The sequence below is a fragment of the Magnolia sinica genome, chromosome 3 (genome assembly GCF_029962835.1).
Source record: "Magnolia sinica isolate HGM2019 chromosome 3, MsV1, whole genome shotgun sequence".
Lineage (NCBI taxonomy): Eukaryota > Viridiplantae > Streptophyta > Magnoliopsida > Magnoliales > Magnoliaceae > Magnolia > Magnolia sinica.
In genome coordinates this window covers 11,472,900-11,544,988 of record NC_080575.1, presented here as the reverse complement: position 1 = coordinate 11,544,988, position 72,089 = coordinate 11,472,900, and the positions used below count along the sequence as shown (strand labels likewise).

Here is a 72,089-nt window from a genome sequence, read left to right as displayed (position 1 = left end):
GACCAAACTATAGAGCTGCCAGTAAGGGAATAGCAATGATCCACCATAACAAACCTATACGACGCAAGACTAGCCAATCTCGAAAAGATCTCCTACAACGGCTTGTCCCCATACCAAATATCAATCCAAAAGCAGACTCGGTTCCCCCTGCTGATAGAGAAATAAATTCATTCTCGAAACAAATGATTTGTTGACACTACTGCTTTCCAAACACTTGAACCACGATAGAGATGGGAAGATTTTATGCTCCAATCCCCCATTTGAGTATTGTACTTGGCAGAAAGGAGGTCTCCCCAAAGTTTGCCTGCTTCGAACCAAATCTCCAATGTCATTTCCCAAGGAGAGCGACATTCATAAGGCCCAAATCTTTCAAACCAGCTCCTTCCTTAAACGGCTTACAAACATCCTCTCACTTAATCAAATTGAATTTCCTCTTTTCCTCTGCCCCTTTCCACGAAAAATCTCCTCATTTTATCGAGACAATCCAACACTGATTTTGGGCACTTGAATAAAGACATAAAATAAATAGGCATGTTTGAGAAGGCTGCTTTAAGAAGAGTCAACCAGGCTCCCATAGAAAGATATCGGCGCTTCTTAGTTGATAGTTTTCTTTTGATTCTTTCAATGACTTTGTCCTGCAAGTGCTTCATCGGTTTTCCGACACAAAGAAGTAACCCAAGATAAGAGGGGAAGGTTCCTTGCTTGCACCAAAAGGTGTTTGCCAACTGCAAAAGATGTTCTCGATGAATATGGATGCCCATCATTTTGCTTTTAGTGACATTCATGTTTAGGCCCAAAACCGCTTCGAAGCAAAAATAAAAAATAAAAAAAACAAAAAAAAAACAAATTTTTTGAGGTTGTCAACGGACGTCATATCCGCATCACAGAAAAGAATCATATTGTCTGCATATTGTAGGTGAGTAACTTGCACTCTTGGCTGCACGAATTAAATCATTATCTTTAGCTTTATGAAGCATCATGTTGAAAGCTTCCCTAATGACAACAAATAGATGAGACGATAAAGGGACACCTTGCCTAATACCGAACGGAGAACCATTGATGAGAATTAAAAATGAAGGAGATTGAATGCATGCCTGAATCCAACCTCTCCATCTTAGGCCACAATCAAGCCTCTGAAGCATATAGTCCAAAATTTTCCAATCAACTAGTCGTAGACTTTTTCTATATTGAGTTTGCAAACTAACCCACTCTTCCCTTCCCTGTGCCATGAGTCAATACATTCGTGAGCTATGAGGACTATATCTAGAATTTGTCTACCTTCTATGAATGCGCCTTGATTTTCAGAGATGATCTTGGACAAGACACTCCTAAACCTCAAGGAAAGAGCTTTGGCTAAAATCTCATAAGCGCTTCTGGTAAGACTTATTGGCCTAAAGTCTTTCAAAGACTCTACCCTTCCATCTTGAGTTAGGGCAATGAAGGCAGCACCAAGATCTCTAGAAAGATGGCTTGATTTTCATAAATGATCTTGGACAAGACACCCCTAAACCTCAAGGAGAGAGCTTTGGCTAAAATCTTATACGCACTTCTGATAAGACTTATTGGCCTAAAGTCTTTCGAAGACTCTGCCCCTTCCATCTTGGGAATTAGGGCAATGAAGGTAGCACCAAGATCTCTAGAAAGACGGTTTCTAACAAAAAATAAAAAATAAAAATTCTAAAATTAAGTCCATCACATCTTTTCCCAATGTCGACCAAAACTTTTGAAAAAACATCATATGAGGAAATTGTCAGGATCGAGAACCTTATCACCGCACATCGAATCGACAGCGAGTTTAGTTTCTTCTTCGGTAAAAGGCTTCTCAAGAGAATCAGCCTCTTCTAATGAAAGCGACGGGAACTGAATATTATCAAGAGTTAGACTCCTCCAATCATCACAAGAAAGTAAAGCTTTACAATATCAGACAATAGAGTCACAAATTTTCTCTTTATCCTAAGTGCTCACATCATTCACCACCAGCTAGATCTGCAGGCAGCCCACTTCTGATTCTATTAGCCCGGGCCCGAGCACTCGCTATATTATAGAAAAAACGAGTGTTCTTGTCCCCTTGTTTCTACCACAAAGCTAGATTGCTGACGCCACTTAATTTGTTCTTCTTTGGAGAAGTTGTACTTAGACGACAAATCAAGCCTTTCAGCCCTTTCCTCTTCCAACAGGCAGCCAACTTCTTCTTTAAGATCAAGATCATGAATTCTAGCCAAAATTGATTTGAATTAAGCCTCCCTAGAACCCAAGAATTCTTTCTTCCAAATCTTGATTTGTTCTTTTAACAATCTGAGGTTCTGACCCAATATGAACCTTGCATAGCCTGCAACTGTAAAGGAAGACCACCATTCCGAAATCATGTTGTTGGACCCTTCTATTTTCCAAGCCAGCTCGAATCTGAAGGGTTTTGGGCTCCAATTGTCATTAACAATTGCTAAAAAAATTGGCCTATGGTTAGAGACCACTCTCGGCAAACCTTGTTGGTTGACATGGGGAAATTTTTTGATCCAATCATGTGAGATGAGGAATCTATAAAGCCTAGAAAGGATGGCATCTAACTAGTTATTAGACCAGGTAAATCTGACATCCCCAAGAGGAAGGTCAATTAATCATGAGAAGCAACCCAATTCGAAACTTTCTACATACTAATGGTTACCCTACCCTCAATGGAATTTTCAAAAGAGAAACGCACGATGTTAAAATCACCTCCAATGCACCACGAGATGTCCCACCACTGCCTTCCTGAGAAGAGCTCATCCCACAACTGGTCACGCAGAGAAGAAGAGCAAGGACCATATACTACTAAGAAAACCTTTAAAAAAAAGTCTAAAGTGCAACCTTGGAGAACAAAAAAGAAGAAGAAGAAGGAATCAGAGAAACTGCCCACCATTCTCCAGACATTCTTGTTTCCAAGTGACAAGAATTCCCATCCAGAGTTGCCCACTCAAAATTCTGAACACCCCAAATTGAATTTAACATACCTCTATCGAAGGATTGAAGCTTTGTCTCTTGCAAAGCAATAATGTCTACATTCAACTTCCTACATATCTTCTTAACTTGGCCCTCTCAATTTTACAACCCAACCCTCTAATATTCCATGAGAGAATTATCATTGGACACCTGCTCTTCCCATTCTTACCCTTTTGTTGCTGCTTGAGTTGCATGTTGAATCATAATTGATCGAACATTCCAGACTCAGTAACACTCCCAACCCCTGGGAGATTTTCTTACTTCTAATAGTTGTTCTTCATGAATCCTTTAAGCTCCCTTGCTCTTTACAAACTGAAGTAAATCATACACATCTTCCTTCCTGACGCCAAAAGACATACCCACCATTCCTCCAAATCTCTCGAGAATATCCTTAAAGCAACTAAGCTAGGCCTTAGAAAGATTGATGTTTCCGAGACTGTTGAAATGAGTAGATGATGCATGAGCTACCATCCTCGAATAAACCACGATGAAGTCATTTGAGCTTGTCGTGACACAGTGGAGTTACGACTATGGCATCCTCCAACAAACTTTTCAAAGGGGTCTTAGCTTCCATTGCTCAAGGCTCCTCATTAAGGTCTTGTAACATATTGTTGAGGATCAATTCATTATTGGTATCTATTTGCTCGGACTAGTGATTAATGCAGGAGCATTTTCACACTGGGCTCGAGTGGGGTTGCCTGTGGGATGCAGGGGCACACTCGCGGTGGGTGACCCATGTGATTTGGGACCCACGGGGAAGGTCTCGTGTTCGAGACTCCTCACCAGGGGTGATTAATTCGCATTTCACACCGGGCTCGAGTGGGATAGCCTGTGGGATGCGGGGATGCATTCGGGGTGGGCGGCCCATATGATTTGGAGCCCATGAAGGGGGTTCGGCCGAGGTCCTAAACCCATGAGATGTAGGGCCTAGGCTAAAAGATAAAGGGATTAATTCGTCATACTCTAACAGTTCGAGCTTTTAGAGCAAGTGGTTAATTGTCCTATATCAAATTAGTATCAGAGAGAGAGGTCTCGTGTTCGAGACTCCTCACCGGGGGTGATTAATGCAGGGGCATTTTCACACTGGGCTCGAGTGGGGTCCCCTGTGGGATGCAGGGGCAACTCACGGTGGGTGACCCATGTGATTTGGGGCCCACAGGGGAGGTCTCGTGTTCCATACTCCTCACCAGGGGTGATTAATGCGCATTTCACACCGGGCTCAAGTGGGGTAGCCTGTGGGATGTCGGGACGCACTCGGGGGGGGGGGGGGGGCGCATATGATTTGGGGTGCATGAAGGGGGTTCGGCCGACATCCTAAACCCATGAGATGTGGCGCCTAGGCTATGAGATAAAGGGATTAATTCGCCATACTCTAACAGTTCGAGCTTTTAGAGCAAGTGGTTAATTGTCCTGCATCAATGATCTTCTTCATACTCGAATTCATCATACTAGCTAGTGTTTGCTTCATCATTTTGTCTTGAGTCTGCCTTAGAGGTAAGACCCCTTTCTTTAAGAGGGAGAACATGAAGCTCTTGTCACAGACACAGAGAAAGATCGACATCCAGGGCCCTCAACGATTCGAAAAGAGGTGAAGGGGGAGATTTAAGTAATTTAGAAGGGCCCCACATGTGCACATTAGTCGCACGTATCGCGATGGAGGGAACATCCGCACAGGGGGAGGCGCACATGAGGGCGAGAGCATTATCTGGGCAATTTGTATTATAACGGTCAAAATTGGGACACGAGTTTGCCACGACATCGTCTTCTGTTGCCCTAGCAAAGAAATTCTTTAAAAGGTTAGGTTTGGATGAGCTCCGAACCACCTTTTTAGGTACCAAAGCAATTATGCCTCGTCACGCCTCCCGAACCTCATGATAAAGCTGTCCGAGCTCAACAGAACCTTCCGAACTTGCTTTCCAAGCCTCTTTAAAATGTTTCAAACCTTCCTTTGGCTGTTAGGTCAAACTAGAGCGCAAGCTCTTTTCTCCCATGGTGCACTGAACCTTATCATGTGAGATCTCATTCATTCGATTTCCACCTACCACCATCCCGCCAATGAGATCTTAACACAAAGCTTGCGTGCAATCTAGTGGAGGGGGAGCATGGGATGGCACCATCATCTGCATCCTGACAGAGATGGGTAGCCGCTAGAGAGCTTTCTATCTCCCTTCTCTCCAAACTTCCCCCTATCACTGCGGAACCCCACCAAAATGATTCTCGTTGGACCGTTAGCCTCAATTTCTCATCTCTAACTATCACTTTAACGGAGTCTGGGTCAGCAATGCTTCTCTTCTTCTTCACACGCAATCGAACTATGTCAAGATCTTCTCCCTCTTCCGTTGCAAGATCGATGGTGAGAAGCTCACTCAAACATAAGCCAATTGCCAAAAAAAACATCTTTGGACCAAAGCTCCATTAGGACTCCTTAGACTAAAAACCAAACCTCCTCCCTCCCAAAATGGGTTTTCTCCAACCATCTCGCAGGGTTTCTGATAGGTCCCTTGTGAGACGAAGAACCCATCAAAAGAGCTTTAAGAAGATCCTCTTCCGAGTTGAAATGAATCTAGACTTCATTGTCACTGATAGGTCTCACTGAGAAATTCAAGTCCGAGATACCACTCCTGTATCCAGCGCTAGACTTCGAAAAGGGTTGCGTCGAGGACAATTTCTACCGGAAGGGACCATTGCAGTGTAACGAGTGCATTATGGATGACTTTAGGTCTCACGTTGATAATTGGTCCTTCAGAAGAAACTTGGGTCCATACCCATTTTGTAATGGGAGTTTCTTCTTTCTCTGGCAAAGGTTCCTAAATTTTTGCCCCCACTGAAGTCGAAGCATAGCTAGAGCCTTCTATCAGCAGAGCTTGAGGGACTTCAAGATGCTTACCACCACCACTGCATCTCTAAATGAAGTATGCTTTCCTGCTTTAGCTGAGATATGCTGGTTATGCAGGTTAGTATTTTGCAAGAAACCCACCTCCTTTTGGCCCAAAGCTCCTTTGCGAAACATATTGCTTTCCCTCTCTTTGTTTTTCATCTGGGCCAAAACAAGCTCTTTGGAGTCAGAGTTTCTTGCCTCCGAGACTCTCTTCGTCCAGCAAGTTGGTCGCGCATTCGACCTCTCCTTCCAAGCTCATCCGAACAAAAGCAAAACCTCTTTAGTAAGAGGTCACACGATCCTGAGGGATACAGACGTCCAAACAATACCCATTTTCCAGAAAACTCTGGAGAATGATTGGGAGCCACTCATCCAGGAAGCCGACCACATACAGCGTAGGGTATTCCAGTAACTCAAAGGTCGGAGATCTTTTCTTCCCACGGAATGCCGATTTCTGGCAGACCTCTTGCCAGCCTCTCATCTTGCCCTCTTCTCTGTTTCCCTCTCCCCCTATGGCCGCATCCCCACCACCTCCTCGAACCATGCATTGTCCTTCCTTTTCCCCTGGATCGATTTACTTGTATCCCCTTTTCTCTCCACCCATGCATCTCTACTACTACAAGAAGCATATAAAATGGAATTCATTCATGTAGCATTTAAACAATATCATAAATAGGTCACTATTTACAACCGTCTTCAAATTTTGGTAATAAAAACATACATAATTATACTATTTTTGTATTACCAAACATACAAAAAGGGGTTATCTATCGAAAGGATGGGTGTAAAGGCCTGAACACATGAGCTTACCTTTCCTTGCTTTACAACCGACATATCCTCCAAGGAACAAATAGCACACTGGTACACCACCAAAAGTTGCAAAGTATTAGTTGGGTCAAGAAACAGGTTATTCTCAACAACAACAATGTATATCTCTAAAATCTGAAGTAACAAACAGGATTAAAGTCGTGTTCTAGACATGAATAAAGAGGAATTATATGATCAACAGCTCAATGGTATGTATAACATCATTGGCCCTGAGTTCCAAGAGTGGGGCCCACGGCTCGGTAAACCGGGCTGCTGATCTGGCAAGCCCCACCATGGATGGACCATGCCCCGAAAATATCCACGCTGAGAGAATCCTAGTCCCGAGATATAAGGCCTGAAAATAGACTAGATGATCTGGGAAAAGCACAGCAATGGCCCACATTCAACGGAACAAAGGCTACAGATTGGATGTCTAGGATCTTCCTATCTGGAAGATTTTCAAGACATAGTTCATCCACGATGGGGTCCCCGTCCATCAGATCAAAGGTCTGGATCCCGAGCCTTTGGCACCACTGTAATAACACAGGTACATAACCTTGAGCCAGGGATCATATAATTCCTCATGAAAGGAACATGAGAGATTAAAACTCCCATTGATCCAAAAATAAGATCAATTATTTAAAAGAGAAGACCAGTGGGAAATGGTGTCATACTCAGACAAATATAAGATCTGCGCCACTAATCTGCATCTCATAAAGTGTCTAACATTTCCGATAATTAAATAAAATATAAGATCTTCGATTGTAATGTTCTTTTCTTTTTTGTTTTCTTCTTTGTATTCTTTGGCTTCGGCCTTTTTCTAATAAAATGATCATCGTTTCAAATAAATAATAATAAATAAAATATCACTTGCTCCTTATCTTTCTAGTTGTTTCTTCAGGATGCTTTTGCATGGAAATAGAAATCAGTTTCATATGTCGTGTCATCTTTGAATCTATTAATTTTCAACAATCCTTACGCAAAGGTACTATACCATAGAAAACAAAAAGAAGCACACTTCTGAAAGAGGAACTGATATAAATATTTAAACCCATTGTTTTGATAAATACACCATTTTTTTTTACCTTGCACACTTTTAGCATTTCTCCAATACCCAGAGTAAGAATAAAAAAAAAATGTGTCAAAAACAATAGGGAGCATGTATCATTTTCCTTCTTCAAAGTGTCCAGAAGATACCTGAACAGGGAAATCCATTTGAGGCCTCCTGGTAGCCCAGTTGATATTTTCCCAATTAACTGAAGGTGGAAACATCTTGTAGTCCCTTTGCATAAAGAAGCCCTGTAGAGTAGTAGTATAAGATATCTTATACAAATGAGTAAAACTAAGGATGCAGTTGGTTGCGCCAATATCATGAAATTTCATGATATTTTGCACCAAATTAGATTAATCAATCATGAAATATTTTGCAACCAAACGCACCCAAAAGGAATAACATGCAAAGAGTTAAAACTTTATTTAAAAACAAGAAGAAGAAGAACCTGACCTGGCATTCTTCTGCAATTATGCTGATGGAATCCAACCATTTCACAGAGCGTGCACCAATAATACCAGGAACGACAACACGCAATGGATACCCATGGTCACGATTGATAACCTTGTAATAACAATATGATTAGCAACTTCAACTGGAATGATCACAAGAGGTATTTCCAGAATATAGAAAACCTCGCAAGAGTTAAGTACATATGGCACACATGTACAATGGTCTGAGCCGTTTATTTTGTGGGATTTACCACGGATGGGCCATGGGCCAAAACTTACATGGATTGGCCAATCCTAACCCTTCAGCTGGGGGATATTTTGAAAAGAATGAATGGTTGGTTCACTTTAAACATATATATGCGATGACTTCCTCAAAAGTCCTCCAAAACAATGATAAAGGTTGCCCAGTTCTTGTGATTTTCATTATAGCCCATCACACATTGACATGACACATGTAGACAAACTGATGCGGACACAGGTGCATTCAAGGTGTACCAACGAAGAAAGCGCCAACCACAAGTGCCGTCCTTGTGGATAGGCGAATATTGAGGAGCTGAAGACCTTTCACATGTGATTGGACATATAGAAGACCCCACTTAGGGAAGACACATGTGAAGGAAGATTGGAGAAAGAGGACCGAGCGCCCAAACTTTCCCATACTTATGTTATTTGCACGTTTTTTGACTTAGTTAGCGGTCTTTTAGTAATCTTATATCTTTATTTGCTTATCCTAGGGGTATTTTAGTAATTTTATGTCTTTATGTGCTTATTTAAGTGGGGTAAAGCCCTAAACACGAATTTCAACTATTGATGAATGAAAAGCAAACCCTTTGGTTGCCTCCTTCCTCTCTTCTCTCTAATGGTGCTTCTTCTCTCCCCTTGATTTTCTTCTTCTAATTTCTTCTTGTGCCCCTCCAACTTCCTCAAGGTAATAACTTTCTTTCTTCTATTTTTTTGTTTTGGCTAATTCCTCTTCGATCAAAATCTTGAGAACCGATCTAAACCCTAAATCCCCAAATTCTCAAATCCCTAATCCGAGAAACTTCTTGGTTCTTCGGACTAGTGATCTTCATTGATCGATTGGGTGTGACCATGCAAGATCGGGAGGTCTCATCCCTCGCCGGATCCAACCTAAGTAGTAATTGAATTCCATACTCCATGGTTGTAGTGATGGCCTGCTCCATTGCATGTTTCCTTTATGATTTTCTCGTTATGATGATTACTGTTAGAATTTTAGATCATTTATTCCTTTTATTTCCACTGTTTAATTATCTCCATGAGCATGCATCATAATTAGGGCTGTCCTGCGTCAAATTTGGTATCAAAGCCTAGGCTTGCATGGTTTTTGTCTAGATCGAGTTATCAAATTAGGGTTTTGATTTTTAGGTTTAACTTGGGAAAGTTTCAAGTTTAGAAAGTTTTCAATTTTCGAAACTTTCCAATTTTAGAAAGTTTCTAATCTGGAAAATTTTCAGATTTGAGTTGTTTTCTGTTTCAACTTAATTGTGTCAGTTCATAGTAGTTTTGCATTCATCGCATTCATCTTGAAAGTCATAACACCTAGTAGTCTAGTTAGGTAGAGTTTGGTTCAAGTCTTCATTGTATGCCCACGAGAAGAGGTAGAGGTTTCGGACTTCAACCTACCATGAATAACGAGCAGTTATCTGAGCAACTTGCTCAATTGATACAAAAGATAACCGCCCTAGAAGCGAGTCAAAGGCGTGAGTTTGCCCGCCTTGAGAACCAAATTACCACCACCATGACTAAGGTGGAGCAACTAGAGGCGTCCCAAAAGGAAAACCCCGCTGTAGGGGAAGATGCGCACTCCCAAGTGGAAGGAATCATTGAAGAACGTGCTGCCACACGTGGTGGTAGTGAGGATAGAGATCGTGGTAACGGTCGTGGTGTGGTGCAAGAGGCACGAACCACATGTGGTCATCAAGACCGTTATGATCCAGATGAGCGTGCGATGAAGAGTGTGAGAGTTGAGGCCCCGAGTTTTGATGGACGCTTGGATCCCAAGGCATTCCTTGACTGGGTTGCTGACATGGACCACTACTTTGAGTGGTATGGCATGTCAGAAAACCGTCAAATGCGGTTTGCTAAGATGAAGCTTGTGGGTCAAGCCAAGCTCTTCTGGACCAACACCGAGCGTAGGGTAGAGAGAGTTGGTAGAGCCCCTATCACACATTGGTATGAGATGAAAGAGAAGTTGAAGGAGAAGTACCTTCCTCTCTCATACCGTCAGAAGCTCCTTGACCAATGGCAATCCTTACGCCAAGGGTCAATGTCTGCCGCTGACTACATCGCTAAATTTGAAGAGTATGTGATGCGATGTGATATCCGAGAAGACCCTCTAGTAACGCTCTCGCGTTTTAAGACGGGCCTTTGTACGGATCTTCAGCGCGAGCTTATCACTCGGCCCTTAACGGACTTAGATGAAGCATATCAAGTCGTGCAGGAGTTAGAGCAGTATCTGAAGGCTCCCGTCGTTCGTCGTTTTGAGTCCCGAGACTCCAATACTAGATCTAGTTCCCAAGGAACTAGACCTAATATTGGTAATCAACCTAGGGCACAGGCGACCATTCCGCCTAGGCCTAGGGAGGACAAGGGCAAAGGGGTTCTTGGTGCCGGTCCTAGTAACATGAGCCAAGTGAGGTGCTATGAGTGTGGCAACCTTGGCCACATGTCTAATCAGTGTCCTATAAAGAGCCGTGGGAGAGCCTTAGTTATAGGCGAATCCCACGAGGGTGGAGATGACCAGGGTGATTATGAAGTTGAAGAGTATCACCCTGAAGGAGGACTTACTGATGAAGAAGTGGATGGAGAAGCAACGCTTGCAGTAGTCAGGCGTGTGTTAGCTCAGTCTAGAAGTAGTGCTGACTAGCGTCGAAGCACTATCTTCTACACTATTGCCAAGTGTGGTGAAAAGAATTGTAAGGTGATAGTGGACAGTGGAAGTTGTCAGAATGTGATTTCCACTAGTACCTTAGATCGCTTAAAACTGAAATCCACACCTCATCCAGACCCGTATAAAGTTTCTTGGGTTGACAAGACATCCCTACCTGTCACCCAGCAATGTCTAGTCCCCATCGAGTTTGGGTCATACAAAGAGTCCCTGTGGTGTGATGTTTTACCTATGGATGTGGGGCATGTTATCCTAGGTAGACCGTGGCTATTCGATAATGATGTCACGATCTTTGGCCGTTCGAATGCGTGTACTTTTATGTATAATGGTAAAAAGATCAAACTTAATCCCATGCCACCTGAGAATACACTAGGAAAGAAGAATGATGAGAAAGCAAGTGAGCCTAGAGAAATGGGGAAATCCAAACCTAAGTCTTTACATATAATCGTAAGAGAGTTTGAAAAAGAGGCTAAGGAGGATTCTATGGTGTATGCCCTTGTGGCTAGAGAAATTACACATGAGGTTCCATCAGAGTTGCCCTGTGAGGTGACCTCGGTCCTGAAGGAATACAGTGATGTATTTCCTGAAGACTTACCGAATGAGTTGCCACCTATGAGGGACATACAACATGCCATTGATCTTGTCCCAGGGTCTACTCTACCGAACCTTCCTCACCACAGGATGAACCCTGCAGCGCATGCAGAGTTGAAGAAGCAAGTTGATGAGCTTCTGCAAAAGGGTTTCATCCAAGAGAGTATGAGCCCGTGTGCCGTGCCTGCATTGTTGATGCCAAAGAAAGACGGCACGTGGCGCATGTGTGTGGATAGCCGTGCCATAAACAAAATTACTGTCAAGTATAGGTTCCCTATACCTAGACTTGATGATATGCTTGACATGTTGGCCAGGTCCACTATATTCTCTAAGATAGACCTCAAGAGTGGATATCACCAAATCCGTATACGCCCAGGAGATGAGTGGAAGACGGCGTTTAAGACGAAAGATGGGTTGTATGAGTGGTTGGTCATGCCCTTCGGCTTGACTAACGCACCCAATAACTTTCATGCGGGTGATGACACAAGCTTTGAGGCCGTTCATGGAAAAATTCCTAGTGGTGTACTTTGACGATATTCTTATTTATAGTACCACTAAGGAATCACACCTTGAACATTTAAAGAAGGTCTGTAGTGTCCTTAGGAAGGAAAAGTTGTACGCTAATCTTAAGAAATGTGCATTCATGTCTAACCAAGTTGTGTTCTTAGGATTTATAGTGTCATTTGAAGGGATGCGCGCAAACCCTGAAAAAATCAGGGCCATAGTTGAGTGGCCAGAACCAAGGAACATTCATGAGGTGCGAAGTTTTCACGGCCTAGCAACTTTTTATCGTCGGTTCATTAGGGGTTTTAGCACGATCATGGCTCCCATTACTGAGTGCATGAAAAAGGGAGAGTTCGTGTGGTCTAAAGCCGCCGTCAAGGCTTTTAAAGAAATTAAGGGCAAGATGGTGGAAGCTCCTGTCATGCGTCTACCTGACTTTTCTAAAGTCTTTGTAGTAGCGTGCGATGCGACTGGTGTCAATATAGGTGGAGTGTTGAGTCAAGAAGGACACCCAATGGCCTATTTCAGTGAAAAACTGAATGAGGCAAAACAAAAATACTCCACTTACGACAAAGAATTTTATGCGGTAGTGCAATCCCTGAAACATTGGCGACACTACCTCCTACCGCAAGAATTCGTTTTGTTTTCTAACCATGAGGCTTTGAGATATTTGCATTCTCAGAAGAAACTCAACCCAAGGCATGCCAAGTGGGTAGCGTTTCTTCAGGAATATTCGTTTGTTTTGAAACACAAGGCCGGGGTTGAAAACAAACCAGCGGATGCCCTTAGTAGGAGAGTGGCGTTGCTCAACTCTTTGAGTGTAGAGGTAGTCGGATTTGAGCAACTGAAAGATGAATACCCCATATGTCCTGATTTTGGGGGTACTTACACGTCGCTCTCTAGTGACCAGCATATTATGGGTGGATATGTTCTTAAAGATGGCTTTCTTTTCAAGGGAGACAGACTTTGTATTCCCCGTATGTCCCTTCGTGAATTCCTCATCTGGGAGCTTCATTCAGGAGGGATAGCTGGCCATTTTGGTCGTGATAAGACCATTGCCCTCGTGGAAGATCGTTTCTATTGGCCAAGCCTCAAGCGAGACGTAGCCAAAGTTTTAGGGCAGTGTCGAACATGTCAGCTGGCAAAGCAAAGAAAGCAAAATACTGGGTTGTACATGCCATTGCCAGTGCCACATGCTCCGTGGCAGGACATTAGTATGGACTTCGTGCTCGGGCTTCCCAAGACTATAAAAAAGCACGATTCCGTTTTTGTCGTTGTGGACCGTTTTTCTAAAATGGCGCATTTCCTCCCATGTTCGAAGACGTCAGATGCGTCTCATGTTGCTCGTCTTTTTTTTGATGGTGTGGTGCGTCTCCATGGGTTACCTAAAACCATAGTGTCTGATCGTGATGTTCGATTTACTAGCTATTTTTGGAAGACACTGTGGCACATTATGGGAACTCGTTTGCAATTTTCTACTGCTTACCACCCACAAATAGATGGTCAAACTGAAATGGTAAACCGTAGCCTTGGAAATCTTCTACGTTGTCTAGTGGGTGAACATGTTAAGACTTGGGACCTAATTTTACCAACTGCTAAACTTGCTTATAATGGGTCAGTTAATAGATCTACAGGGTTGAGTCCTTTTGAAATTGTAAGTGGTTATAAACCTAAAATGCCCATAGATCTCTTACCTATATCTGTTACCCAAAGGTCTTCTGAGTCAGCCGATGCATTCGCACGCCATATTCATGATTTGCATACACATATTAGACAGCGGTTAAATAAGAGCAATGATGATTATAAAGTTTCAGCAGATTCTCATCGTAGAGTGCAAGAATTTCAAGAAGGAGACTATGTAATGGTGCGAATAAGGTCAGAGCGATTCTCTCAAGGATCTATAAAGAAATTACAAGCGCGTAGTGCTGGACCATTCAAGATATTACAAAAGGTTGGGTCCAACGCGTATCGGGTTGACCTTCCACCTGAAATGAGCATTAATCCAACTTTTAATGTGGAAGATCTAGTCTGTGCCCATACTCTCATTGTTGATACATCGTCCCTTTTATGGCCTTTTTCTGAATTTGCTACCCAACCCCTTCCACCCCCTCTACCCATTACCCATACAGAAGCAATTGAGGAAATCTTGGATGACGAGATTGTATCCATTAGAGATGGGGGTTTCCAATGGTATCTTGTCAAGTGGAAGAACAAACCATCGTCGAAATCTAGTGGCTGTCGGGCGACGCATTGCAGGGTATTGATCCAGATCTACTTGAGCGTTACAAAAGTTTCAACTCGTCGGGGTCGAGTTTTTCTCACCCGAGGGGAATTGATGCGGACACAGGTGCATTCAAGGTGTACCAACGAAGAAAGCGCCAACCACAAGTGCCGTCCTTGTGGATAGGCGAATATTGAGGAGCTGAAGACCTTTCACATGTGATTGGACATATAGAAGACCCCACTTAGGGAAGACACATGTGAAGGAAGATTGGAGAAAGAGGACCGAGCGCCCAAACTTTCCCATACTTATGTTATTTGCACGTTTTTTGACTTAGTTAGCGGTCTTTTAGTAATCTTATATCTTTATTTGCTTATCCTAGGGGTATTTTAGTAATTTTATGTCTTTATGTGCTTATTTAAGTGGGGTAAAGCCCTAAACACGAATTTCAACTATTGATGAATGAAAAGCAAACCCTTTGGTTGCCTCCTTCCTCTATTCTCTCTAATGGTGCTTCTTCTCTCCCCTTGATTTTCTTCTTCTAATTTCTTCTTGTACCCCTCCAACTTCCTCAAGGTAATAACTTTCTTTCTTCTATTTTTTTTGTTTTGGCTAATTCCTCTTCGATCAAAATCTTGAGAACCGATCTAAACCCTAAATCCCCAAATTCTCAAATCCCTAATCCGAGAAACTTCTTGGTTCTTCGGACTAGTGATCTTCATTGATCGATTGGGTGTGACCATGCAAGATCGGGAGGTCTCATCCCTCGCCGGATCCAACCTAAGTAGTAATTGAATTCCATACTCCATGGTTGTAGTGATGGCCTGCTCCATTGCATGTTTCCTTTATGATTTTCTCAGTTATGATGATTATTGTTAGAATTTTAGATCATTTATTCCTTTTATTTCCGCTGTTTAATTATCTCCATGAGCATGCATCATAATTAGGGCTGTCCTGCGTCACAAACCATCACTGATAAATAATTTGGACACATGCATTTATTCCCTCTAGAAAAATATAGAAAATAAAAAAGGAGATTCACTACATCCACACCCATGAGATCCCAACTGCTCAACATACTGTCACATCTGCCAAGCTGGTGCGTGTATGGAACATCTAAGCGTTCCATGAGGTGGCCCTCACCATGGAGATGTCTGGCCCAAGAATCAGGCCATTTCACTCATCAGGTGGGCCACACTGTACAAAAATAAAGGATGGTAGGACCAACTGATGAACAGACTGGCCTGATTTTTGGGCAAGGGCACGTCCATGGTGGGACTCAATTGATGAATGGCCCAAATCTCAAATACAGCATGCCATATTGACATGCGGCAGTGTGTAGATGAGCTAGTATCAACATGTTCAATTAGAAACAAAGTATTTCACAAGTAAACCTAAGGCCAGTTATCAAGGGTCAAAACTCAAAAGCACTTGGAAACACAAGTTACATTTTGCAGATAAACTACAAAGATGGAACTTAATAGTTGACAAAACTCAAGCAGCCATCAACAGTGAATATTGGTCAATCATATCTGAGGCCCAACAATCATCTACCCAGAAACAACTAAACATATTGAAGCAGGACAATTAACCACTTGCTCTAAAAGCTCGAACTGATAGAGCATGGTGAATTAATCCCTTTATCTCATAGCCCAGGCCCCAAATCTATCGGTCAGGTCCTCAGCCGAACCCTCCTCGTGGGCCCCAAATCCATGGGCTCTGCCTCACATGAGTCACCCGCCTCACATGGGCCCCCAAATCCATGGGTTATGTGGGCCACCCACCCTGAGTGTGCCCCTGCATCCCACAGACCACCCCACTCGAGCCCAATGTGAAAATGCCCCCGCATTACATACCCAATCAATTCTCAGACACATGCATATATATATTGGTCTTCCACTGTAATATTGAAACAAGTACACTTGCTTTTCAGGAAAGCAAATCTCTAGAAGACAGAATGAATAGTGAAGCCACCATAACATTAACTCAGCTTTTCGAAACAGAACTCAGCCAAGTTGCTTGGTTCAGCAGGGACTAAATTTCCATTGAAAGGTAAGCAACAAGATTTGGCTAAATTTTCTATTAAATTGATAAAAAGTGTCGAGTTCATCATAGAGTCAGCAAAGTGTATTAACTTGGAAAAGCTAATGATTGATTTAGCAGGTTTTCAATTCTTTTTCTACTGTTTTTATTTATATTTTTTTTCAGTTTTTTATTGAACTCTCTCTGCTCGACTTGGTGACTCAAATCACTCTGAACCAGATTGGAATGCTTTGTAAGTGTACAATTTTTCAGTTAATTCAATTTTCAAATATTGCTTCCACATGTGATAGTCAAAGAGAATATAAAGTTCAGTGTTGCTTGGTTAAAAGATGGTGATGAGAACACAGATTTCTCCATGGAATAGCAAATGCCAGACCAAGATGCAACTGGATTCAGAGCTTAATGATTGATGAGGAAAGAGTTGAACAGAAAGTGGCATTGTGTGACTGGACCGTTGCCTTCTATTCGGATCTCCTTCTAGACGAAGGTTGGACTATGCCAACTCTCAACAATCTAACCTTTGATAGAATTTCTGCTAAGAAGGCAGAGAGCTTGGAAAAGCCTATCAAAGAGGAAGCCCTTAAATTTGCGGTGCCATCTCACAGTAGGGTTAAGGCTCCAAGTTCAGACAGGTTTCCAATTGCTTATATATATATATATTTGTTACACACGCGCACACACCCCACACACTCATGCTAGTGGAATTTCACCACCTATGGGTACTCAAACCCTTGACCGGGTGTTGAAACTCCTGAGAGTCTACCACCCGAGCAAGAGTAAGGACCCATAGGTGAAGAGGTGAAGAGGATCTTTTGGCTTTCATATCTAAGTTACTTTAAGAGAAGTTGTCTTTCAAAAGAGTTGGGTGCTTCTTTTATAGCCTTGATCCCTCATAAAGCGGGGGCTGAATGTCTGTAGGACTTCAGGCTGATCAGTTGATTGGGTGGCCCTAAAAGATCTAGCCAAAATTCATTCTTTTTTTTGAAAGATGAATTTTTTGTTAGGCCGCAGCAAAAAAAATACAAAAACAAAAACCAAAAAAAGAACAAAACCGAAAAAGAACAAAGAGAAAAAAAAAAAAAAAAAAAAAACTAGAGCTAATCTAAACATACAACAACAACCAGCCAAAGCAGCAAATTACGATCAAGGAGCCCAATCCCAGGAGAAAATAACCCTATTAAAACTCCAGCAACCAAGATGCTTTTATTGCGAAAGCATTGATTATTCATTTCTCTCCAAATAGCCCAAAGCAGCTAGCATAGATAGCCTCCATTTATTCCTTCCAATGCTCCCACTGTCTGGCGCATGCCAAGACGAAAGAAAACCCTCAATTGAGGAAGACATGACCCAGTGAACATTAGCTAGAGTAAGAATCCTAGCCCAGACTCCGGTCGAGAAAGGACAAAGCAAGAACAATTGATCAATTGATTAAGCATCTTGTTTGCACAAAAGACAAATGTTAGGAAGGATCATTCCCCTTTTGCAAAGATTGTTGATCATGAGCTCCTGACTCCTTCCGACAAGCCAACCAAAGCCGCAACTTTAGGAGGATCCCCGTAGAACCAAACTTTGCTTGTAGGACAACAGCTCTCCAAAGGAGCCAACTCGAAGAGGGCATTGTAGAAGGAGCACACAAAGAAGATTCACAAAGCACTTAACCTCCAGGTCAGCTCATCTTCCTCATCCAGGGAAAGTGAAATACCCGGCAAATGCGACAGCAGAATAGCCCAGCTATCGATTTCACTATCCGGCAGGTTCCTCCTAAAAAGGGGGAACCAAGAACCTCACCACTGCCAATGAAACAAGAGGTCACCAAAATATTAACATCAAAACAAAGGGACGCAAGCTCCAGAAAATCAAAGATTAGAGGATGATCCCCAAGCCAGGGATCAACCCCAAACCTCACCCTCATACCATTGCCCATAGAGAAGCCCATCCTTTCGAAGACAGAAGAAGCTATCCTAGCAATGCCTTTAGAAATGAAAGAAAAAATTTTGGTCCACTAGCCCATATGAGAGGTTCCATATTTGACTGAAACAAGGGACCTCCAAACGCTACACTCCTTGGCAAAGTGCCACACCCATTTACCTAGAAATGCAGAATTAACCAAATCAAGGCACTTGATACTCACTCCCCCTTGGGAATAAGGAGTGTAGACCTCTTTCCATTTCAAAGGGGGAAATTCCCTTGAAGAGGAAGCCCGCTACCACAAAAAAATAATAATAATAATAATAATAATAATAAATAAAATAAAATAAAAATAAAAACAAAAACGAAAACGAAAAAGAAAAGGAAAAGGATAACCATAACCATAACCATAACCATAACTATAACAATAACAATAACAATAACAATAATAATAATAATAATAAATCCCTCCTTAGTTTATCAATTCTGGCAATAACAGATTTGGGGCAATGAAGGAGGGACATGTAGTAAACAAACAAGTTAGACAAGGACGCCTTGATAAGGGTTATTCTACGTCCGAGAGATGGGAGATTACTTTTCCAAGAGGAGAGTTTTCTTTCCAGTCTTCATATAATTCTATCACACAGATACAATGGAGGCTTTCCCACACAGAGAGGTAAGCCAAGATAAAAGGTTAGAAAAGATCCTACTTTACAACCGAACATATTTGCCATGTGAGTGGTGTCTTCCGGGGAAAGGTGAATCCCGAAAAATTCACACTAGATTGGTTAGCCTTCAAACCAACAGATCGACATGGTAAGAAAATCAGCCATATAATCTTCAGCTTCACAAAAAAGGGGAGTAACGTCAGCAAATTGAAGATGACAAATGTGGGAGGGGAAATTTTCCACTGAGAAACCTTGGAACAACCCAGCTTCTTGACCCTATAGTAGCATTATACTGAAAGCTTTAGAAACTAGGATGAACATGAAGGGAGACAGGGGATCCCCTGAGCGAACCCTGGAAGAGCTAAAAAAGTCAAAAGGAGAACCGTTGATGAGGATAAAAACATTGGCAGAAGAAACACACGAGTGAATCCACGTTCTCCATTTGGATCCACAAACTTGACATGAAGAAATAACACAATCACATTAAGTGTAAGTTTCTCAATGATATATGTCGGACACATGTTGTGGGCTAGATGGGGAAGGATTTGGGAGTGTTTGGTTCATCTAGCTACTCTGTGTTGGTCAACAACTCACATAAAGGATTCTTCAAGGGTTCAAGAGGTTTCCACCCGAGTTACCCTCTCTCATTTAAACCCATTCGAGAAAGCATGTAGTTCAAAAACGACCAATTGACATGGTCGTAGGCTTTCTCAAGGTCCAGCTTACACAAAACACCCAATCTCTTTGCCGTGAAGTAGGTATCAAGGCACTCATGGGCAATCAGAATATTGTCAAGAATTTCCCTACTAGCCACAAAAGCACTTTGAAGAGGAGAAATAATGCTCGGGATAACCTTATGCAGCCTTTGGCTAAGAATCTTAGCAACAATGTTATAAGGGTTGCTGATCAAACTAATTAGGTGCAAGTCTTTCAGGCTAATTGTTCCCCTCAAGCTTCGGGATAAGAGCGATGAAGGTACATCCCAATTCCAAATGGATAAAACCAGTATAGACAAAATCCTCAACGAAAAGGAGCAAGTCCTCTTAGACCAAATCCCAAAAAACTTGGAAAAAGGCTAGAGGGAAGCTGTCAGGAATTGAGGAATTGTCCTTCTCAAGGGCTAAGATTGTGTCCCTTGTTTCTTCTAGAAGAATGGGATTCTCAAGGAAATTCGTATTCTCCTAAGAGAGGGAAGAGAAGGACAGGTTATCAGGTTTTGGATGATCCAAACCCTCATCAATAAGGAGCAAAGAGAAATACTTGACAATCGAGCCACAGATACCATCCTCATCTGAAATGCTAATCCCATCCACCAAAATTGAAGAAATAGAGTTGGTGCGCACCCGGGCACTGGCTATCCCATGGAAAATTTCCGTATTTTTGCCACCCTCCTTGAGCCAAACTGCCTGGGAGCGTTGGCGCCACTTTATCTCTTCCTCCTTACTACGTCTAGAGTTATACTCAAAGGAATTCTTAGCTCGAAGGGAGAGATTTTCCTCTGAAAGCTACCCAGATTCTTCCTTGATATCCTGATTTCATATTTCATGAAAGGTTCAACAACGTCATTTGCAGATCTCAAGGGATTTCATTTTCAGCAAGCAGATTCTAGATGAGGCTTTGATAGCCCCATGGATGCATAGACTTGATGCACAGGGAAGGGAGACCGGGATTTACCCACGAACTTGACATGGAGAGACTACAATCACATTGAGTGGAAGTTTCTTGATGATATGTCAGACACATGCTGTGGGCTAGATTGTGAAGGATTTGGGAGTGTTGGGTTCATCTAGCTACTCCGTGTTGGTCAACAGCTCAAATAAAGGATTCTTCAAGGGATCAAGAGGTTTCCACCTGGGTGACCCTCTCTCACCTTTCTTTTCGCTGTAGTGGCTGAGGCACTAAGCAGGATGCTTGATAAAGCTAGCCCCATGGGATTGGTTAATGGTTTAAGGTGGAAAATGCTAACTTCCAAGTGTCTCATCTCCACTTCGTGGATGGCACACTCCTATTTTGCAATTTTGAGGCCTCCCAAGAGAATAACTTAAGGAAAGTTATTTCATGTTTCAAAGCTAAGGGTTTAAAATTCACAAAAGTGAGATTTTAGGTGCCATGTTGGGTAATGAGGAAGTCGTGAGACTGGCAGCAGCATTTGTGTGTAAAGCTGGCTGCATTCCTTCTTCTTATCTGGGTATCCCATTGTGCATTGGCAAACCTGTGAAGCATTTGTAGAATAAGGTGATTGAGATGTTTGATAGGAACCATTTAGTTGGAAGCATAGGATCTGTCTCTCGGAGGGAGAATTACCTTAATCAAGACGTTTGATAGGAACCATTTAGTTGGAAGCATAGGTATCTGTCTCTCAGAGGGAGAATTATCTTAATCAAGACAGCATTGTCAGACAATCTTCTTCTTCTTCCTCTTCCTCTTCCTCTGTCTCTCAGAGGGAGAATTACCTTAATCAAGACAGCATTGCCAGACAATCTTACTCCTCCTCCTCCTATTCTTCTTCTTCCTCCTCTTCTTCTTGCTCTCTCAAAAATAAATCATCATCATCATCATCTAAGCCTTATCCCAAAATTGGGGGCAGCTCTCTCAAAAATAAATAAATAAAGCATATGTATTCTAGAAGTAGAAAAGGTAGGAACGATAGAATCTGCAGGTGTTATGGTATGAAAATCATGACTATGAGGGAAAAACAACAATGATGTCTGGAAATGAATAACTGTAACATGCACTTTATATTGTCACAGAAACGAGGACACAAAAATCAACCAGCTCATTCGAATAAGTAACAACATCTGCATAAAAGAAACAAAATCCTTACCTCTCCGTTCATTTCATATGCAAGTAAAACATCAGCATCAGGATTTGTTGCCCGGCCTAAAGGAATTGACGCCTTGTAAGGACCACCATTTTCCTCCTATAAGTTAGCAAGTTCAACAAAGACATGGAATCAAGGGAACTCATTTCACGAAGAAAAACAAAAATGTAACTGACATTTAAACCATTCCGTTTTGATGTATACACCCTTTTCTTCCACATTAGATATTAGAATAGCACACTTCTATACTATGCTAATACCGACAGTAGATAAGATGGGTGTAAGTATAAACAACATAGTTTGTACATTCATTTTCCAAATATGAAATAAATGGGATGGAATTGCTGCAGAAAGAGTAGCTGGTGTATATTTTAAAAACTTGTATTCATGCTAAACGTTAAAACAAGAATATAATATATATAGGATCCAAATACTCACTTTACACCTATCGACACTGGTAAACTCGACATGCTTTCCTCCTAATGATGAAACTGATGTGAGTTCACATATACCAACAAGTTCCAGGACATCGGATAATTTGGCTCCTCCCCAGGTTGCTGAAAGCCGCATTTCAGAATAAGAAACAATAGATAAAGGTGCATATATCCAAACAACATGCAGAGCTTTGATGACTTTATTTTGGATGTTATGTTTCATTTGACATCACTGTGGTTGGTATACCATATGCATGCAAAGGAGAATGAATATTTGACATTTACAAAATTTTGCAAAGAAACCACCTTTATGAAAGTCTGAATAAATGGTAGTTCGTTAAGAAAGGAATAGAACATTTGCACCCTATGAAACTCAGGCATTGACATGTTTGTGGGTGTTGGGCAGAGTGGCTTTTAAAAGTCGGAAATAGAGACATGTCTGTTCAAATATTTTAAATAACCGAATTTATTTTAGCAGTATTGTAATTATGATAATGAATGTGAAATAGTCCCAAGAGATAAATAATAACAATAATAAACCTATAAAAAAATCTTTAGGTGTAAAAAGTCACCATCATTTTCGTCATTGTCATCTAAACCTCATACCCACTAAATGGGGTTGCAGTTTCACCATTTCACTCTATCAAGGAATTTTTTACACCATAGGTCTTTTCTTACTAACCCTTAAAAAAAATCAAGTCTTTTCTTACCACCTCCAGCCATGTCCTTCCGGGCCTTCCCTTTGCCCGTTTGGAGCCTACAACATGAACGAACTCCTAACCAGTGCAGTTCTTGCTCTCCATTGCACATGACCAGACCATGTAAGCCCTACTTTCTCTCATCTTATTACCAATTGGTGCCCTCCAAAGTTCCCTTAAATGAATTCGTTTATAATTCATTTCTAATATATATATATATATATATATATATATATATATATATATATATCAAAGATGGCATCTTCTTTCGGAAAGGTCAAGGCAATAAGCAGTCAGAAGCATGAACACGGTCCCAAAAGTGCCAGACATGTGGACAAGGAACAAGTTAGCAACAAAGCAATTTCAAAATAGAGTCATGTATCTATTACATTGCTTACACCTCTTTGAAAGGTAAGGCCATAAAGAAAAGCATCAATAACACTCTAAATCTGCTCCAGTTTCTAGTTATGTGCTTATTTAGGGCCCGTTTGGACGCACCCTACAAAGGGGCGCTTGAGGGCTAAATGCCATTTTGATCCAAACGGCAATCGATGTTGTGCATTTGGATGCATTTTGCAAACCCCCGTCCCCTCTCCCACTTGAAAATATAGGTGCGCTAAAATGTCAACTCGGCAAAAATCAATCTGATTGGACTTTGCACGTAGACCAGAAAAGCAGGCTTGCAGCCCTTCAGAAACACCCTTTTGAGGAAGTGTGTCCAAACGGACGCTTAGCTATTTGCATTCTGGCATCTAAATTGCCTGTTCATAAGAATTGCTCCACCCTAACCATAACCCTTTGGACAGACCAGACCATTTGTTAAATTAACTTAAATCTTCCTCAAACAAATGCATGAAAATGATGCGTGAGAAGAGTTCCATATTAGCTACCATGACGCACAGTATGTATACCACATGTGAATGCCATTAATTGATGCTACAAACATATGCATGCTCTGATAAGCACCGAAAAGTGGTGAAACTTAGCATTTCGTTAGGATACAAGGATAAAGACAGACGCTCTAGGCTTTATTGACATGCATTACTGTATTTTGGGGCATTAAAGGATGGAAGCATCCAATTAATCTGCAATGGCTGCACAAATTCTGCACATACATGTTCCAAGTTATTGCTGATTTATAAATTTCTTAATTTCAACCATTTAGCGACAGAAACTAATGATTTTTGTGATTTTGTATTGCCTGAAACTACATAAATTAAAATCTATCAACCACATTATGACGTAAATGTAAAAAGAATGAGAAAGTAGACCAGTCCCCCAGTTCCAACATTTTTAGACCAAACAAGTAATAAATCAAATTAGATAACATACAAGTTCCTGGCCCTGGTAAAGAATTAGATTTGGGTTTGGGCTCTGTGCACTAGCAGCTACAATGCAGTAGTCTCAGGTTCAGTTCCAGCTAACCCACCAAACTAAAATGTTGCGCTGAAAAAAACAAAAGAAGATATCTCCAACTCATGATGCAAGTATAGCTTGGAACTGGAAGATTATTCAAGGTAAAGGTGACACAAATGCAAATGTTTTCCTATTAGCAAGAGCAAAACACACAAATCATGGCAATTAGCTTAGTCCTTGTGATTAAGGTCTGCTTATTGGTACCCAAATGAAAGTGGTTGATATTAAAAATAAATAAACAAATAAATAAAAACCATGTGTACTTATGAAAGTTCTCTCCTTCCCTTCTTTTTTTTCATCTTGAAATGATTAATATGTAATGTTTGCTTTCCTAAGACATCTTTATGCTTAGATTGCAAATAAAAACATTTTTCAATAAGAAGTCCCTGCAGCATGATGGACGAACCATTTCCAAGAGCAGCAACATCCCAACCAACACCTTTAACTGTTCTCGTTTTACTCATTGCTGTCCTTCTGTTACCTGCACACTGTCTTACAGAAGTTCGGTCAGAACAATGATTTCATATCCTTACATTAATCACCAACTCGAGGGAAACATAAATTTATGTCAGAAAGCTATTTGTATGAAAATCCAAACTGTAGAAAATTGGGGCCTGGCAGGGATGGAGTATGGCGCTGAAAATTGCACTGGTTGAAATATCCCCACTCTCAAATTGATGGGCTTCAAACAGAAGACTAAAAATATAGTAAGTGGCCTAAACTCAACAGAAAAATTAGATGGCTCAGGTTGTCCAATTAGTGTGCTTTGGGCCACACCATATCCACAACGGGATCCGCAATTTGAACTATCTGGATTGCCATACATGTACACAACATGCACTGTGGATGAATCGCTGTCATTTAGAAAATGGTGGTGTGCATAAGGTGACAGTCTAACCCTTTATCTGAAATAAAACATACCTGTAAAGTAGCGGTTACATTGTATTTAGGAAGTTTCCTGGTCACAAAACAATGTCAATTCCCATACCTAGAAACTGTACATGTGGAACCCACAAAAAATAAAGTTTTTATGGTGGTCCCAAGACATGAAATATCATCCACCCATCACTCACCTGATGTCATCCATAGATAGCTGTATTGGATTTTCCACCAAGCCATTGATAGAAACACGATAGCTGCTCTGCCAAACAGATTCTAGAAGTCACGTTAAACCTTTCTAGATGTCTTGGAGAAGGTCTAAAAATTACCCACGGAAAATGAGGCAAGGTATGACCTCTCGATGTCATCGATTATTGGAATTGGGCCATGATTTCGCTTGTAGAACATATCCACAGGAGTAATGTACGATAAAATCAAAGCAGATCGTGGCGGCTCAGCATTAAAAGGCTCCTGCAACAAGATCAATGTAAACAAATGTGCACTCACAAAAACAATAGATTTGAGACATGTTTTGGAGGACCAAATTAACAAAGGTGCACTTTCTCACACTAGAATCAAACTCGACCTGAACTGAGTCAGCTCAACTCGATTTTGGCAGTCACCTTTCGGAATGAAATACCCTAAGAGCATGTTTGAGCACCACTTCAAAATGAGTTCATCTCATTTTAGTTTGAACTCATTTTAGTTAATATTAATTACGCATTAGATATCACAGTTTATATAAATTGTTGGGTTTTTATTTTAAACCCTATCCAAAAAAAAGAAGAAGATCCCTAACACATAACTAGGATTAAATAAAATGAGAAGGTCTCTTTTAAAGTGGCAACCAAACAGGCCCTAAAGATGTGTGCATATATTCTGTTTGAGTTGCAATAGTTTGTAACAGTTTTGGTCCCTAGCAAGTTGTGCTCTAAAACTGAGTTTTAATTCCTTGTTCTCAGATGGAAAAAAAAAAAAAAAAAAAGCAAAAGAAATTATCCACAACTGATATCAAGTGTGTGGGCAACAGATTTATCCTGCCCCCTGCAGAAGCATTCAACACGTGGCATTGCAATGGCTAACTTTGCTAATCTAGGAAATCTTCACACATTGGCCCATTGACAACAGGAGCCATGGCCACCAAATGAAAAGTCCTGATCATCAACTCTAAAAAGTCCCTGATGAATGCCTTGACTAAGAAAAACCAGACTTTAATAACAGTAATCAAATACAAAAAGAACTATATGTTGATCAACTCGAACATAAGGTTGGAGAGACCCAGCCTCAAAATCCATCGTCACTACCCAAAAACATCCTAGACATCCAATATTTTAACATTCTTTCTCCACTCAATGTGGACCAGTTCTGTAAATTTTTAACAGTATTCACAGTCCAGTGATTGAAAGGCTGGAACTGATCTATCTGGGAATGTTTTCACACACAATCTATCCAAACTGGACTCGTCAGACAATGGTCTTGATCACCAAACCATGGACCTCACCTGTCTAGGCTAAAGGGCTCAAGCTATCCATCTATCTATCTATCTCACCAAAAAGGATTTGGAGCCTAACAAACCCCCCAACCAATCTAAAAAACAAAAATCCTCCATTAAAATCTCCACCATTCAAAGAGGATTTGCTGGTAGAATACCAATAAATCTTCCTTCTAAAGGAAAGTAAATCTAAGACAAGAAGGAAAGACTGATACAAAGCCTACAAATCCAAAACCATAAAATCTAACAAAACCCAAGGCTACAAATCCAAAACCATAAAATCCAACACAAAACCCAATTCATACATTTGTGTTCCAACATAGGTGAGTTCCCATATGGTCAAGCTTCCTGAGCGCACAGTAACGAGTTTGTGGAATCCAAACCGTGCATCAGGTGCGCCACCTCGTATTCACCGTCCAGGCTAAGAATCAGGTCATTCCGTAACTCAGGTGGGCCACACCACAGGGAATAACGCACAATCATGCCTAAAACCTCTAAATCAAGTGGTTGGCCCGCCTTATTTACAGAATGGCCCATTCTTTGGGGTGTCCCTTCATCCTGGCGGGACACGTCTGATGGCTGGACCGGATTGGCACATACACTGCACTGGGCCCCACACAAAATTCGGAAGTTCCTACAGCGAGCGCGCCCCCCTCCTCATTGATCTGGGACTAACATGATGGGGGGCATGTGATGGACAGTTGGATGGCACGGATACCACAAGGTGGGCCCCACAGAGCTCGACCGTCTGGGAACTCACGCACTTGAGAACGTATGTGATCCAAATGAAATGAATATAGAAATATATATAAATATAAAAAAAGGGATAAATATTGAAGAAAAAGGTACCCAAATGAAAGAAACGGAAGAAGATTTTTACCTTGGCATTGATTTTAAGGGAAGGATGGCGAGGGGGTTCTTCTGAATAATCAGACGGAGCTCTCAGCCCTGGCATTTTCTTTTTAATTTCTGTATTTCTCTGTCACAGAGAGAGAGAGAGAGAGAGAGAGAGAGAGAGAGAGAGAGAGAGATTTCAGTTGTTGAGAAAAAGGAGAGGTTTATGCGGTTGGGAATTGAGAGAGAGAGAGAGAGGTTTCAGTTGTTTCTGTTCCTGCGAATTATGTGTGAGAGAGAGACGGTTGCTAGGAACATACGTATGGAGGGAGAGGTGTGTAGTGGGGCGCGGCTTCAGTGGATACCCGGATCTACCAAGGTCGGTGAATCTCTGACTTTGAGGCCCACCATGATGCATGTGCCTTACATCCACTCCGTCCATCCGTTTTGGAGGATTATTCTAGTGAAGAATCCAAAAATGAGGCAAGTATATATTTTAGGTGGACGACACCACAGGAAACGGTGTTTATTAAATACTCGCCATTAAAAACTTTTTGCGGGCCACCGGAATGTTTATTTTCCATCCAACCTTCTGATAATCAGGTCACAAATACCTGGATGGATGGAAAAAAAAAAAAAGAAAAAAGAAAAAAGAAATCAGCTTGATCCAAAAATTTTGTGGCCCACGAGAAGTTTTTAATGGCCAATCAACACTATTTCCTATGGTGTGGTCCACCTGAGATTTGGATATACTTCATTTTTTCGAATTATGCCCTCAAATGAACTGTCAAAACGGACAGATGGCCTGTATGTAAGGCATACGCATCATGGGGACCCACAATTGAGGATGGGATCCACCATAATGGGTATGCGTTGCATCCATGCCATCCATCCGTTTTGGAGGCTTATTTGAGGAATGTTCTCAAAAAATGAAGCAGATACAATTTTAGGTGGACCACAACACAAGATACAGTGATGATTAAATACCTACCATTAAAAACTTCGGAAGTTCGACGGGAATGTTTATTTGTCATCCAATCTGTTGATAAGGTCAAGTGGACAATGAGGAAGGAGCTAAAACAAAAAAATAATAATAACAAAAATAATAAATAAAAATAATAAATAAAAATAATAAATAAATAAATAAAATAATAAATAAAAATCAGCTTATCCAAAACTTCCGTGGCCATAAAAAGTTTGTAATGGTCAATCACCACCATGTGTCCTGTGGTGTGGTCCAATTGAGATTTGCATTTGCTTCATTTTTGGAACCACGCCCTAAAATGAAATTTCAAAACGGATGGACGCCGTGGATGTAAGTCACATACATCACAGTGGGCCCCACAGTTAGTGATTCACCGACCTCGGTAGATCCACCGAAGTCGCCCCAGCGGCGGTGGGTTCGCGCATAGGGGGCACCGCTTTATAACATTCTGCCTCTCATAGTCGCATGGAACCTGTACCACATCAATTTGTGGTGGCACCGGGCTGCTGTGGGACCCTCGTAAACTTATCGTCCGATCCACTCCGTCCATCATTTCCCGCCTCTCATTATCACTGTAGGAACCAAAAATCGAACTGATCTAAAACTTTTAGGGGCTAAAAACTCATCAAACAATATCAATTCATGCCTATTTTTGGTGGTCCACCTGAGTATTTTAATAACATTGGTGAATGGATAATTAGATGCCATATACAAAACATGATAAGCCTCCCAAACAGGTCCTGAATTTGAAGCCTACATCACAGTATCACATTCGTTTTTCACTGCAATGGGTGCTTGAACGAGAAATTTGCGACTGTACGACACATTTATGGCCCATTTACGAGACCACGCCCCCCTTATCTTACTTTGCAAAAATAAGCCCCAGCTGTACGGATGACTTGCCAAAGGTCGAAAATGCCCCTGCTTGTTCCTTCAAGCGGATCGGTGGTGCTCGAAGACGAGCGCTGACACTCCTCCAACTCCGAGTTGTACGAACGGTTCAAAAGATATCAAAGTTACATGGGCCCCACAGTTACGTATTTATTATATCCACAACGTTCATCCATATTTCGAGATCATTTGGGAGCATTATCAAAAAAAAAATCATATCCAAAGATCAACTGTACCACACCACAAAGAGCAACGGGAAAATTGATTTTCACCGTTAAAAATTTTGTAGGGCCCACCATAACATTTATTTTCCATCCAATCTGTTCATAAGGTCATAAAAGCTTGGATGAAGAGGGAAAAAAAATTTCATAATGATCCAAAACTTCTGTGACCCATAAAAGGGTTTCAATGGTAGACGTTCAATCCTCCACAGCCTTTTACAGTGTGGTCCACTTGATAGCTAGATCCGTCTTATTTTTAGTCTCAAGCCCTAATACGAGTTCGTCGAAAATATAGACAGTTTGGATATAACACATACCTCATGATAGGACCCACAAAAATTGGTGGGGATTACAACAGTAAAAAATAAAATAATAATAAATAAATAGGCCAGGAACTTATGGCTACGGTGTTTTCTATAGCTACAAATTATAACCGTAGCCATAGCCGTAGCCCGTGCCGTTTCGATTTGTCCTTTTATATGTATCGAAAGTCTTTCGATTAATCGAAAAAGGTCCAAAGCTGTCCACCGAGTTTGCCTCAAAAATCCTGCAATTTTCGATACATATCGAATAGATCGAAGAGTATTCGATATGTATCGAAGGTGATATGACCAATAGCTACGGATTATAACTGTAGCCATAACTGTAGTCTGTGTCAGTTTATGAATTTTATTTATTTATTTATTTATTTTTACATAGATAAATTTATTCTACCTACAATTTTCTCTAATACATATTTATATAAATATGTATATATAAGCATATAAAAAAAAATCTCTCTTTTTTTCATTTATTTCTTTATTCATTTAATAAGAATATCTCATAAACCATAATTAGTTACTTGACGTACCCTATATGATTTTGGGATAGGAGAAGCTACTTTAGCCAACCAACCTGGTTATTTTTCAAGATTCCATTAGATTTATGGTCGAAAATCCATTTCATTCACTTCGCGGTCAATTTCATTCATTTCATTTACTTCGCGATCAATTTCATGCATTTCACGGTCAATCCCAGCGATTCCGTTTTGATTCACAGTCATTTCCATGCATTTCACGGTCAATTTCCTTCACTTCACGGTCATTTGCATGCATTTCACGGTCAATTCGCTTCAATTCATGATCATTCCCATGCATTTTACAGTCATCCCAAACTATTTCGTGTTGATTCATGGTCATTTCGAGGCATTTCACGGTCAATTCCCTTCACTTCATGATCATTTGCATGCATTTCACGGTCAATTCATTTCAATTCATGATCATTCCCATGCATTTCACGGTCATCCCAAACTATTCCGTGTTGATTCACGGTCATTTCGAGGCATTTCACGGTCAATTCCCTTCACTTCACGATCATTTGCATGCATTTCACGGTCAATTCGCTTTAATTCATTATCATTCCCATGCATTTCACGGTCATCCCAAACTATTCCGTGTTGATTCACGATCATTTTGAGGCATTTCACGGTCAATTCCTTTCACTTCACGGTCATTTGCATGCACTTCACGGTCAATTCGCTTCAATTCATGATCATTCTCATGCATTTCACGGTCATCCCAAACTATTCCGTGTTGATTCACGGTCATTTCGAGGCATTTCATGGTCAATTCCCTTCACTTCACGATCATTTGCATGCATTTCACGGTCAATTCGCTTTAATTCATGATCATTCCCATGCATTTCACGATCATCCCAAACAATTCCGTGTTGATTCACGGTCATTTCGAGACATTTCACGGTCTATTCCCTTCACTTCACGGTCATTTGCATGCATTTCACGGTCAATTCGCTTTAATTCATTATCATTCCCATGCAGTTCACAGTCATCCCAAACTATTCCGTGTTGATTCACGGTCATTTCGAGGCATTTCACGGTCAATTCCCTTCACTTCACGGTCATTTGCATGCATTTCACGGTCAATTCGCTTCAATTCATGATCATTCCCATGTATTTCACGGTCATCCCAAACTATTTCGTGTTGATTCACGGTCATTTCGAGGCATTTCACGGTCAATTCCCTTCACTTCACGGTCATTTCCATGCATTTCACCCTCAATTCCCTCCACTTCACGGACAATTCCATGCATTTCACAGTCAATTCCCTTCCCTTCACGAACATTTCCATGCATTTCACGGTCAATTCCGATGATTCCGTGCACTTCGAGTGTCCAACCTTCCCACACTTGAAAGAAATTGAAATTGTCCGTGATCGACTACCTCCTGTCATTCAATGCCTTTGTTGGCCAGATTGGGAACATTTCCTTGGCTATGCTACCACACCGTTTGTGGTTGCCAAATGTGACCCAAGTTCTTCAATTTGCTGATGATGGCCCACCTTGTCAACTTCACTTCCTGTAGTAGGCAACGGTTGAGATCCTTTCCCATTTGATGTATTGAATGATGCACTCTCTCGCCCATTGACATCTCCTACACCCCCATCTGTATGTAAACCATGGTCCTTGCTAGGTAGATGGTAGGGAACCTTCGCCACTTGGAATCCTTTACCAGAAGATGATGGTGGCCCTTTATCTTGATTGGTGGATGGTAACTTCCCTCCGCTTCAAATACTTTTCGAGATGATGATAGCGGTTCGTTCTCTATCGACCCATGGAATAACACACCCTCTAAACCACTACCATCTCCTTCTCCCTCTTCATGCTAATAGATATTCTCAATTTTAAGATGGTGGCTCACCTCCTTCACTTCAAATCCTTTACCAGATGATAAAACTGGCCCTCTCTCTATAGACTCATCAAATGACATATCCTCGCGTTTGTCATCATCTCCTACCTCTTGTTCATGCAGATTAATCCTTTCGATTGGTGGATGGTGGTCCACCTCTACTTCAAATCCTTCACCTGATGATTTCTCTATTGACCGATGCAATATCACATCCTCCAGTCTATTATCATATCCTTCTTCGAGCACTTCGATCGATAGAGATTCTTTACCAGATGATGATGGACAGTCATTTTCAATTGACCCATACAACAACACACCCTCGATTCCATCACCATCTCCTCCCCCTTCTTCATTTAAATCGAGCTTCTCGATCAGCGAATGGTGGCCCACCTCCTCCACTTGAAACCCTTCCACAGTCAATGAGATTCTGGTTGCAGTAAAAATATCTATAAGTGGACCAGGAGTCAGGATTATCGTAGACGAGACATCTACAGAAAGAACCGATGGAATTGTCATCTAGAATTCAAGAGCATGGTGAAAATTATAGATCACTGCATAAATGAACTACAAGTAAAGACTATAAAACTGCTACAGAGAAAAGTCATTCCCATATTCATTGACAAACCACCTTGGGTGGTGCCGAAACTAGAGTGAAACCACTAGGCAGACACGGTTCCACTTTTTGACTGATGGTATAGAGAATCCCCAACATGAATGGGGGTAAGATCAGACCTGTTGGTACTCATGGGATAGACATTTGTGCAAAAAATTAGGTGAAGAATGCGGAATTGAGCAGACATGTGGGTGGTATCTCGATATATCGAAAGAGGGCAACGGTCGGGCAAAGGTTTTACGGCTTTTCAAATCTTTTACAATCGAGTCTACTTCAATATATATATCGACAAGTTCTTCAATATATCGAATATTAATCGATAATATTGAAACATCGCTTTCAATGAGCATTCATCTCTGGACAGTTTTTGTTGTTATTCGATATATCGTAAACAATTCGATACATATGGACGTACAAATCGAAGTTTAATCGATATATCGAAGATTCGATAAATCGACGGAGTCTCGATATTATAGATAATTCGCTTCAGAAGAACAGTGTGTCTCTAGACAATTGAGGAACATTTTCGATATATCGTAATTTAGTCGATATATCGTCAGTTCGATGTATCGAACTCATATCGATATTATCGATAATTCCTTTTAGAAATGCATTTTGTCTCTGGACATATTCTGACCATTTTCGATAAATCGAAATAAACTCGATATATCGACACATGATATCGATTGACAGGCGATGTATCGAACCGTTGTAACGATGACTTAGTTAAATATCATTGACTAGAGTTCGATGTTATTGACAACTGAAGCTTGATGTCATCGATTAGACTTCGATAATATCGAAGCGTACTTCCGTGATATGCATGGAAATGACCATGAGGAGAAGCAATTGGACTGCGAAATGCGCGGAAATGACCGTGAAATGTGTCGAAAGGACCGTGAATCAACACGGAATATGCGGGAATGACTGTGATATGCATGGAAATGACCATAAAGTGAAGCGATTGGACCGTAAAATGCGTGGAAATGAACGTGAAGTGAAGGTGATTGGACAGTGAAATACGCCGAAATGACCGTGAAGTGAAGGGGCATGACCGTGAAATGCGCCGAAATGACCGTGAATCAACGCAGAATATGCAGGAATGATCGTGATATGCATGGAAATGACCATGAGGTGAAGCGATTGGACCATGAAATGTGCAGAAATGACCATGAAGTGAAGGGGCATGACCGTGAAATGCATCGAAAGGACCATGAATCAACACGGAATAGGCGGGAATGACTGTGATATGCATGGAAATGACCATGAAATGAGGCGATTGTACCGTGAAATGCGCGGAAATGACCGTGAAGTGAAGGGGCATGACCGTGAAAGGCGCCGAAATGACCGTGAATCAACACGGAATAGGCGGGAATGATCGAGAGTACTTCGATATATACCGACAAGTTATTCGATATATCGAATATTAATCGATAAACTCAAAAATTCGTTTAAAATAAGCATTCATCCCTGGACAGTTTTTGGTGTTATTCAATATATCGACAGAGTATCGATATTATCGATAATTCGTTTAAGAAGAGCAGTTCGTTGCTGGACCATTGAGGTACATTTTCGATATATCGATATTTACTCGATATATAATTACTTCAATATATCGAAATATCGGAGATATAATCGATAATTGCACTAAAAAAGTAGTTCGACGCTAGACATTTTCTGACAATTTTCGATATATCGAAATCTAGTCGATATATCGATACCTAGATATATTGACATCTACTCGATTATATCGATAATACAATTTAAAAAGCATTTTGTCGCTGAACAGTGTGTGACCATTTTCGATCAATCGAATAATAGTTGATATATCGGTCGGTTGTAAGGATGACTTACTACGATTATATCGACTAGATTTCGATATAATCGACAACTTACGCTACGATTAATCGATTAGGTTTCGATTATATCTAAATGTACTGAGTTTCAATATATCGTATTATATTCGATATATCGAAGTGTAATTTTTTCATTTTTTTTGCTAATGTGTTTTTTTTTTAATTTTTAAATATATTTTTTTGTTTTGCTTTTTTAGGTTAGCTTGTTAGTACACGCCCATGTCGGTACACACTCCATGTTATCCAAGTTGTGTTCATAGTGTGCTTCTTCTAGTCTCTTAAGTTGCAATTGCATTCAGTGCTTTTGACTTGGGGCCAAAAATAAATGAAACTGCAATTTGGTTGACACTTCCTCATTATGAATATGCTTGTTAGGAAACGTCATTCATCATCATCATCATCATTTCACGGTCATTTGCATGCATTTCACGATTAATTCCCTTCAATTTATGATCATTCCCATGCATTTCACGGTCATCCCAAACTATTCCATGTTGATTCATGGTCGTTTCGAGGCATTTCGCTGTCAATTCCCTTCACTTCATGGTCAGTTGCATGCATTTCGCGGTCAAATCACTTCAAACCATGATTATTCCTATGCATTTCACGGTCGTCCCAAACAATTCTGTATTGATTTACGGTCATTTCGAGGCATTTCGCGGTCAATTCCCCTCACATCAAGGTCATTTGCATGCATTTCACGGTTAAATCGCTTCAAACCATGATCATTCCCATGCATTTCACGGTCATCCCAAACAATTCTGTGTTGATTCACGGTCGTTTCGAGGCATTTCGCGGTCAATTCCCTTCACTTCATGGTCAGTTGCATGCATTTCGTGGTCAAATTTCAAACCATGATCATTCCCATGCATTTCACGGTCGTCCCAAACAATTCCGTGTTGATTCACGGTCGTTTCGAGGCATTTCGAGGTCAATTCCCTTCACTTCACGGTCAGTTGCATGCATTTTGCGGTCAATTCACTTCAAACCATGATCATTCCCATGCATTTCACGGTCGTCCCAAACAATTCCGTGTTGATTCACGGTCGATTCGAGGCACTTCGCGGTCAATTCCCTTCACTTCACGGTCATTTGCATGCATTTCGCGGTCAAATCACTTCAAACCATGATCATTCCTATGCATTTCATGGTCGTCCCAAACAATTCCGTGTTGATTCACTGTCGTTTCGAGGCATTTTGCGGTCAATTCCCTTCACTTCACGGTCATTTGCATGCATTTCGCGGTCAAATCGCTTCAAACCATGATCATTCCCATGCATTTCACAGTCATCCCAACACAATTCCGTGTTGATTCACGGTCGCTTCGAGGCATTTCGCGGTCAATTCCCTTCACTTCATGGTCATTTGCATGCATTTCGCGGTCAATTCGCTTCAAACCATGATCATTCCCATGAATTTGGCTTCCATTTCTGATCTTAGAAAACTCATCTTCAAGGGCAAAAAGCTTGTAAAATTTAGTCATAGGTTAAACTGTAATACTTACAACAGAGATGAGGAACTGCACTAGTCTGAATGAGATAGTTAGTTCCAATTGAAAAGATCTAAAAGGGTGAGGGTTCCAAAAGGACTGTGGTGGTGGTTGTAAGAAGATACTAAAGGTCAGTTTAAGTGAGGATATGGTCCGTGATGGTGTGGAGTGGCATGACAGGATTTGTGTAGCCGATTCTAATTAATTGGGACAATGCACTGATGGTGATCATGAGATTGAGGATGAGAATGATTATGTGCATATATATCTCAGTTGCAGGTGATCAGTCCTCCAAAAATAAAATTGACTGCAATTGTAGAATATGACTTGTGATGGATGGTATAGATCTTTATCATCATAGTCTTGTCCCAGCTATCTAGGGTCAGTTGTTTTCATGAATGGTATTTTATGAAGAGACATTTATTGTACACTCACATAATTAAGCAAATCTATACATAAAGAACAGATCAGGTTATCTGTGCCTTTCATTTAGTTCAAAATAGTAAAGATATAAGAGGGTTCTTTGCTAATTTATACTACAAAAATGTATAAAAATGACAAAGCCTCTTCTAATTTGAACGGAATTTTTGGGATGACCGTGAAATGAATGAGAATGATCATGGTTTGAAGCGAATTGACCGCGAAATGCATGCAACTGACCGTGAAGTGAAGGGAATTGACCCCAAAATGCATGCAACTGACCGTGAAGTGAAGGGAATTGACCGCGAAATGCCTTGAAATGACTGTGAATCAACACGGAATTGTTTGGGATGACCGTGAAATGCATGGGAATGATCATGAATTGAAGCGATTTGACCGTGAAATGTATGTAAATGACCGTGAAGTGAAGGGAATTGATCGTGAAATGCCTCGAAATGACCGTGAATCAACACGGAATAGTTTGGGATGACCGTGAAATACATGGGAATGATCATGAATTGAAGCGAATTGACGGTGAAATGCATGGAAATGACCGTGAAGTGAAGGGAATTGACCGTGAAATGCCTCGAAATGACCGTGAATCAACATGGAATAGTTTGGGATGACCGTGAAATGCATGGGAATGATCATGAATTGACCGTGAAATGCATGCAAATGATCGTGAAGTGAAGGGAATTGACCGCGAAATGCCTTGAAATGACCGTGAATCAACACAGAATACTTTGGGATGACCGTGAAATGCATGAGAATGATCATGAATTGAAGCGAATTGACCGTGAAATGCATGCAAATGACCGTAAAGTGAGGGGAGTTGACCGCGAAATGCCTCGAAATGACCGTGAATCAACACGGAATTGTTTGGGATGACCGTGAAATGCATGAGAATGATCATAGTTTGAAGCGAATTGACCGCGAAATGCATGCAACTGACCGTGAAGTGAGGGGAATTGACCGCGAAATGCCTCGAAATGACCGTAAATTAACACGGAATTGTTTGGGATGACCGTGAAATGCATGAGAATGATCATGGTTTGAAGCGAATTGACCGCAAAATGCATGCAAATGACCGTGAAGTGAAGGGAATTGACTGTGAAATGCCTCGAAATGATCATGAATCAACACGGAATTGTTTGGGATGACCGTGAAATGCATGGGAATGATCATGGTTTAAAGCGAATTGAATAACTCAGTGGGTCCTCGGTCTGTTAACTCAGTCGGTGCTCAGTCAGTTTCATGCTCTTCATTTAGTTTCATATCTAATTTCATTCTTTGTTTAAATAACTTTCAATGTGGGCCATTTGAGTCCTGATTTCGCTCATTTATCAGGACACGCCATACCATTAAGCATTTTTAAAAAATGAAATTGGATTGGGGACCGTGCGCATATATACTATAATATACAGTGGGGTCCACCCAAACAAAGCTTAATATTTTTAAAAATTGAAAATGGATTGTGGACGGTGCGCATATATAGTAAAATATACAGTGGGGTCGAAAAAACAAAAGCAGGAATTTCAATATACCTGCCATTCGAGGCTTTTTAGCTGGGGGGACCATATTTTGTCTTATCTTGGGCTCAAAAAAGTCGAAAAGGACGTCTGTGAGGTGTGTATTCTCGACCAGATAAAGGGGAAAGAAGGAAGCGGTAAAAGAAGGGTTTTACTGCTTCAGTGGACAGTCACAGGGGGGAGAAGTGATTAGAAATTGGTAGTCTACGGGTAGGATGAACGATCAGAGAGAGAAAAAAGGAAAAAAACTAGGATTTTTTCGGTGGAGACACAGCTAGCAGCGGCAGTAAAGCCCGTCGTTTATACCAGGGGCATTTTCGACCTTTGGAAAGGCGTCCGTACAGCTGGGGCGTATTCTCGCAATGGAAAATGAGGTGGGCTTGGTCTCCTAAATGGGCCATAAATGGGTCGTACAGTCGTAAATTTCTCGTGCTTGAACCCATGACCTCTTGGTCAGACATTTGTCCACCTGAGATAGGAGTAAGGACCCAATTAGATATTCTTCAATTTTAGGCTCATGCCCTAAAATGAGCTGAAAAAACATATGGCCCCGATATATATCATAGTGAACCCCGTGGAATCTTCACACCACACTAAAGAGTGAAAACGAGCTCATTAAAGCTGCGAATGGACCCTACCTGACCTAGCCCAACCCGAGTATGATTGTTGATGGGCTGGGCCAGGTGATTACCTAGCCCAAGACCCAAAATACACTATAGAAGAAATAGACAATGAAAGATAAGTATAGATGCATGTCTTTCATTCATGGTTAAAGGTTGACTCGAACTTGCCCGATGGAGGGTTGATTTGGCCAGACAAGCCTAAGTTGGGGTGACTTGTGTTATTGAACCAAACCAAAAGGTAATGTATTGGTTAATAGTCAGGTTAGGATCAAATTCATTTACTAAATATGATAAGTGCAATTAAAGCTCATTTAAGTTATTTGAGAGGAATTGGGAATTGAACTAATGCTAAATGCACTTAAACATACAAAATTGCTTGGATTTCGTGAAATTTTGATTTGGATTTCATTCTATAAATTGAGAGCTTGATTTGGAATGCATTGGAATCCAAATCGCAGTTGCATTTGAATTGAGATGATTCCTTATCCTCATTTTTGCTTGGTTGAAATGCATTAGAATCCAAATCTTTTGTTTGAATGCTTGTATTTAGAGTGCATTAGAATTCTTCGATATATTTACATAACTTACATTTGATTAATTAAATCAGCTTTCATATTTCAAATTAGGATGTGTGTGTATGTACTATTTGGTAGAATGATTATACCATTAAAATATATACTTTAGTCAAAAAAGAGAAAATTTTGAATCTTAGGTGGGCTACACATGCAAGGATCAAGGATCACAGACAGGCTACACATTGACATTTTTTAATTGTCCATTTAGATGTGCAATGTTTGAATGGTTAACATCATTTTATTAAATGTTTTTAGTGTTACAACCAATAATTGAATTATTTTAGGTTACCATTAGCGTACTAAGTGTCACATGGATTACTAACTTAGAGACACATATGTTATATATGCAACTATGTTATTCTATAAATAAATAAATAAATAAGCAAAAATGTATTTTCTTTGGATTATACTAAAATCTCATTATTTTGTGAGATTTTAAAACATATTAAAAAATTATTTTTGAAATACCTTCAATTCCATTTACCTTCAAATCCAAGGTTGTCAAACGCAAAAAGTAACTATTTAGATTTGAAATACACCCATTTCACACAAAATTCAAAAGGTGCCAAACGGAGGTTTGTATTCATACGAATCTATATATAATATTTTGGTTTTATTAGTCACTAAATTATATTTATTATTTAAAAAAACTTATTTGATAATATAGTTATTATTTTTATTATTTACATAATCATATTTATTATTTAAAATTCATGGAAAAAAATGAACAATATTTCTAACATGGACTGGAATATAGACTTGAACAGTTGAGCATGTTGCTGCCAATTCGATCAAACGAGGCCACACATGTGAACGAGGGCCTATTTCGGTTTTCGTGTGTGGGTATGATGCGCGGGCGTGCCGGAGTCTGATTGACTCATGGTTTTATTGAATGGCTGGTGTTCTTCCACGTTGAAACAGACATATTAGAGACTGGATACAAGATTTAATTATCCTCTAAACCATCAGTTGTGCTCAGCGTTCAAGTGATTTGTAAAAAGATAAGAATTAACCCTTTAGAATGGATTTTTTTTGCCTTGTGACAATAGACATGAGTCAGCAAACTAAGTACTTTTTCTTTCAGTAGCACTTTCAGCTTAGTATTTTTTAAAGGAACAGGAGTGTATGTATAAATAATAGAAAGCTAAACAATATCGATTTTATTAATATTTGAATGAATGACCCATTACAATTGATAAATTGTTAAACAACCAAAAATATATGAAAAATGAATAAAGATAAATACCTTTTTCGTCTGTCAAAACAGACAGTTGAGGCAGGTGGTTAGTAGGATATGACTGGATGGGTATAATCAATTAAATCGAAACTTAGTTGATAATGAATCTATAGCTTAAGGTTGTGGATATTTAATATACTATAGGGTCATGGCCTCTTCTTCGATTACTTTTTTTTATAGCTAGTTGAGGTGTCAAAACCCTCGTTGGGTTTCTTTACTAATCCTAGATCTTTTGTGCTTTCTAGATATGAGATTCTCTTGGACGGATCTAGAACGGTTAGCTTCTCAAATCTTATTCTCGTAGTTGATTCCTTCAATTGGAGATGTCCATAGCCCACTAATCAAATTTGGTCATTAGGCTTAGGAACATTAAGATTTATTTGCTTAAGATAACCAGGTCAAGATTAGAGAACCTCGAGGGTTAACTCCGAACCTCAACTCAATCATGACCACTCATTCGTTGGCCCAACTCATTCACTTCCAATTAATGTGTTAGACGGTCGTTTAGGATACTGATATGTCTTCGAACCAAATTAGATATAGTTCTCTCATTCTCTTTATTCCAATTGAACCATAGGTTTAGGATCGAATCATCTGGCCGATGTGTTTTTCTCTTCTAATTTAGAACCAATTCATAATTGAATTTGCTTAGATATCAATCCGATCTTTCGACATCCACAATCTTTTCGAACACTACAAAGTCTTCAAATGTCTCTGGGAAGATCTCCCATTTTGGAAGGACTATGGGAGATGAATTTACTGGAGGTGTCATTGCCAGATACGTAATAAGATCCATTCTCTCAACAAGTCTCTTATAGGCATGATGGGCACACTACCTCGTTAATTGACACAATAAATGTAGCCATGTGACATCTGTTGATTTCTTTCTCTGAACAGCGGACGCAAGGGTCTGTGTCTCTGTGTTAATAACTGAATGCATAGTGTCTAAAGATGATCAAACGAAGCTACTATTGGATGAAAGTAAGATTTCTGCCCATAATCACTTCATATTAATGTTAACACGTGGCAACCTGCTGATGGTCTACATCGGGGCACTGAAAGTGGGCGTAAAGAGAACCCTAATCATAGACTAAGGATGTAAGTTTTTCCTAGTCATCCCTATTACAAGGTTGTGGATCCAAAACTCAAGTGAGCTACACCACATGAAGCGTTGCTGATTAAAAGCCCACCATTGTAAACTTCTTATAGCCCACAAAATGTTTTGAATCCAGCAATATTCTTATTTACCCTGAATTTAGGTGGGAATCACCCTGTGGTCAAATGGCATATAAACATCATGGTGGTTCCAAGAAGGTCTCATTGGTCGCTGTTTCCATCCCCATTGTTTGTGACGATCGGCCCAACTATATTTTAATGGTGATTATATATATATATATATATATATATATATATATATATATAGGAAGGAATGCTCACCGGTGCACTTTCTTACGTGAGCACCCGTATGCACCTTTGCACACATGTCATAGGCACATAATCTGAACGGCCCACGTGATGCCCCGCCTCTTGAAATTCTTTGATCCCAATTTTTAGCTTGATCCAAAACTCTAGTGGGCCATAGCAAAAAAAGATGCAAATCAAGGGAGGAAACTGTTTCCTTTTGTCATGGCCTACCAGCACTCTGTATCGGGCTTAAAGTTGGGATCGTGAGGTTTCAAGGGGTACCACAATAGGTGGACCATTCGATTTCTGTGCCCATGACATGTGTGCAAAGGTGCGCACACGAGCACACACACACTTATATATATATATATAGTGATGGATAAGGTTTCCCACGCCACATAGATATGTAAGTAAACTAATCTACATACTTTGACACATGCGTCCGTGATCTAAAGCCATCCGGCCTGATAATGTAAACCTAGATTTAAATACCCAAGGAGTCCCCTGACCTGATCGGATCAAAATCTTCAAGAACAACACCCAAAGCCAGACCCAACAAGACCCAGACCTGGTTAGCCTAATACGGGAATTATAAAACCCGACCTTAACCTGACTGTCAACAGCTTTAAATCGGCAGATTGACTGGAGCAAGCTCAGTTAGCAGCTTGGGCTATCCCTGAAGAAGCACAGGGAAAACCTAATCCAACCTGGCCAGTTTGCCACCCTAACATTGAATTCCACTGCCGGTGTACCATGCTCGAAAAATCTCTTCAACAGGTTAATCTTGACCATTTAATTTTTGGCCTACAAATAGATGGTTTCAATAAACCTAAAATGTCCAAAGAGTGGTAGATAGTATCTTCTTATCTGTTAGATCCTTTGGTCATGTTCGATCAACGGTGGGATGCAACAGACCAATGGTCCGGATGAGTATACCATGGTCCCACTTGTAAAAACTGAAAACTCGTGTGCACAGTGGTAAAAATGCACCTCAATGCATCATATAAATCCTCTCATTGCAAAATCGAAGTGCTTTCCGACTCACGGTTTTATTGCAACGGTTGGCCGGATTTGTCGTCACTGAGAAATGATCATTTACAACAAGTTGTAGTTTAGCTTAAGCTACAGCCTATCGTGTGCGTCAACATGACATTTATGTACCAAATCCAAACCATTTATAAAGGTGGCCCCATGATGAAGATCGTCAGATGTAAAAATCAGGTGCGTAACGTCATTAAGGGGGCCAAAATGTGTATTTTGAACTAGATGTTGGCAGTTCTGATTTAAACCGTCCATTTTTTGCCTCCAGAGCGGCCCGCATGATGATTGGACGGCCTGAATTTTGTGGCTATCTGTCTTCATATAAGGCCCACCTTCTGAACGGTTGGGATGTCCTACACAAACGGGGGCACTTGTGAATTGTGATGGGTAGATCAATCTAACATAAAATATTTGTAGGTAGTGAATTGCTACGTCAGAAAAGCACTCTGGCAGTGTGATGGATGATACTCAGGCACTTAGAAATTGCATAGGTGGCATAGAAGAAAGTCAAAAAACACTGTCCAAAATCACCGCTCTCAGTTTAGATGTATCAGAAAATAAAAATTATGCTTCTTTGGTCACCTGATTATCTGATCGGTGGACATTTATTGGAGGGTTAAAAATTAAATATATTAAGTGGAACTATTTCAACATAACAAATGTCCACGTATCAGAGGCTATAATTGTTCAGCCAATCTGATTTTGGAACTGTGAATTACCGACCGTAGGTCCCAAAATCTAATCGGTTTGATTTGAGCTAACATTTGCCACGTGTACAGGTTCTGCCTGCCTGCGTATCAAGTCTCATTGGCTGAATGAGTATCATATGAGATATGACTCCCCTACATCATTATGTTTCTAGGTGAAAAAATGGTGGTGACTATTCAACCGTACACTTTGCATAGTTTTAAGCCAATCCAGACGGTCCAAAATTCTATCAAGGTGTGGTGGAGCATAATAAAAAAATTACACCGAGATGGTGACATGAGAATTTTCAAATTTCCCTTCGAATTTGGATGGCTCGCAATTTGACTTTTAACCATCCGTTTGATAGTCATAAATTGGATGGTTAAGATTTACGGGTCAATTTTGATTTGAACATCTGCTCCATCCACAATGTGACCCACCATTTGAATGGTCTACATAGCCGTGCATTAGTGCCACATGTGAGGAACACCACCACTTTTTGAATGGTCAAAACTAATATAGATTCTGGCCCATGCTTCGTTGGTCTGCATTCCCAACGACAGCAGGCCTTGTATTATTTTGGCATTAAAAGGTTAAAAAGACAGTAATAAGCTAATCTCGTGTTGCTTCTCGTTTGTTTTCTTTCGGGATGATGATGGAGTATCACGAAGAACTTTTCTAGAACTCATCCCATGTCATGAGAGCCCAAAATCTGAAAGGTCCACGGGATGTAGCATCTCATGAAATCTAAGGGCTCAACTTTTACCCTGATCTAAAACTTTAGCGGACCATGACAAAAGAAAACATTTTCCTCCCTTGATTTGCATCTCTCTTTGCAATAGTGCACCCGAGTTTTGGATCTAGGTGAAAATTGGTCCTCGAGAGTTTCATGGCGTGCCGTATCATATAGACTGTTCGAATTTTGGGCCCATGACACATGTACAAAGATGCGTATGTGCACAAGTGAGCATGCCCCTCTCTCTTTTTGACATGTGATATGTGTAAATGTGACAAGTGTACAAAATTCGAAGGAACCATTGAAAGAATCACCTCATATATCTTCAGAGTCCAAAAGTTAACTTAGTCTAAAAATCCAGTGGGTTATAGTAAAGCAAGATCTAATTTCCTCTTTTGATTTGTCTCTTACTTCACTATAGTTCGCTAGATTTTTTTTTTATGGGACTAAGTTTTGAGTTGTAAGAATTTCATGAGGTGACCCATTTAGTGGACGGCTCAAATTGCATATACATATAATGTGAGATAAGTTCTAAAAAAGTGTTCACCAGTTCCCATGAGAACTAGTTCTATGGTGTGGGCCTCACCATGATGCTTGTTGAACATCTACGCCATTTTTAGATGCACCATTCCATGGTGGGCCTCGGGCCTAAAATTCAAGTCAATCCTTGACTTGTAGGGCCACACCACGTACAAAAGTTGAGAGGGGTTACCCTTCTATTAAAACATTCATAATCATTTGTTTGGTCCACCGAGATGTGGTTCATAAATCCAGCTCATCCATTATGTGTGTCCCACTTGGATGAGGGGTCAGACCAAGTTTCAGACATATCCAAATTTCATGTGGGCCCCACCAAGTGCTTTTATATGTTTTAGGCATGTCTTCACATGATTTTAGATGGTATGGCCCACCTGAGTTCCATATATAGCTGATTTTTGGGATATCCTCTAATTTAAAGGAGACCTGTTAAATGCACGGTGTTGATGTTAGACATATATCATGGTGGGGCCCACACAACTTGACTTCATGGGAAGTTCGATGAGGCCGAGTTGTGTGGGCCCCACCATGTATATATATATACACACACACGAACCTCGATATGTGTGTGAATGTGTGTGTCTATCCACCCATACATAACACTCTATAGATAAGACAACCCTACCTCTTCCAAATGCACTATTTATATAATGGGAGTTCCAACTCACTTTCTTGTATCTATTCAACTTGGGACTTAAAAAACAGAAAACAAAGCAATACAGAAAACAAAGCAATAAACGCTGAATAACCAAAGCAAAGGGACCCACAAGTAGGACACAACAAGATCAACCAATAACAATTATTTCTCTTTTCTATCACCCATTGGACTTAAAAAACAGAAAACAAAGCAATAAACGCTGAGCGCACATGCATGCAGGGCACGTACCCATCCACATGCAAGTGCACATGAGCGGATTCAGTCAGGTCCAGCTACGTCTAGTTCTATCAGGCTGTAGCTGTCGGGCCCAACCTATACCCATGCCCTATCCATCTATTTTGCCAGCTCTTTTTAATTCACGGGTCAAAAAATGAGGCAGATCTAAATCTTAGTTGGACCATACCACAGGGAATGGTGGTGATTGAATGCCCACCACATAAAACTTCTTAGGGCCCACTATAATGTTTATTTACCATCCAATGATCTGTTGATAAGGTTACACAGACCTGGAGGAAGAGATAACACAAATATCAATTTGATCCAACACTTTTGTAAACTACATAAAGTTTTTAATAGTCAATCACCACTGTTTCCAGTGGTGTGGTCCACCCGAGTTTTGGATTTGCTTCTTCTTTAGCCCATGCCATAAAATGAGCTGGAAAAACAGATGAATAGCATGAATATACAAAACATCCATCGATGGTATTGCTCGGATATCAGATTACCCGACTTTCAATAAGATGCCCAATTGAGATTGATTATTAGACACGGATGCAAACTCAAATATCGTCCAAAGAAGTCAAATATGGATCGGGGCGTGTTTGTGAGCATGGATTTGGAATCCGTTGGATTAGGAATTCTCCAGCTGTGTTTGACACCGTGGATTTAGAATTACTGTAATCCAAAAGTAGCCATGCATGATATTGATATATTTATAGGGTTTTGAATTTAATTATTAAATCAACTTTAATATTTTTAATTAGTGTACATATATAATGTTTGACACAATGGTTGTAATAAGCCCATTGAAATATATACCTTACTTGAAAACAATGAAATTCCAAGTCTTGGATGGGCCACAAGCAAAAGATCACATTTGAGTGACTAACCAACGATTTGTAACCGTTGATTTACATGGATAATGTTTAGATGGTACATATTATCCTATTAAAGTAATTATAGTGGTGCAGTTGATAATGTGATTGTTTTGGGATATCATCAATGGGTCATGTGTCCAATAGACCAGTAGCCTAGTGACACACATGTTACCCATGCAACTCTTGAAATGATTTTAGATGTAATTCAAGCTTTCACCTTGGATTTCAAATCCCCACTTTACGGGAATTTGAAACCCTCGGTTACTTTATATTGACAAACATATAAGGTAATTTGAAATCCCCTCAAATCCGTCCAATTCTATGGTGCCAAACAACCATAAAGGGGAGTGATGATCATATGGTGGATGCACGCTAGTCACATTAGTCTTTACAGTTTAAACCATCCATTCCTTTAGGGCCTGTTTGGTTGGCCACTTACAAATGACTTCATCTCATTTTAGTTAACATTACTTGCGTATTAGAGATCATAGTTTATATAAATCGCTAGTTGTATTTTTAATCCGTTTAATACATAATTTCGATTGAATTAAATGAGATAAACTCATTTTTTAAGTGGCACCCAAACAAGCCCTTATCATTTGGATGGAAGTAAGTGGAAGTAAATGAGATTAATTGAGAGTAACTTGAGGTAAATGACTCCTGAGCTGTGTCTTGATGAGAGTAAATACATGAACATGATGAATTAGAAATACCTCAGTGGTAGACTTTGAGGAGTTTCAACACGAGGTCTTCGGTTCGATACCCATAGGTGGTGAAATCCCACTACGGCGTGCGTGGGTGTGTATGCATCGGGTGCGTGTGTTAAAATTAAAATATATATTAAAAAAAAAGGTTTATGAAGTATCTCTCTCAAATGAGAGATTTAGAAGTGAGTGAAATGCCTATTTGAGTTCACTAGAAGACCCGCATGTGTAAACAAAGGCATAACCATGCACATGTCTGCTGGGGATGCGACATGCTTATGATATGCTAAAACAATTCAGTCAATGGCTGCATCACTAAAATCACGCTAATAGAATGATCCAAACCGTCCAAAAGCTAGCCATCTAAATGAATGATTAAAAAATGTTGGCCAATTGCTTGTTCGTGATACTTACGTTTGTGGCACATTCGAACACATTTGAAATATTAAAGTTAATTTGATACATATGCTATATTCTTGTGAATATATTGAAAATTTTCTAATGCATTCCTACTCCACCCATTTACTCCCATACAAACAGTATGTGGATTTCAAATGCATTTTACTCTCATCCACACAACTAAGTCATGTGCTCCATTTCTCATTTACCTCTATTTACTACATTCCTAACTAGCCCTTAGTAAACGGTGGTCCACTTGATGATTAGACCAGCCCTAGCCCATTGCTATCCCTATCTGTCTGATATATGCACCATTTCTTTTTCAAGAATCGGTAAGCAACAGTTCAGATGGCCTTCTCATACTACAGCCGTAGAAAACTGTGTGGCCCATTCCCGGACACGTGGCAGATGCAGCATACATTTCAGACCACCCATCCATTTAGTGGTACTGTCCATGATGGCTTGTGGCCTAAAATCACACCAAATAGGTAATCCCAGAAGCATCAGCTTCTATTGATTTTTTGCCATCAGTTTTTTTTGAAGTACAGGACCATTTCGTTTAAATCTTTCCGGTCCATTTGGAAGTCGTTGTTCTTACGGCTAGGATAGATTATTTGGTGAACGCCCATCCATAGAAAGGATCCGTTACTTGGACGGTCTGGATCCACCATCTCACCTGCCATGTATCATATACCTGGCAACAAATGCCATCTCCACCATTGCTTTATGTGATCATTTGTTCAAAGCAGCAGTAAAAGCGTCCCACCTGCCAACAAGCGGCTGATATGGAAGATTAGTATCTTTTCATCCCAACCACCCATTTGGACGCGGACAATCTTAGCCGCCAACACACCACTTGTGTAGAACATCACTACTATGAAAACGTTGGGCCCCACCAAGATCACACCTCTCGCAAATCAGGCTGATCAGTTCAATAGGTGGGCTACAACATATCTTGTCAAACCGCCTGTTGCCCATTGATCCAACAGTTTGGCGCCCACCTGATGAATGGAACAGCTTGATTTTTATCCAAGGTGATCTTCATCATAGGCCAACTGTTTTCATGGTACTGCATGTTCACAGGAAAGATGGATGATCACTTCACTCGTCTGTAAAATGCAGACGGCCATCAGCCATCGGAAATTTGAATGGGAAAATGCAGATGGCCCACCTTGTTGGCCATCGTAATGAACGCTGTATTTGTCATCTATTTAAGAATTTATTTATCAAAGGGTCCTTTTTTCTATCTACCTACCAACAATCTCCAAATGTATGGTATCAAAACCGCCCTTCTTGAGGCTCTGCCATAAATGGGCCATATCCTAAAAGCTATATCCATCAGGCAATCTCAGCGTTCAATTAGTAACCCATAAAGCGACCGTTGAAACAAGAGTGACAGTTCCACTCGTGGGCCATATTAGTGGGGCACAACAGCTGATGGTGTGGGCTACATGTAAGAAGAAATTCAGAATACCAATAGCAGAACTGGCATAAGATGTGCATGCACCCCTTCCGAGCCGAATGCATGCAGCAACCCAACTTTATATAAATACACACAAAAAATGCATGCGTGCCTGGCCGTATGCATGCTGAAATGGAGAGACATGGCATGAGCTGAGCATGCCATGCATCATATATATAGTACCATCGAGGACATGCCATGGCATGCAAAGCACATACGATCTCTCAACAATAGTTGCAAAACTCACTGACCCGACTTGAAACTCAGCTGATTTGACTCAAACTCAACGAGATTTCGAGCCTTATCTCTTGGACACAAGCTTGACTCGGTCTAACTCGACAAGACTCATTGAATCAGCTCAGCAACTCGGCTGACTCAATACACCTTGGTGTGACTTGAACCACATCAGTGACCTTGACATGCACCTTCTTCTAATAAAAAAAATAGGCGGCAGAGTGCCGATTAAGTGCAGCCCTGTTATGAGCCTTCCACAGGCGAACGTTGTGCTTCTCTATGAATAAATTTTTGTTTGTCTTAATTTTAAATATTTATTTGATGCTTACTTCAATCGTATGTTATAATATCGAGTTGAGTCTTCGAATCAATCGGACCCAGCTGGTTGTCGGGTCTGAGTTTTCAAGTTTTTGAACTACGCTATCGACATGCATCATGCTTTGAAAGGCCTAAATATATGAAATTATAGAATGGCACACATGGCATTGTCTTTGACCAAAATGCGCCTTTTCAACATGGGGCATGCCGATCACATTGGCATGCACAAATGCCATGTGGCATGGTGCATAGCATGCATGACAACGATGCCTCTTCCATTACAAATATGCCATACATACAAACACAAAAAAATACATCTGCATGGTAAGTCAAGTGTCCACAAACAGTTACCTAACACTGATTTTCCAACTTAAATTACGCTATCAGTTTTCTTCATTTCCTAAATTAGATCAAAAGGAGGGGCATGGACATACACACAAGAAACATCAAGTGGTTAGGTGTTGTGGTCATCTTCACCATCCTCCCGATCATTTCTTGAGCGTATCAACAACTCACGATCATCTTTCAAGCGTGTGATCAGTTCATCCTGCAGATTGGGTGCCACAATCATTGAGAGAGAGAGAGGGAGAGAGAGAGAGATCCATTGGACTGAATTTCTTACCTTCTTTCCTTTTGTCGGCAGACCTCGCTCCTTTAGGAGAGAACGTAGCCTTTCAACAGTCAGACATTGGAACTCAGATGGGCTGATGCTCGATCCCTCTAAAAATACTAAAAGTCATTAGAATCCGAAGAAGAAACAAATGGCAACATATTCAACTAAAAAAGTCACAAGTACATGCACGTCTACTGGAACTTAAAGTTTTCATAAGCCATGCTTAAGGTCTCTTCTAGAGTGTCTGAAATCATCTCACATTCATAAAAATATTATTTCCTTGGATAAGCGTTGCTACCTGCAAGCAAGCAATTCCAACCACAAGCACCTCTGTCATGCTAATGCTAGATTGAGGCCATCCATCAAGCAGGCCCAAGGAATGTTCCCTTGCTCAAAAATCAAGCTGGCCTACTATTCAGGTAGAAGATGCCTGACCATTCAATGAATATGTGAAGCCTGACAGATGACTTGTCCCCAATGTAAATGTGCAGCTCAAATCGGCAAATCGGTTCAGTGTGCCATGTTGGCACTTGGCACGCTGGCCCCAAGAATGTTTTCTTGGTTGCGTGCTGGCTCCCTCTCACTCTCTTGATGATTTGAGACTACCATAAAACATGTAACCCACCTTGAAAAAGGTTTCATTACAAGTTCCAACTACTTTTTGAGTATGCTAGTGTTCATGAATGACGGGGAATCACTTGTTGAAGAATCTTGAAAGACGGTCATTAATGCAATGTGAAAACCACCACACTATCCATATGAACTCAAAAAATCTCCCTCTCCCTCTCTCCAGCAGCAGACTTTGAGATGCAACCCAAAACCAACTCAATACAGGACAAACTCAAAAAGTATATTTTGTTGGTAAATAAATGGGAGAAGTATTACATGAACAATTTCTTTACATCTCTACCCAGTTTCTTCATCTTTATTATGATATCTGCAAGCAGAAAGGACTACGAAAGCCATCCACCACAAGCTAATCGCAGTATTAATCTTAATCTATCTCCCATGCAACCTGTCCCTTGAGAAACTCTATAATCAGTAAGCTGAAACAATATGATAGCTGCGCAGCTAAGGGTCCGTTTTTTCTCAAGCCACAGAGTCAATCTCAATTGATAGTACTTCCAAATGGGCCATGAACCAATGTGTCCCTCATTCCAATGATTTCCTTACTTTCTCAATAGCATGCGGTTCTTCCTTTGTAAGTTGCCAAATGACCTTGAGCACCCTAACCACTTCCGATTTGGCATTGCTTATCATTCGACCTAATCAACAAGCTAACTTCAGTTATCACTAACAGACTCCATTAGCTTCCATGAAATAGCTCGCAAAGAGCTGCTTATTTGAGAAAGTATCTTTTCAATGACATTAGGGCCCACTTGGATACCATCAAATAAGTAGCTTTTTTACTTATATAAGTTAATTAATTTAATTTTCTTAATTTATTTAGTTTGGTTATTAAACTTAAATAAGTAATTTTTTAGAAAAAGCAACTTATTTCTTATTATTATTATTATTATTATTATTTTTTAATTGCTTTCCAACTTCCAAAAGTTACTTATTTCCTTCATTTTCATTGGCGACACAACAACTTGGGAATTTTTTTTTAGGGAACATGCTCTCTGCAGCCATGAACCCTTTATAAGTTCATGAGATCGGAACCATTCATCCATGAATGGGTAGATGATACAGTGGAACTGACCATTGCCTATGAGGATGTAGGGGTCAAAAGGGCCACCAGATCGTCTGATCAATGCAAATTTCAACTCCCTAATGGGGCACCCAAGATCATCCCATCTATGAAAATTGTGCCATTTGAACTGCAAGGGCCAGTCGGATGAACATTTGTGGTGAGTTTGTACATAAAAATTTCCATGGGCATCATGAGTTCCACAAAGTGCCAACCAGAAAATCTTTACATGTGGCACATGCATGAGCTAACCGGGACCATTTATTTGGAGGACCATTATGTGGATCTGCTATGGCCCCAAAATAAAGGCAATCGAACTACAACAGCTGTCCAACCGGTGGAGACCGTAATTAGATGGTCGACATAGTTTGAGCAAAAAGCAAAGCAACAACCAAAGCACACACCAATGAGCGCTACAACCTATCCACATATGGCCCACCAGATCAACAGGCCAAAACAAATACAGTACTTTCATTGAGTGGCCCACATGTGTGCATTGAGGTGGGCAATAGACCAGCCTGATCTTTTGGACCAGGGCACATGATGGGGCCTGCTTGATGAATGGCAAGGATCTTGCACATCCAGGTTAAGTCCCACCAGAAGTCTAGATGGATGGGATCTCTACCTGTGCCATGTTGGTAGTTCGTGACATTGCATAACTACAATTGACAAATCCATTGATACAAATTATGAATGGCCCGCATCCAAGGTGGGCCCCGCATGGTGGATGGCCCACATCGAAGGTGGGACCCACACAATGGTTGGTCCACATCAAAGGTGGGTCCCACATGATGGCCAATAACATGGATGGTGGGCCCCACATGAAAACGGTTCACATCAAAGGTCGGCAGTAATGATGAATGACTCACATCCAAGGCAGGCCCCGGATAATGGACGACCCACTTTGAAGTTGAGCCCTGCATGAAGGATGGTCCACATCGAAGGTGGGCCTCGCAAGATAGATAGCACACATCGAATGTTGAAGGCGGGCCTCGCAAAGGAGGATGGTCCACATTGAAGACAAGGCCAAGGTGGGCCCAACATAATGAATGGTCCACATTAAAGGTTGGCTCCACATGATGAACGAACGTTAAGGGTGGTCCAAACAAACTTGAGGGATAAGTACTTATGTGATATTGGAAAACCAATATACTTTTTTACTTTTTTATTGATAAGTATGTTGTTTACCAAACATATTTATCTACTGAATAAGTAGAAACCAAGATAAGCTACTTGAGGTATAAGTAGCTTATGTAAAGTAAGCTAGGGGACGTTTGGATTGTAAGTTACTTTAGATAAGCTACTTATGCCATAAGTAGCTTATATTGGTTTTTACTTAATCAGCAAATAAGTATGTTTGGTAAACAACATATCATCTAAAAAGTAGAAAAGCATATTTGATTTCCAACATCATAAGTAATTATCCCAAAGTCTATTTGGTCCCTCTCACATCCACCATCCATCAATTGGGGCCAACCTTTGATGTGGATCATTCATTATGTGAGCCCCACCTTTGATGTAAGCCATCCATCATGCAGGACCCACCTTGATTGTGGGCCATTCATCATTAGGGGCCGACCTTTAATGTGTACAGTTCATTAGGTAGGGCCCACCCTTAATGTTAGTCATCCATCATGTGGGGCCCAAAATCAATATTATTGTCCGTCAATGTGGAGCCCATCTTCAATATCCATTGCCATGTGGAGCCCACCTTTGATATGGACCATCCATCATGTGGGCCCACCTCCAATGTGGGCCGTCCATCATGCAGGACCTGCCTTAGATATTGGCCAGTCATCATTAGGCCAACCTTTGATGTGGCCTATCCATCATGTGAGGCCCACCTTGATGTGGATCATCCATCATGTGGGTCTCACCATTAATGTGGGTTGCCCATCATGCGGGGTTTGCCTTGGATGTAGACCATTCATCATTCGGGGTGGACCTTTGATGTGGGTCGTCCATCATGTGGGGCCACCTCGATATGGGCTATCATCATGTGGGGTCCACTGGATCATCTACCCATTCATTGGATGATTTTCCAATATCATGAACTTAGACGGGGTTCATGGCTACATAGAGCATATTCCCTTGAATAATTTCCTATGTTGTTGTGTCACCAATGAAAATGAATGAAATAAGTTACTTTTGGAAGTTGAGAAGCAATAAAAAAGTAAAAAATAAATTACTTTTTCTAAAAAGCTACTTATTTAAGTTTAATAACCAAACTAACTTATTTAAGTAATTATTAACTTAGGTAAGTTAAAAAAGCTAATTATTTGGTAGTATCCAGACAGTCCCTTACAATCCAAATGCCCCCTAAGGGCCTGTTTGGATACTATTCAACAAGTAACTTTTTTAATTTAAGTTAATAAGTTACTTTTTAAAGTTAAGTTAGTTTGGAAAGCGCCATTGTAAAAGTAACTTATATGATGAAAGTTATTTATCTCTGTGAGTTTTTTGTTTTTGCTTTTCAACTTTTTACTTATCTACTTCTCTCCCTCTCTCATCTCTCTATGTGATTGATGTGATAGGAAGTGTGGAAGTGTGAGCCCTCAAGATCTGACGGTCTACACGATATGGAACCTTCACGAAGTCAAAAATTAACGCTCCAGATCCAGCGACCCGCCTATTCACTATTGGAGCTGATAGATCTATTCACCCCTCTGATTCTACGGTATAAATGGCCCCGGATCACGATCTATGGATTAGATCATCCCAATGACAAGCTAAATGGACAAATTACTGTCACGAGAAAGCCTCATCCTATTTATAGAAAAAGATGGGAGTTTGGATGAGACCAAAAGTTATCTGGTCTTATCCCTATCTCCCCATCTAAAACCAAATTCAAAGTTGAATTTGAAATCCAACTGAAAGGAAGAGGCCGGAAGAGCCCTAAACTCATGGGACTAACCCACTAGTGATTGCACACCAGTGGGCCCCACAGGCCTATGTCCAACATGATGGTCCATATCAAAGGAGGCCCTACACAATGGAGGTCCACGTCGAAGGTGGGGCCCACATGATGGACGATCCACATCAAAGGTGGGCCCCACATGATGGATGACCCACATAAGGGTGGACCCCATATAATGGATAGTCCACATCAAAGGTTGGCCCCTAATGATGAATGGCCCACATCCAAGGTAGGTCCCGCATGATGGATGGCCACATCAAAGGTAGGGGCCACAAAATGGACGGTCCACATCAAAGTTGGGCTTCATGTGATGGGTGGTGGATATTGAAGGTGGGCCCCATATAATGGACGGTCCACATCAAAGGTTGGCCCCTAATGATGAATGGCCCCACATCAAAGGTGGGGCCCACATGATGGACGGTCCACATCAAAGGTGGGCTCCACGTGATGGGCGGTGGATATTGAAGGTGGGCCCCACATGATGGATGACCCACATCAAGGTGTGCCCCATATAATGGACAATCCACAAAAGGTTGGCCACTACTGATGAATGGCTCACATCTAAGGCAGGCCCTGCATGATGGACTACCTACATCAAAGGTGGGGCCCACACGATGGACAACCTACATCAAAGGTGGGCTCCATTAAAGGTGGACCTCACATGATGGATGACCCACATCAAGATGGGCCCTATATAATTAATGATTCACATCAAAGGTTGGTCACTAATGATGAATGGCCCACATCCAAGGTGGCCCCACATGATGGATGCCCACATCCAAGGTTGGGCCCACATGATGGACAATTCACACCAAAGGTGCACTCCAAGGGATGGGCGTGGATATTGAAGGTGGGCCCCACATGATGGATGATTCATATTAAGGTGGACCCCACACGAGGACAATTCACATCAAAGGTCGGCCCCTAATGATGAATGACCTGCATCCAGGCCTTGCATAATGGACAATCTATTTTGAAGTTGCGCCCCGCATGATGGATGGCCCCCATCCAATGCCTGACATGATGGACAACCCACATCCTTCGCATGATGGATAACCAACATCGAAGGTGGGCCTCACAAGGTGGAGGGTCCACATTGAAGGTTGGCCCAACACAATGGACGGTTCACATTGAAGATAGGGCCAAGATGAGCCAAACATAATGAATAGTCCACATCAAATGTTGGCCCATGTGATGGACAATGGATGTTAAGGGTGCACCAAACAAAATCGATGGATAAGTACTTATGTGATATTAAAAACCGAACATACTTTTCTACTTTTTGGCACTAAACATACTTATCTGCTAAATAAGTAGAAACCAAGATAAGCTACTGGAGGTATAAGTAGTTTATGTAAAATAATTGATGATCTAAATGCACCCTAAACGTAGCCATTTATTTATTTAAAAAAGTTGTAGCTAGTGTAAAGCTCATTCAAGATTTTGCCTTTTCAAATAAAAGTCATTATAGACATGATCCTAATCAGGAGGGCCCATGTGAAGTCTACTTTGATAACTTTTTAAGTTATTCTTTGGTTCTGTCTCATAGGAACCCTTGCACTTGGATACAAGTAGGTTTGGTAATATGCAAGTGTAGAGATGCATGCATTTGAGAGATCAACGCATACAATGGAAGGCATCTTCTGTAGAAGTTAATACATGCACAAATACAAAAGTACCACAAGTGTCAAAGAGTGTGTTACCCTGGCCCCTGTAGCCTGGCTGGGCTTCTATTTTGTTTTATGCATTCCTCCTGAGACCAGGGTGGGTCATGATAGGGTCAACTGCCCAAGGGGTCTCTGGAGCTGTATGCCTTTTGTGGATTGATGAAATTTGTCATTTTTCAAAAAAAAAAAAAAAGTGCCAGGATGTGTTGTGGAGACCTAGAGGGAGACTTGTAATGTGGTGATTTGGCTTCTGGGAGATGCGCTCTCCCTTGGGATAGCCTTTATATTAAATGACATAAGGATGCCCAATCGCTCCATGGAAATTGGTATCATCAGGTCCCTAAGGCTAATAGTATTGACTCTTAGCCACTTCCTTGATGGATCTTTGTATCTTTTCGCCCTTCAGGTTTCTTGAATAAATTTTCTTTGTTGCTGGAAAAAAGGAGAAGAAATTTTGCTGTGAATTGGATATTGGCTAGAGATAGGGTGGTACAAGTGAACAACTGAATCTAGATTTCTTTTTTATCGGAAATTGTTGAATCTTAGATTAAATGGTTCTATTTTAAATTACCAATAGCTTGCAAGATGTTTCCAAAGAAATGAACGCTAGAACTCACAACAAGACTGTACCAGGGATAGTTTGTCAACAAGAATTTGTACCGTATGGAAAGAGGTTTCCCAGCTCCCCACATGAATAGTAACTGGGGAAGGACATAGGCCGATGAATAAGGTGGGTTCAGTGATTTTTTTTTTTTTTTGAAAGGCAAGGTGGGTCCACTGGGATGATGATTGGGAGCAAAAATGAAGCCACTCAACTCATCAGGGGGCCCACACATGTATGTTGAACGTGGAACAACAGCAAAGTTTTTAAACCATCTATTGTTTTCAAAAAAGTATGGCCTGCCCTTTTTTGGAAAACAATCTTTCTGTTACCCATTGATTTGCAAGTCACTGATCAGAGGAGGGTTAGGATCTTTCAATCTATAGGCAATGCTTGGAATATCCCCCATTCGAGGTAGGGCCCAACAGTCTGCATCACCAAACCATGGGCCTACATCTACGGAACCATGCGCCTCTGCAAGGCTCAGCGGTCAGCGCCCAATAGTTCCCCCTTTTCAAGAAGCTTAACCAGCAAAACCCACAGTTGTAGCCTCACAATGATGGAAGGCAAAGCCAAACAAACTCAGCAAGTGCAGGCTTGTTTAAAGATTTAAAAATGTAATGGTGCAGACACAAAACTGGTCAACGGTAATAAAATCTGCATGACAACTCCAGCATAGAGATTCTTCATGGCCATAATATTCTAGACATCCAAAAGCTTTTCCATCAATCTTATTTATCAAACTAACTAGGAAATATATAACTTTCATTGTTTACCTCGAGGAAGACCAGAAGCATTGGTCATGTTGGCTCTTTTAGCAGAAACCCTTCCATCTGCAGTTCTTTCAGCAGATCTGGAAAAGAGCAGGCAAGTACGAACATAAATAAGTGAGATTAAGATCAAATGTGCAAAGATGAATTGTAGGGCCCTGACATGTCAAGACTTGTATAGAGTTCTGATGCTCCAATATGTATGAGTACAGCCTGTGGTTGGGTGATCCAGACCATTGATTTGAGGGTCTTCCCAGATGATGGGAACGCCTCAAAAGTCTTCAAGATTGATGATAATAGCCATAAATCCAATTTTGGCCTTTTGATTAATCTTTTGGCCTCTTCTCTAGACTAATCCTGCACTTCCTTTTATTGTCTATCTACTTGATGAAAATTTTGCATCTTTCAAACTGGGAGGCATGGAGGCATCACTCTTCCATGGAGCAGTCCATCAGATCAACAGTCCAGATCACGAAACCAGGGACCCCTGTTGTGGACTCGGGTCAGGCACTATGTATGTCTTGATGCATCAGGAGATTTGGGATAACTTCTCACATGCAGAACCATGAAATAACAAGGCGGTAATTAAGGGGAGCGTGGCGTGTAGATAGCTTTCTGTGGCAACTCTGTGAGTGAACACTGAATTCTGAACTCAATCTGATAAGTAGCCCTAACAAATGCAAGACCAGAACTAGCATCTATGAATATAATACCAATTGGTGACCCAAATGTAGGTAAAGACATGGAATAGAAACATCACAGACTCTTTAATAATAATTATAAAAAAAAAAAAAAAAACTCTATTCCAGAAAAGTAAGTGGGCAACAGGCCTAGACTGACTTTCTAATTCCACTATCCCTTGGATTGCATTAGAGAGCCAAGACAAATGATTTGACACTTTGGAGAGTCAAAACAACGACTTGACCTTCAAAACATCGAGCATGTCGGCCCTTTTGAGTTTCAGATGCCAGGTTTGAAAATAAGCCTAGATACCAGTTGCAAACACGACTACAAACTTGCTTTATGAAAGTTGGCCCCGGATGGGTGGGCCCACATGATCCAACAGTCTACACGATATGGGACCTTCACAAAAGCCGAAGATGTACGATACATGTCCAGTGGTCTGCCTAACCATTACGAGAGCAGAGGGGTCTGATCACCCCTCAAATTCTATGGTTAAGATGGCCCCGGATTACGACAATGGCTTGGGTTGTATAAGGGATGAGCCAAATGGACAACAGATATATAAAACTCTCTTTCCTCTTCTCTCGGGGAATTGTTTCGAGTACATGATATAGTATGAGGGATCGAGGAATTTAGATAAGGGAATGATACGTTCATCTCATCCAATATCCCTTCCTCACCCAAACGGAATTAAAATCGAATTTAAACATTAAATTCAAATTCAATTCTCTTAATCTCAAAAGATAATCCCCAAAGATAAAGTAGAAAGAGGGTTACGGAAGGAAAGTTGTGTGGGGCCCCACGTGCCCATATCCAACACTTTACAACCTAGAGATGAGTCCAGATATGCACATACACATTCACATTCATAGACATGCACATTTGTGCATGTTATATGCATGCAACAACCATACGTAAATCGTCAAATAACCAAGCTAAGTGAGCAAAGTTACTCACAGAAACATTGTCAGGAGCAAATATCCAAAAAAAAATCCTAGATTGCATTGATAAACATAAATACGGGCTGAGAAGATAATATGGGCATCTGCCACATATCATTCATCCAAGAAAGAAGGGAGATACAGTACCTCTTGCCTTTTGTGCCCTCTGCTGTGTATTTAGCCTTTACATCCTTCGGACTGCAATCAGTCTTCTGTTTCTTTAGTGTGAGAGATCTAATTAATATGTTTGTTTGGTTCGTCTTTATTAACTGCTCCTCTGGGTCCACAGAAAGTAATCATGAGAATTTCTGCCTTGAAAATTAACTAAAAGTTCAAGCACTATAACAACTAACTGCATTGTGTAAGAACTAAGAACATGTGCTTTCACAACTTACTGCACCGAAAATAAAAAAATACTAACACTGACTGCTCAAGGAAACAGACAATTAGCCATGAAAGTTGTTTGGCATTTGCGAAGAGAAAAAACAAGCTGCAAATGCAAAGAAGATGAGTTTTCTGAAAAAATGCAAAGACAAATCATCTGCAATGGCATAAATACCAATAAAATCAGTTGCAAATAATGAAGACAGGAATTCTTGTTATTTGCTTGGAAACATTAGTAGAGGTTTAAAAGTTGGAGGTTGGAGGAAGGCTCCATGTAAGAAGTTTAAACATTAGCAGGACCAAGACGAGTATTTGGAATGCAACTTGAGTAGGAAGAATTATAGAGGTGAGACTTGAATTAAAATTGATGGCCAGGAGATCCTCAAGGTGACATGTTCATTACTTCGACTCTATAATTCAAAAGAATGGGGAGATTGATGAATTCGAGCTGACCAGATGAAGTGAAGATGTGCCTCTAGAGTGTTTTTAGCTCATTGAAAATTCCAATGATACTTGAGGAAATTTTTTATATGAGCAGTAATTGACTGGCAATACTAAATGAAGCTGTAAAGGGCAATGAAGAGCGTCACAACAAAGAGGATGTTGAGATGGATGTGTGGGAGAAAGGTGTGAGTATGACAAAAATGAGGGAAATAATCAAGAATAAGGTCATTTCAAGTAGTCTGATAATAACCCCAATGGGAAATAAAGTGATGTGGAGCAGGTTAAGATGGTTTGGCTGTCCTAACAATACCAGAGATGTTTCTGGTAAATTGGGGAGCTTTGACTAGGGTTAAAGAACTTGAAAGAAAGATGAGAGGAATACCTAAAATTGCTTGGTTTGAGGTGGTGAGAAGGGGTATAAAGAGCATTTACTTATTGCAGACGGACCTTCGAAACAACTGGAAAATAGTTGGGACAAGGCATCGATGGCATTGGTGAATGCAATGTACAATTGCACAGAGTGTTGTCCACCCCCTCTTTTCTGCAAAAAGCAAGGGTGTTGGGTCCTCAACCGCACTGTAAAACATTTGTCCTGTAGCTATTGTAACTTCAGCTTTAAGGCTGGGCTTGAGGCAGTTCCAACTTTGACTTTCTCTATGCTATTAACTCGCTTACAATTCTAATAGTACATCTCAGTTTGGTATTCCAAGTTCTAGCTTCCTTCAAAAAATTTATTAAATAGTTCGCTTTTGTTAGCTCATTTTGTAGCATACTTCCCATATGTAACTCCTGTAACGGCTGTTTCATGATGACTTTTCTTAGAATCCCATGTTAAGCTGTGTAATTATGTTGTAACCTTCCACTTTTTGGCATAGCTTTATTTACTTGAACTGCCCTTCAAATGTGAGACCTTTTCATTTTGGTAGATCTCCATTTATTTGTGCTATAGTTCAGTATTCAAACCCACAAATGATTATTTTATTTGAAACTTTGTGACTGGGAATTGTTGGGACCCACATGCTGCATCTGTTGATGCTCTTGCTGTGAGCCATTGGTCAATGGATTTTTTTCCCTTTTTGTGCCATTTACTTATTATGGCCTGCCCCATTTTTGAAAAAAAAAGAAAGGAAAAAGAAAAAGTGCAGTGCAGGAACATATATGCTCCACGTACACTGATATTGGTACTGGATACTCTATGATGCTCATTGGAAACATTTTAACTGAAATATGTATTCAGTAACAATGAAGGTGGCCATAACAGCCACCACCATTGCCTTTACGATACAGGTGTAACAGTTGTTGCGGGGGGCATAATGGCTGGTACGGTCTTTTAAAAAAAAAAAAAAATTTAAAAAAAAAACCCAAAAATCTGTATTGACCCTGTAATGGACTGTTATGGCCTTTATGGGGGGTGTAACAGGATGTTACGGGGGCTGTAACGGCCTTTACGAGTCATTTTTATCACAACAGCTGTTATAGCCTTTACGAACCCATAACGTATAACGATTGCCACCATTACCGTTACACAATGGCCTTTACGGCCCCATAATGGCCTTTACAGCACAACATGAATTGAATCCTATTTTATTAGACAACTTATTTGTGAAATTCTAGCAATCTTCACACATTCTTATCATAATATATTTGAAGTTAATCCCAACGTCTTATTTGGGCCACCCCTTAGTGTATTGGAAATGTGAAGAAAGGTTTATGGGATCCCATCGTTGAGAGATTCGATAGGAAATTATCTGGGTGGAAAAGTAAGACATTATCTTTGGGGGGTTGTATTGTGTTTATCATAACGGTGTTGTCTAATCTCCCCCTATATTTCATGTCTATCTTCAAATGCCCCAAAGGGGTGCTTAACAAACTCGAAAGCCTAAGAAGGGATTTCTTATGGCAAGGTAGGGAAGTCAAGAAGAAATTTCATCTCATGAAGTGGTCGAATGATGTATGTAGGCCGAAAGAAGCAAGGGGGTTGGTATTTGCCCTTTGGAATCTATGAATCAAGCATTAATGGGGAAATGGATTTGGAAGTTTGGGTCTAAGGAGCGGGGGTTATGGAAGGAGGTCATCATAAGAAGGTATGGGGTGGATAGTGTTGGTTGGCGGCCCAATAGTGCGGGCATGTACAAGGCATCCAAGATATGGAAGCAAATTATGAAGTTCAAAGAGGTCGTTCTTCAAGGAGTGGTTTATGTTATGGGTGGAGGATTAGATTTTGGAACGACACCCGGTATGGTGATAGTGTCTTGCAAGATATATTCCCGAGTCTTGCCCGCATCGCTTTGGATTCGGATATATTCGTTAGCCTTGCTTCTCATTCATGGATAGCTAGGGAGTTTGGATCCCATTGTGTAGAAGAGCCCTTAGAGAGGTGGAACTTCAAGAGCTTTTGGTGCTTCTTAGCTAGCTATAAGGGGTCTTGGTGGCGGAAGGGGTCGATTCAATGTGGTGGATTACGGAGAAGTTCAGGAAGTTTTCGGTGAGGTCTTTCCACTCGTTCATTGTCTTGGGCCATAGTAGAGTGGTAGCTAAGATGCGCACTTTCCATCTTTAGTCCTATAGCGCGCCATCTAAAGTGACAGCTTTTGCATGGTTAGTGGGGTGGAATAAGGTGTTGACCATTGATAATCTTCGTAAGAGAGGTCTTTTCCTTATCAATGCTTGCCCTGTTTGCCTTAGGGATGAGTAATCGTTCCCCCACTTGTTCATGCATTACCGCTTCTCTAGGGAGGTGCGGGCTTTCATCCTTCAGTTCTTTGGCATGGCTTGGATTTTTCCAGATGCATGGACGACTTTTTTGGGGGGGGGGGGGTGGGATCTCAGAAATGGAGACTGTTTTTCTTAGCTGAATTGTGGGCCATTTGGATGGAAAGAAAGCGCAGGTGCTTCAAGGACATCTTGGGCAACCCAGTGGGGTTTTTTTGTTATGCTCGATCTCTAGTGGTTGAGTGGAGGGCGTATTGTTGCGTGTAGTTAGCGGGTGGGGGTGGGATTTTTATGCTTGTTGGGGTGGCTTTTACTAATTTTGGTTTTTATCTTTTATCTTTGTCGCTTTTTCAATAAATAGTCATCCTTCAAAAATATGTGTGTACAGTAAAAATTGTAATAATAACAATTTTGTTAAACTTAATAAGTTAGAAAGATTTAAAAGACAATGCCTTGCTTAAATGGACCTAAAAGTTAATCAACAGGTCGTCAAGGATGGATAAATTGAAACAACACACCTTAACACTTGATTCAGAGTTTCGGGTTTGGTCACATCAAATCAAGAACTTCCAGTTGATTCACACCGCCAATCAGAGCATCAAACCCCAAAATTGATCCAAAGAACTATAATTCACTACTCATTAGTTATTCATAAAGAGACTTTACACATCATCATCTTCATCATCATCTATAAGCCTTATCCCAATTAATTGGGGTCGGCTACATGAATCTTGTTATATGCCATTCCACTCTATCAAGGGCCATACCTTTAGGTAGACCAAAGGTCGTCAACTTTTTCTTACTACCTCCATCCACATCCTTTTGGGCCTTCCCTTTGACCCTTTGGAGCCTTCAACTTGTATCATTCACTCCTAATAGGCATGGTTCTTGGTCTCCATTGCACATGACCAAACCATCTAGGTCTACTTTCCCTCATCTTATTACCCATTGGTGTTACTCCTAAGTTCCCTTGAATGCATTTGTTTCTAGTTCTATCCTTCTTCGTCTTGCTACTCATCTATCTCAACATCCTCATTTCAGCTACACTTATGCTATGAACATGTTGTTCCTTAACAGCCCAACATTCTGTCCCATAAAGCATAGCTGGTCTTCTAGCTATCCTATAAAATTTCCCTTTAAATTCAAGTGCGACATGACAATCACATAAAACTCCAAAAGCACATCTTCATTTCTTTCACCCAACTTCTATGGGCAACATCCTTCTCAATCTCTCCACTCTCATGAACTATTGACCTAAGGTATTGAAAGTGGTCATTTTGGGAAAACTCTCAGTCAACAATCTTAACTAATTCCTATTTTTTACTCCTAGTGTTGTTAAAATTCTTGGGAGACAAACTCGGTTGCCTGGAGAGAGTCTGGTTCAGAAGGTTTCTCAGTTCAATTCTTCTACAGGTTAATTTCCTCACCCTTAGATTCTTCTGCCACAATATCGGTTTTTGGAGATATGTTGCTCCGACGAAGGTGGTTGCCTTTGTTTGGCTGGCAAACAGGAATAGGATACTCACCATGGACAATTTGCAAAAAAAAAAGTAAAAAAGTAAAAAAGAAAAAGAAGAAAAAAAAAGAGGTATGGTGCTGCCAAATATTTTCCTATTATGCATGTGGGAGGCTGAGTAAATGGACCATTTATTCCTCCATTGTCCATATTTAAGAAAGATATGGGACGCTTTTCTCTCATCTCTCAACGTGAGTTGGGTAACTCCATTTATCCTCTCATCCTTCATGGCTTCTTGGCATAGAGACAGGGTCAATAAAGATGGTAAAGTGGTTTGGCGATTGGTGGTTAAGGTAGCTCTTTGCGCCATTGAGGGGGGGAGGGGGGGATAGGCGATACTTCGAAAACAAGATGTATTCAAAAGATTGGGTTATTCGCAAGGCAAAGGTTTTGGTGGTATAGTAGGCTTCAAACTTTTGTCATCTCGATGCTTGTGTTCTTGTTACTTTGTTGGGCTTGTAATTTGTTGTATTCTTTTCTAGCTGTTTTGGCCTAGCTTCTAATAAATTCATTACTTTTCGAAAAAATAAAATTAAATTAAAAAGTGCACTCTTTGAATCCTTTGCATTCTAAAGCAACGCTCCATAGATCTAGCTTTGTGTCTATGCCTTCCCTTGTCTTGTTAATCAAACCTATGTCATCTACAAACAAGATTCAACATGAAAGAGCCTTTAAATGTGTGTGCAGGAAAATTTTCATGCACATCCAAGTCAGCATATAGGCTTCGTGGAAGCAAGCTATAAGATGGAAATGGAAATTCTTTTTTGAAAACCAAGAAAACCATGCGACTCTCTCTCTCTCTCTCTCTCTCTCTCTCTCTCTCTCTCTCTCTCTCTCTCTCTCATTCTATATATATAGACATGCACGCATGGACACTTACGTACCTAACATTGGGCCATCGCCGCCTAACAATGACTGACAGAAATAAGTTCAAAGAGTTGATTCAGCACAACAACTATGGCGGGTAAAGGATTTTCCATCCATGTATCTCTCTCCGCCTCTCCCCTAGCAATGACTGACAGAGAAGTTCGGAGGAGTTGATTTGGCACAATGGCTATGACTGGGAAAGGTTTTTCCATCCACGACTCTCTCCCTCCCTTTCCAACATTGGCCCATCGCCACCTACCAACAATTGACATAGATACGTTCGGAGAAGTGAATTTGGCACAACAACTATGATTGTGAAAGGATTTTTCATCCAGGTATTTTGAAGAAATACTCCCTCCGTCCGTCTACCAACAACTAACAAAGATAAGTTCGGAGAAGTGGATTTAGCACAATAGCTAAATTAATCTAATACTGCTCATCCATTATTTCTAATCCCAAAAACCTATTTTAGTAGTATGTTAATAATGATTACAATAATTCCTAAAATCCCATCGCATTGTATGACCCTTCTTCCATAATTCATGTAGGAATTGCATGCTCTTGGGCTCATTTGAAAGCTAACTCAGAAAACTTTTAAATGGGACAAATTACATGTCATTTGTACATCATTTAGTGACTAAAAAGTGGCCAGAAAATAAATGAGGAAAATAAGGACATCCATAGATAGTTGTTATAATTAATATATATATATATATATATATATATATATATATATATATATATATATATATATATATATATTTAAAAACTCTAAATATATTAATAGTCCAATACTATAGACCATATGGGCCCAGAGATGATTGGATCATCATGTGGAGCCCACTAACTAATCAGTCAGCTTCATGGACCCAACCCAATTGGATATCTTGATCATGACCACTTATGGAAGGAAAAAGGGATCAAATATTTCATCACAAAACTAGATTTGAATATCATGTTACAAATGAGAAAACCATATGCATTTGTGTCCACGTCGTCAATTTTTGAAAGGTTTCTAAGAAAAATATCACCATCTCCACTCAAAGATGGGTTTTCCCTAAATTTATGAAAAGCTAAAGAATAACACTCTTCTTGGAAGGAAAAGAAAGAAAGAAAAAAAGTAGACAGAAATGGGCAACTTTGGAATGAATTTTCACGAGGAGGAAGAGAGGGAGACACGAAAGTAGCAATTTGAAAAATGAAACACTTAAATAACGTAGAGGGAGGGGCACAACAAATTTTGAGTCTTGAGAGGTAGTGGCTTTTAATTTCAATTTTGGTAGGGAGGGTAATATTGGAATATGGTGAGTTGAAAGTAAAATTCCCAAGAATCAACTTGCATGCTAATAGTAGACTTGATGTAAAATCCAAAGAAAATACTGACATGCCTAAACACATTGTGTTCCTAGGAAATTTGACCTATAGAACTTAGTTGAAGGACCCTTTTGCTCTGACTCCCACTTTAGACTCATACTCTGGATTCCTAGCCATTTATACTTGAAAACATTTGGAAACAGATGTTTCCCCACTCCAACACCCATATCTATTGCCGCTTTGCTTTGCGCTTCGCGCTTCATGCAAATATACTATAGAACAGAAAATTAGCAAAAGAACCATCACATTTTGTCATATCATACACAATAAGAAGAAGACAAGACCCAATTCGCATGTATATAAAATGTTGAAACATTATGAACAAGGCCCTACTTTCTAATGAAGCAGGTATAAACAACAATTCACAACGACCACCAATCAAACAGCCAAGAAAATCACAATGACCATAATATATTTCTCATTTATATTCTATTGTTACAAAAGATAGAAACATTGTTGTTACAAGATCCTACCATGAGTAAACCCACAAGCTTTAAAGCACAAAAGAAAAGTGAAAATACAAGTACAATGGTCAAAGAGAGCATAACAAACCTGGGGGTGATGTATCATGATCGCAAATATATACTCGCATTCCTCCCTACACAGGCAAAAAAATGTAAACAACAATCCATACAAAAACCAAATGCTCCCCTTTAGGTATTCTTGTAAGTTACAAGATAAATGTGTGGTGACAAGAAATGCTATTATGATGTGTTACATGAAAGTGTGTAAGTGCAATCCCCACCATAAATGTACACTGGGCATGATGACAAGAACTTTTTATCTGGTAGACAACCTGTTTGATGGACCGCTTATGGGATGAACAATATCAACCCAATCACCTTTATCTTGGGGTTAGTCCCATAAACATGATGGCAACCAAAACAACAGCCCAGAAAATCAATGGTCCTTATCACTAGAGATGTGCAACATGTACTGCAGAAAATTTGGATGGCACATGTGTCATAATAGCATTCCTCTTTTTTCAGTATCAAATATTGTTTTAATCTGTTACAATACAACCATATTGGCCCACACCGATATGCAATCCTGGGATTGACGTGGGGCTGATATGGGCCCATATTAGCTGATACGGGGCCAATACAAGCAGATATGGCCATATCAGCCCGTATTGTATTGGTAATTGGAAGGGCTGATACAGTGCTGATATTGATATTTAAAACCATGGTACCAAATCATCATCATCATCATCATCTTAGCTTTTGTCAGTTCTCACGGCAATTTGGGGTTGGCTTCTAATGGTATATCGGTAGAAGTTTACGATAGGACTGCCCATCATAGCTGAATCTTCCTCTTTTACCTGGGTTCTTGGAACCAGCCATGGTAGAGAAGCTTAATAGTTGCAATACCAAGAATTCAGAATGAGAGAGAAATAAATAACATAAGAATGTATGTATTCACATATATAATTATCTGCATGTATACAGTCTCTATCTATGTATATTCTACAGATTCTGTGCTTAGAGAAATGCTAAGTGCCCATAATTTTGCCCCAGGGTAATGGGGAAACATGGCACATGTGTACAAGATATAAACCACTTATCCGGAGGGCCACACCACGTACAATCCCTGGCCTAAAAAGAAAGCAGATCAGAGGATTTTAAGTGCTCGATTTGAGGAAAAAATGACCACCACCCTTTTTTCCATGTTTTGATCAAGCCTTAGGATCATCTGAACTACTTGATTTCTATGCCACATCCTGTACGGAAAGGCCCATCAGATGAGTGATCCAGATCTTGTGCAAAAAGGTCAAGTTCTATTGGGTTTACTCCACCTTATATCTGATCATGTATTCTTCTCTTTTTTACTGTAACCGATTCAATTCTGAGCAATAGAACTTGAAAGAGATGCAACCTAAGGGTAATTGGATGCACCATCACATTTATTGTTAGTCTAATATAGTTTAAATAACCAAATTGTACTGAATACCCCTTGCTTGCTTGCCCTTTATGGTGTGGATGGTGTAATAGTTGGGGCTTGGGCTGGGGTTAGCACTAGGTGAGACTATGTTGGCATGCAAGTGTTGTCAACGTGACCCCCCACCATGGCCGGTTCTAGAGCCTATGTAAATGAGGAACTTCAATGTTAGCTGAGAAGAAGGGGTTAGTACTAGGTGGGACCGTGTTGGCATATGCAAGTGTAGTCAATCTGAGCCTGTGCCACAGCCGGTTCCAAAGCCTGGGTATAAGAGGAAGTTCGATGTTTGGTGGGAAGTGGGGTTCATACTAGGTGGGACCATGTTGTCATGCGAGTGTTGTCAATGTGAGCCTCTGCCATGGCCAATTCCAAAAGTTAGATGAAGCGAATCATTGAACTTTTACCAATCCACCATTTAAAGGCCAATCCTACAAGTTGCTAGGACAAAGACTTAAGATGACAACGACGGTGATTCCTTCACTGAATGAGTTCCAAACAGAAATCTCTTTGCTTTCAAGTTGAGTTTGGAAGAGACGTAACTACAATTCGAGGTTCAATTCCTCATTACAAATTCTAGTTAGCACTTAACACCATTCATTTTCGCTTCTCTTCTCAATCAAACTGAATGTTCACAATTCAAATTTCCTTGCAATCCAAATGTAACCGAATTGCCAAAACCCAATTTCAGAACAACCAATTTCTACCCATCGAAAATGAATAATCACATGATCACCAAGTAGAGGTCACACGATTAGAGTTTTCAGTGGCAAATATCGCCGAGGTTTTGAAAATCTCACAATAAATTTGCACAAAAAAATGGATCAATCAGAACATGTTATCGCGTTAATATCATGATATTGCATAGTCTTGGCAATTTTAAATTCCATGATTTTATCGCAAAATTAGCCCAAGAAAACACCCAACATTTGAAAATCTCCAACGAAATTCCCAAGCTAAGAAATTTCTAAGAACAACATTTCTCACTATGGGTCATGCCCACGTATAAGCAATCCTGACCATTAGTCTGTCGATCCACACCAAGGATGCGCCATACGCCAAAAACATACATTATGGGAGGGGAAGTGAGCAACGGTCCAATTCAACTGGCCCAAGATTGGCCGCTAGGATCTTCCGATCGGGGAGATTTCCAGGCAATTATCCATCCATGGAGTGTCCCAACTAACCAATGGTCTGAATCACTTACCAACGGTCCCATCCAAAAAAAAAATCACTACCAAAATATAGACTAGAAGCTACATATACAACAGAGAAGAGAAAAAGCAAAGCTAGGGTTTTAGATACGGGGATTTGAGATGAAAGAGAAAGGAAGAGAAGAGAGGGCGTGCGTATATACCGGATTGGAGGATAGTACGGTGGAAGAGAAGAGGCCGCGAGATGGGAGATTGGCTAAGTACTTTGAAGCCCCAGGCATTGGATTTGAATCCAACGACTGTGATCCCTTTCCTTTCGGTGTGGCGCTTTCCATCGCCTTCTCTGTTTATCCCTTCTTAACACAAGCTACTGCCGCTTATACACGCTGGTAATGGGTGTATGTGCGAGGAGTGGGTCCCGGACCCTGTATTTATGCTGGACTCGGATTTGGTAGTGTAGAACACAGTACCGACGTCGGTACTGTATATACGTCGCAAAAATATGTGGGCCCACCATGATGTATTTTTATTATCCACGCCGTCCATTCATTTTTCTAGATTATTTTAGGATATATTACAAAAATTAAGCATATATGAAATTTATGTGGACCACACCACAGGAAACGTTAGGGATTGAATGCCTATCGTTGAAAGCTTCTTAGAGCCGTAAAAGTTTTGAATCAAGATTATATTTTCGTTTCCTTTTCCTTTTTCCATATCTGTGTGGTTTTATGAACCTGTTGGATGGCAAATAAATATCATGGCGTCATTATTCCCACCGCTTCTTGTGGTGTGGTCCACGTGAGAAATGGATCTATCTCAATTTTGAAATCATTCACTGAAATGATCTGAAAAAATGAATGGACGGCGTGGATAAACCACATACATCATTTTGGGGCCACAGAGTTTTGCAGCGTATACCCACGTGATGCTGTATTCTACCCGACGCAATCCGAGTCCGTATTTATGCGGGACCCGGATTCGGTAGCGACCCCTTCCTTGCGGAGGTCTGTCTGGTATGGGTTGTGGCTCCGCAATGACGCGTGTTTTATCCATTCCGTCCATCTTGCTGGTTCATTCCAGGGCTTGCCAAAAAGTGAAGCAGAACTAAATCTCAAATGGACCACGCAACAAAAAAACAGTGGTGATTAATACCCCACCATTAAAAAAAAACTTTAAGGGCGTATTTGGTCCGTGAAATTGAGTGGTATTGAATTGAGTTAGATGGGATTAATATTATTATTACACAATGATTGCATGTCTGGATATACCATGCTATTGTAGCCATTCAATCCCGTGTTTGAGATAATATTTTTGTGTAGACACGGGATTAAGCTAAATCATGTTTGGTGGACCATGGAATTATAATCAACGGACCAAATTCACAACGGATGTCGTTCACTTGTACACATATATAACCAGAATGTCATGTGTAAACGGTATGTATGGATGGACGGCATGGATAAACGCATGCATCAATGTAGGGCCCACATGTGTAGTGGATTTCAAAATCCATGAAAATCTTGCATGGGACCAAATGTAATTCTATAGGACTAAATACAATTCCATCCCACTTAATCCCAACTCTTCCCATCCTCTCCAAATGTTGGATAGAATTGCATGGGACTAAATATAATTCTATCCCATCTAATACCTTGCACCAAACACCCCCTAAAGATTTCTCAATGACCCACGGATAAACAATCCTCCCCAAATGTCCAATGTAATTTAAGCGGCACCAAATGCAATGCAATTCCATCCCACTTAATCCCACGTAAGCCCACTTCCGTGGAATTAAATGGTATTGAATTACATTAGATGAGATTAACATGTTATTGTA

General features: G+C 40.5%; 2 protein-coding genes and 1 long non-coding RNA gene across 4 annotated transcripts in view; all 3 read right to left on the bottom strand.

Annotated features, from left to right (window-relative positions):
• Positions 1-27,869, bottom strand: part of LOC131239513 (sulfite oxidase) — a 31,571-nt gene extending 3,702 nt beyond the window's left edge. The window contains exons 1-10 of the mRNA XM_058237249.1: positions 27,628-27,869; positions 25,611-25,726; positions 25,450-25,512; positions 25,298-25,334; positions 24,783-24,864; positions 22,267-22,385; positions 21,832-21,927; positions 8,166-8,276; positions 7,859-7,960; positions 6,665-6,712 (exon numbers count right to left, since the gene is read on the bottom strand). Of these exons, the coding sequence (XP_058093232.1) occupies positions 6,665-6,712; positions 7,859-7,960; positions 8,166-8,276; positions 21,832-21,927; positions 22,267-22,385; positions 24,783-24,864; positions 25,298-25,334; positions 25,450-25,512; positions 25,611-25,726; positions 27,628-27,702 (849 nt within the window). The 5' untranslated portion in view covers positions 27,703-27,869. The remainder of the gene's footprint in view (positions 1-6,664; positions 6,713-7,858; positions 7,961-8,165; positions 8,277-21,831; positions 21,928-22,266; positions 22,386-24,782; positions 24,865-25,297; positions 25,335-25,449; positions 25,513-25,610; positions 25,727-27,627) is intronic.
• Positions 19,353-21,825, bottom strand: LOC131239514 (uncharacterized). The gene is made up of 2 exons (XR_009168252.1): positions 21,312-21,825; positions 19,353-21,219 (listed from the first exon to the last, which is right to left on the bottom strand). It is a non-coding gene; the product is annotated as an uncharacterized LOC131239514 (long non-coding RNA).
• A 22,369-nt stretch (positions 27,870-50,238) lies between the features above and the next one.
• LOC131239512 (uncharacterized) lies at positions 50,239-70,653 on the bottom strand. 2 transcript variants are annotated; one of them, XM_058237247.1, is made up of 7 exons: positions 70,453-70,653; positions 68,443-68,481; positions 67,713-67,758; positions 60,011-60,140; positions 58,245-58,321; positions 50,603-50,700; positions 50,239-50,527 (listed from the first exon to the last, which is right to left on the bottom strand). In XM_058237247.1, the coding sequence occupies exons 1-7, from the start codon at positions 70,582-70,584 to the stop codon at positions 50,435-50,437; spliced, it is 615 nt and encodes a 204-aa protein (XP_058093230.1). In that variant the 5' UTR covers positions 70,585-70,653; the 3' UTR covers positions 50,239-50,434. The 2 variants fall into 2 exon arrangements, with proteins under 2 accessions (XP_058093230.1, XP_058093231.1); XM_058237248.1 differs by lacking the exon at positions 68,443-68,481 and having other exon boundaries at positions 70,453-70,649.
• Positions 70,654-72,089: the final 1,436 nt, after the last annotated feature.

Excerpts from the sequence above, each read along its gene's own strand:
- LOC131239512 (XM_058237247.1), bottom strand. The coding sequence starts at position 70,584 with ATGGAAAGCGCCACACCGAAAGGAAAGGGATCACAGTCGTTGGATTCA. Across the intron at positions 60,141-67,712 it reads TCATGATACATCACCCCCAG|AGGAGCAGTTAATAAAGACG; the intron begins GTTTGTTATGCT and ends CTGTGGACCCAG. Across the intron at positions 50,528-50,602 it reads TGCCGACAAAAGGAAAGAAG|GATGAACTGATCACACGCTT; the intron begins GTAAGAAATTCA and ends CCCAATCTGCAG.